This window comes from Notamacropus eugenii, chromosome 1, assembly GCF_028372415.1.
Source record: "Notamacropus eugenii isolate mMacEug1 chromosome 1, mMacEug1.pri_v2, whole genome shotgun sequence".
NCBI classification, from domain to species: domain Eukaryota; kingdom Metazoa; phylum Chordata; class Mammalia; order Diprotodontia; family Macropodidae; genus Notamacropus; species Notamacropus eugenii.
Window position 1 is genome coordinate 290,036,489 of NC_092872.1, and position 62,763 is coordinate 290,099,251.

Consider the following 62,763-nt stretch of genomic DNA (forward strand, 5'->3'; position numbering starts at 1 on the left):
CTGGTGACCTTGCACAGCCCTCCCTTACTCAAAGCAAAGTCAAGTGCAAGTCATCATCATTTCTCTGATGGCATGGTCTTTTTTGGCAGTGAAGGACGAGCACAATACTTTTGCTTCACTGACTACACTAAAACCTTTGACTGTGTGGCTCCCAGCAAAATATGGTGAGTCCTCAAAGAGATGGGAGCACCAGATCTTCTCACTTGTCTCCTGAGGAACCTGCACAGGGGCCAACAACCAACAGAACTAAAAACATGGAATAACTTACTGGTCTCATATTGGGGAAGAAATTGTCACCTTATTTTTTAACTTATATGCAGAGTACTTCATGTGAAATGCCAGGCTGAATGAATCAAAAGCCAGAATTAAAGTTGCTAGGAGAAATATCAACAGTCTCAGATAGGCAAATGATACCTCTCTGATGGCAGAAAGTAGAGGAATTAAGAAGTCTCTTGATGGGGATGAAAGGGGATGGTGTAAAAGCTGGCCAGAAGCCTAACAAAAACCAAAAACAAAAACTAGACCAGTGCCAAGATGGTGGAGGGAGGAAAGAGTCCTCTGAAACCCTCCCACATTCCCCTCCAAACAACTAGAAAACCACCTCAGAATAGGTCTAGGACCAGAGAAGCAGGTAACCAACTTGGCAGGAAATGTCTGTCTCACTGGAGTGGAAAGGAAGCAAGGTCCAAGAGCAGCAGCAGCTGCCAGCCTCATAGAAGGGGGCCTGCATCAAGGCTCCAAGTCTGGGGAACTCCATCAGTGAGGCCCCACCCTCCTGCACACCAGCAGCCCCCTAGGACAGTGAGCAGTCTGAGCAGCTCAGCAAGGCCCCACCCCATAACCTCTCCTCTGGACTGGCCATGAGACCCCAACCTTAGGGCCTATCAGCAAAGAAGCTGTGTTTCCATAGCAACCCAGCAGCAGGGTCCCACCCATGGAGCAGACCAGAAGCTAAACCTCACTCCCAGGGGAGGCCAGTAGGGAGACCTTACCCCTCAGTACAAGCCAGGAGGGACACCTGCCCTCCGGAGAAAGCAAACAGCTAACTCGGTGATAAAATGAAACTGGATAGCAGAATGGATTAAAAACCAAAAACCTGAAGTCCAGTGAAAACCAGCAATAAAACCCAGAGCCCCAGCACAAAAAACTTGGGACAGTGAAGGACCAGTGCCCAAATCTTACTTTAAAGCATCAAGTCACAAAAAAAGGGAGAAAAAAATGACCAAAAAAAAAGCTTGAATGTAGAAAGTTACTATAGTGATAGGGAGGCATAAACTTAGAAGAGGACAATAGTATCAAAATGGCTACATGTGAAGCCTCAAAGAAAAATGTAATTTCATCTCAGGTCCAAATAGAATTCCTGGGAGAGCTTAAAAAGAATTTTTAAAAGCATATTAGAAAAGTAGAAAAAAATTGAGAACAGAAATGAGAGTAATGCAAGAGAATCATGAAAACAGTCAGTAGCATAGAAAAAGACATACAAAAATTTACTGAGGAAAGTAGCTCTCTAAAAAACAGAATTGGCCAGATGGAAAAGGATATTAAAAAGCTCACTGAAAAAAAAATAATTCCTTAAAAATTAGAATTGAGTGATAAATGGTCAAAGGATATGAACAGGCAATTTTCGGAAGAAGAAATTAAAGATATCTATAATCATATGAAAAAATGCTCTAAATCACTGTTGATTAGAGAGATGCAAATCAAAACAACTCTGAGGTACCACATCACACCTATAAGATTGGCAAACATGACAGAACAAGAAAATGATAAGTGCTGGAGAGGATGTGGGAGAGTTGGAACACTAATTCATTGTTGATGGAGCTGCGAGTGCATCCAACCATTCTGGAGAGCAATTTGGAACTATGCCCAAAGGGCTACAAAAATGTGTATACCCTTTGACCCAGCAATATCACTACTATGACTGTATCCCCAAGAGATCATAAAAATGGGAAAGGGTCCCACATGTACAAAAATATTTATAGCAGCACTCTTTGTAGTTGCCAAAAACTGGAAGTCAAGGGGATGTCCATCAATTGGGGAATGGCTGAATAAATTATGGTATATGAATGTAATGGAGTACTATTGTGCCATAAGAAATGATGAACAAGAAGACTTCAGAGAGGCCTGGAAGGATTTATATGACCTGATGCTGAGTGAAAGGAGCAGAACCAGGAGAACTTTGTGCACAGCAACGACCACAGTGTGCGAGAGTTTTTTCTGGTAGACTTGGAATTTTGTAATAATGCAAGAACTTCTTAAAAAAAAAATAATAAAATCCCAATGGTGGTTCTCTAAGGCAAAATGCCTTCCACACTCAGAGAAAGAAATATGGAAGTCATTCGCAGAATGTAGCAGATCATGTTTGTGTATGTGTATGTTTTTGTGTATCATGTTTTGATTTGTTATATGATTTCTTCCATTTATTTTAGTCCGACTACATAGCATGACTATAGTGAAAATGTACTCAATAAGAAAGTATATGTAGAACCTATACAGAAGTGTATGCAGTCGTGGGGAGGGAGGGGGGTAGTGGGGGGTAGGTGTGGGGGGGATAAAATCTCAATTGTATGGCAGTGATATTGTTAAACATTAAAAAATAATTTTAAAAAAAATTAGAATTGAGCAAGTTGAAGTTAATGATTCTATGAGACATCAAGATACGATTAAACAAATTCAAAAAACTAAAAAAGAAATAGAAGAAAATGCAAAATTTCTCATTGGAAAAATAACTGATCAGGAAAATAGATCCAGGTGAGATAATATGAGAATTGCTAGACTACCTGAAAGGTATATATATATATAAAAAAGCCTGAATCTTTCAAGAAATTATTAAAAAAAAAAAAACCTGCCCTGATATTTTAGAAGTAGAGGGCAAAATAGAGATTAAAAAAAAATCTACCAATCACTGCCTTAAAGAGATCCCAAAATGAAAACTCACAGGATCATCATAACCAAATTCCAGAGCTCATTGGTCAAGGAGAAAGTGTTACAAGCAGACAAAAAGAAACAATTCAAATATTGTAGAGTTACAGTCAACATTACACAGGATTTAGTAGCTTCCACATCAAAGAATCAGAGGGCTTGAAATATGATATACCAAAAGGCAAAGGAGTTAGGAATACAACCAAGAATCACCTATCCAACAAAATTGAATATAATCTTTTGGTGGAAGGTGGGGGGTGGGGGTGGGAATAGACATTTAATGTAATAGAGGACTTTCAAGTGTTTCTAATTAAAAAAACAGAGCTAAATAAAAAAAAAAAGTTGATCTCCAAATGTAAGACTCAAGGGAAACATTAACAAGGTGAGAGAGAAAGAGAGAGAGAGAGAAAGAGAGAGAGAGAGAGAAACAAGAAAGAGAAAACATAAGAAATTCAATAAGATTAAACTGTTTATATTTCTATGACAAGATAATATTTGTAACTCAGCAACTTTATTACTATAAGAGCAATTAGAAGGAATGTAAGTAGACAGAGAGTGTGGGATATAAGGTGATTTTGATGAGATGATAAAGGGTTGAGAAAGAAAATCTTACTGGAAGAAGAGGGGAAGATGGAATGGGGTAAATTACCCCGCATAAAAGAGACATGAAAGAGCTATTATGATAGAAGGGAAGATGGGGGGGGGGGGGGGGGGGGGGCAAAGGTTAAATCTGCCTCTCATCAAAATTGGCTCAAAGAGGGAATAACATCCACACTCAGTTGGATATAGAAATCTATCTTATCCTATAAGGAAGTAAAAGGGAATGGGGATAATAGAAGGGAAGGTGGAGACTGATAAAAGAGAGATCAGATTGGGGAAGGTGGTGATCCGAAGCAAAACACTTGTGAAGAGGGAAGTGGGGGGGTGGGGGGGATGAGAGGGGGAGATAAGCAGAAAAATAGCCAGTTAGTTGTAAATGTGAATAGGATGAACTCGGTGATAAAATGAAACTGGATAGCAGAATGGATTAAAAACCAAAATCCTACAATGCATTGTTTACAAGAAACACGTTTGAAACAGAGTTCTACACATAAGATATAGGTAAGGGGCTGGAATAGAATCTATTATGCTTCAGCTGAAGCAAAAAAAGTAGGAGTAGTAGTCATGATCTCAAAGGAAAAGTAAAAATAAATAACAGATAAAGAAAGAAACTATATGTTGCTGAAAGGTGCCATAGACAGTGAAGTCATATCAATACTAAACATATATGCACCAAATTGTATAACATCTAGATTTTTTTGAAGGAGAAATTGAATAAGTTACAGAAGGAAACAGATAATAAAACTATTCTAGTGGGGAATTTCAACTTTCCTCTCTCAAGTTAAGAAGGTGAATAAAATTCTGGAAAACTTAGATATGACTTATCATATCTAGATGTGATAGATCTCTGGAGAAAACTGAATGGGAATAGAAGAGGAATATTCCTTTTTCTCAGCAGTACATGGCACCTATACAAAAATTGACCATGTATTATAGCAAATGCATCCTTTTCAGATCATAATGCAATACAAAATCACATTCAGTAAAAGATAACGAAAAGAGAGATTAAAAATTAATTGGAATTAAAAATCTAATCCTAAAAAAAGTGGGTCAAAGAACAAATCATAGAAACAATCAATAATTTCATTTTAAAAAATAACAGACAACCTATCAAAATGTATGGGATGTAGTCAAAGCAGTACATAGGGGGATATTTATAGCTCTAATTGCCTACATCAACAAAATAAAGAAAAAGCAGACCAATGAATTGGGCTTGCAACTAAAAAATCCCCAATTAAATACCAAATAAGAAATCCTGAAAATCAAAGAGATTAATAAAACTGAAAACAAGAAAAGCATTGAACTAATAAAACTCTGTGTGTGTGTTATTTGAGAGAATCAACTTAGACACAACCATTATAGGGGAATAGGAAGGGCTTCTTGCAGGAGATGAGTCTTTAGATGAGATTTGGGGGAAACTGGGGGAAATGGTTTACCTGAGGAGGGAGAGAATTCCTGTCATGAGGGACAGTTGGTAGAAATGCACCCAGTTGGGAGATGTCATGTCTGGTTTATGGAGTGGCAAGGAGTCCGTGAAGAGGGGAGGGGTGATAAAGTAGAAGACTGGAAATGTAGGAAATGATCAGGGGATAGAGGGCTTTAAAAGCCAAACAATGGTTTTTATTTTTGATCCTGCAAGTGACTAGGGGTTACTATGAGTTGATTGTTTAAGGGGTGGACAGACTTTAGCTTTGGGAAGATTAACATGACAGTTGAGTGAAGGATTGTGAGGAATGGAGAGAGACTTGAGGCAGAGGGGAAAGGAAAATGAATGAGTATCAATAAAACACCCACTAGGTGCCAGGCACTATGCTAAGCACTTTAAAATTATGATCTCATTTGATCCTCACAACAACCCTGCAAGGCAGATGCTGTTAGAATCCCCACTTGAGGAAACCAAGGCAGGCCAATGTTAAGTGACTTGTCCAAGCTTATACAACTGGAAAGTATTTGAGACCATCTTTTAATTCAAGTCTTCCTGACTCCAGCCCCAAAGCTGATTACCAGCTAGCTGACTACCAACTAGTAGGCTATGGTATAATCCAGACTTGAGGAGATGAAGGCCTGCACCAGAGTGTTGGCAGAAGACACAGGAGCCTGTTTAAGAGATGTCACAAAGGTTTAATTGACAGATTGGATGGGGGAGAGTGCTGAGAGTGAGGAGTTGAGGCAGGTGTGGATGCCTGGGAGAATGGTACCTTCAACAGTAATAGGAAAGTTAAGAGAGGAGGGCTACAGGCAAAAAATAATGAGCTGAATTGTGTACATGTTGACTCAAAGATGTCTACAAGACATCCAGCTCAAGATGTCCACTAGGCAGTTGGAGATCTGGGTCTGGAGGTCAGTGGAGAGGTTAAGTGTAGATAAACAGATTTGAGAATAAACATAGAAATGAAAATAAAATCCATGTAAGCTGATGAAATCATTAGGCAAAATAGAAGAGGGTACAGGACCAGTCTTCGGGATACCCATCATTAGTGGCCATGACCTGGATTAAGACTGATTAAAAATTGCTGAGGAGCAGTCTGGTAGGGGAAGAGCAAGAAGAAAGGAGTGTCACAAAAATGTAGAGAAATGATCAAGAAGAGGACTCATGATGTCAGAAGTTGTAGAGGTTAACAATGAGGACTGAGAAAAGACTGATTAAGAAACTATCAGTATATATCATTCTACTGAGTTTATCACTTCTCTGTCATGAGGGGGTGACATGTTTCATCATTACTTCTTTGGTATTGTGGTGGGTCATGCCATGACTAAACTGGAGGAAGTGGTGCATGATGTTTTGTTTGCAGACGATTGTGCACTCAGTGCAGCCTCTGAAGATGAGATGCAATAAAATACGGATGAATTCCCTGCTGCTTATGCTAATTTTGGCCTAACAATTAACACCAAAGAAACACAGGTCCTCCATCAGCCAGTACCACACCATCCATACATGAACCACTAGTTATAACAAATGGAGAAATTTTGAATGATGTGGATAAATGTGGATAAGTTCACTTACCTTGGTAGTGTACTTTCCAGGGATGTACACATTGATGATGAGGTTGGTGCACACATTGCCAGAGCTAGCTCAGCGTTTGGAGGGCTCTGAGGCGAAATGAGAGAGAAGAGGTAGACTGACTATCAAACTGAAGGTCCACAGAGCCATTGTGCTGACCTCATTGTTGTATGCCTGTGAAACCTGGACAGTCTACCAGCACCATACCAAGAAACTGAATCACTTACTTGAATTGTCTTAGGAAGTTTCTGAAGATCACCTGGCAGGATAAGGTACCAGATACTGAGGTCCTTTCTCAAACTAAACTGCCAAGCACTCAAATTCTACTTCAAGGAGTGCAACTCCAATGGGCTGTCTACATTGTTCAAATGCAAAACATATGCTTGCCTAAAATGCTATTTTATGGAGAACTCACACATGGCAAGATGGTCAGAAGAAGCGATACAAGGACATTCTCAATATCTCTCTGAAGAACTTTGGAATTGATTGTGTGACTTGGAAGACACTGACCCAGTACCACCCAGCATGGTGTGTCCGTATTAGAAAAGATGCTGTGTTCTATAAGCAAAGCAGAATTGAAGTAGCTCAAAATGAACATGAGATGTGCACATTTAGAGAATCCACCCCAAATGTTCGTGTGGACTATTTGTGCCTGCCCTGTGGTAGAGCATTCCAGGCTTATATTGGTTTGATCAGCCACAGTTAGAAACACTGAAACTTCACTATAGCATAGTGAGGTCATTTTGGTCCAATTTGAGAATGAAGGACACCAACCAACCAAGGTCATTATATGGATCAGAGTTCCCAATTCTTTAAATATTGTTCATCTTTGCCATATTGTTATTTTTGCATTCATTGTTCACATTCTTCATCACTTCATACAAGTATTCCCAGGTCTCTCTGAAACCACACTCCTTTACCATCTCTTATACTACAGTAATATTCCATGACATTTAAGTACCACAACTTGCTCAGCAGTTTCCCAATTTATGAGGATTATCCTCAGATTCCCATACCGGGTTACCTAAAAAACAAAACAAAACCCAAAACACCTATACATGTATTTGTGCATCCTTAGAGTTGTTTTACTTAGGACTAACCCATCCTTTAATTTACCTTCCCTCCTATTCTCTCTTCTCCCCTTTCCCTCCTATATCCCTGAGTGAAATGCATTTGTGTATCCCACTCTGTGTGTGTGTTCTTCCCTCCTTTGACCAGTTCAGATGAGAATAGGGTTCAAGTTTCAACTGTCCTCCTTACCCCTTCTGCTTGTTTGTATAGATGTCTACTTGTGAACCCTCATTATGCGAGGTAACTTTTCCTAACCTTTCTTTCCTCCTCCCCCTTTCTGTTCTTCCTTTAAGATCATTAAGGCATAATAGAACCACTTCAAAGCCTTCTGTCTAATTAAACTTCTTCTGTGATTCCTGATGATGATAGGGTTGATAAAGCGCTCATGCATCATCTCCCAAAATTAGAATGGAATTGGTTTATCCCTCTTTAGTCCTTTATCATCATTCATGTTTACCTTTTTATATTTCTCTAAACTCTTGTTTGAACTTGAGAGTTTCTACACATCTCTTATCTTTTTCATCAGGAATGCTTGGAAATTCTCTTTTCATTAAAGTCTATTTTTTTCCCCTGTAGGATTATATCCTGTAAATTTTTATTTCACTAAGTAATTCTTGAATATAGGTTCATATTCTTTGCCTCCTGGAAGCTTATATTCCATGTTCTCTGCTCTTTTATAGTGGTGGCTGCTAAATTATGTATGATCCCGACTGTGGCCCCTGGGCACTGTCTGCTCAAAGTCATTTTCTTTCATCTGGAAACTGGATTTTGACTATAATGTAAATGGGAGTTTTCATTTTGGAGTTTCTTTAAAAAAAGTGACCTGTACATTCCTTCTAATTCCAATTGCTGTCTGGCTCTAAGAAGTTTCGACAGTTTTCTTTTTAAGGGTTCCAACATTCAGATGGTCTGATGATTCTTAAATTTTTACTCCTCTGTTTTTTTTTCATTAAATTGTGTTTGCTATGTGTTTACATTTTCTTCTTTTTATAGTCTTTTGACTTTGTTTTGGTATTTGTTTTTGTCTTATGAACTCATTGACTTCTATCTGGTCCATCTTCATTTTCAAAGGGTTTGTTGCTTGGGCTAAGCTCTTCCCTCTTAAGCTCTTCCAAGGCTCTCATTGCTTTTCTATTTTTTCCTCTCAAGTGCCTCATTTAATAGTCAAAAGTGTTTTCCAGCTTTTTGCTGTGTCTCATCCAGGAATTTTAGCAAAGTTTGTGTTCAAGCTGTGCTTTCTTGCAAGTGTTGCTGGTGTACATTCTAGTGTCATTGTCTTTTGGGTTTGTGCTTTGAGAATCTCTGCCACCATCATGGTTCTTTATGGTGAGACTTTCTTGTTTCCTCTTCCTTACAGCCAACTTCCTAATGTCAGATGTGATGTTAGGGTTGGACCCTGTGCACTTGGCTATTTTCTTGGGAGATGGAGTGTTGTGTTGTGCTAGGATCTCAGGGACAGTCAGTGCTCCTAAAGTGGTCTCATCTAAGCTCAGGTCTGACTGCTGCCCTCCATGCTGGTCTGAGTTCTGCTCTTTCCTGACCTATGTCTGTAGATGAGACTGGGGCAGCAAGGTAATGCCATCATGCACAGGGCATCTGGCCTGGAGTCAGGAAATTCCTTTGTGACCTGGGCAAGTCACTTCACTCTATTTGCCTCACTTTCCTCAACTGTAAAATGAGCTGGAGAAGGAAATGGCAAACCACTGCAGTATCTCTGCAGTAATGAATGAAATCATGAAGAGTCCACAACTGAAAATGATTGAACTACAGAAATCTTGCTGGGCCAGGCCTCTGTCAGCCAACTGGGAAGCTTTGCTGGTTCAGTGACAGAATGTCAGGCTCCTTTTTGGTCTGGGATTCCACCCTGGTTATTCTTCTGCAGGCTTCAACCTAGACTGAAGGCTGGAGCAAAGACTTTGAACTGGGGTTTCTGAGATCAGAGCCATTTGCTGCTTTTTGCCTCAGCCCAGGACCTGAGACCCCTGAGGGATTGAGGGGTGGCACAACTCCACTCATCTCTCTGTCTGGATCTGTGACCCAACACTGGATGGTGGGTAACAAAACCATCCCCATTGAAGTGCCACACTGGGGATCGCGGGGTGCTCCAGTGTGGGATTTCTCACTAGGTGGTCATGACAAGCCTGATCCTCAACAAAGGCGCACCTCTGTCTGTCTCTCTATGCTGACTTGGTCTGGAAAAATGATCCATTATAACCTTTTCCTGGATTTCTACACCAAGATTTGATCTGGTGCATTTTCTTTCTTTTTTTCTTTCTTTTTAATGGTATTTTATTTTTCCCCAATTAGATGTAAAGATAATTTTTAACATTTTAAATAAGATTTTGAGTTCCAAATTTTCCTCCCTCCCTCCTCCCTAAGACAGTAACTTTATATGTGTGCAGTCATGTAGAACATATTTCCATATTAGTCATGTTGTGAAAGAAGAAACAGAACAAAAGGGAAAAGCCACAGAAAAACAAAGTGAATAAGTTTTCTTTGATCTGCATTCAGAATTCATAGCTCTTTCTCTGGACATCAATAGCATTTTCCATTATAAGTCTTTTGGAATTGTCTTGGATCATTGCAATGCTGAGATGAGCTAAGTTAGGCACAGTTGATCATCATACAATGTGGCTGTTACTATGTACAGTATCCTCCTGGTTCTGTTCACTTCACTCAGTATCAGTTCATATATGTCTTTCCAGGTTTTTCTGAAGTCTGCCTGCTCATCATTTCTTACAGCACAATAGTATTCTATCAAAATCGTATACCCCAACTTGTTCCAATTGATGATCATCCCCTTGGTTTCCAATTCCTCTGGTGCACTTTCTAGATCTGTTTAGAGGAGGTTTGTTGTTGTTGTTTTCGGTAAGGGCAGAAGAGGGAGTTCACAGCTCTACTTCCTGTTACTCCTCCATCTTGGCTCCACTTCAAGATTATAAGACATCACAAACTTTGGATGTCCCTCCAGGTCCTGACTTGGTCCCTCTTCCCTTTTCCCTCTATATACTATTTAACTTGGTGATCTCATCAGCTCCCATGGACTGAATTTTTCTGTCTTTACTATGATTCTCAGAGCTACTGATCTAGTTCTAATTTCTCTCCTAACCTCCAGACTAGATCTCTAATTGGTTATTAGATTTCTTGACCTGTGTCCTATAGACATTTTAAACTCAGCATGTCAGAAAATGAACTTATTAAATTTTCCTCTGAGGCTTTCTCCTTTCTGAATTGTCCTATTGCTGCTGAGGGCACTAACATCTTCACCCAGACTGACAACCTTCGGGTCATCCTGGACTCTTCACTGTCTCTTACTTCCCCCTCCCCACTATATCCAATCTGTTGTCAAGTACTGAACATTCTGCCTTCTCTGACCCTGCCTGCACCCTGGTACTTAACCTCCTTCATCATCTGGACTATTGGAGTAGCTGCTTGTGGCTCTGCCTGCCTCTAGTTCATCCTTCATTCAGCTGCCTAAGTGACCTTCCTCAAGTGCAGGTGTGACCATTCCATGTCCCCTCACTCAATAACCTGCAGTGACTCCCCATTGCCTCCAGGTTCAAATCTAAAATTCCCCATTTGGCATATAAAGCCTTTCCTAGCCTGGCCTCCTCCTGCCATTCTGGGCTTCTATTTTACCCTCAAGTAGTCATCTTTGATCTAGTGATACTGGTCTCTTTGCTGTTCCCAGTGCATAACACTCTATCCCCTAGCTTTGGGCATTTTCCCTGCATGTCCCCCAAGCCTGGAATTCTCTCCCTCCTAAAATCCTGTCTTTTCCAAGAAGCCTTTCCCAAATCTTTGTAATGCTGTGCATGTTGCCCCTTCCATTAGCCTGTGGGCTCCTTGAGGGCAGAGCCTGGCTTTTGCCCTTTTTTGTATCCCTAGCTCTGAGAACAGTTCCTGCTAACTATGCCTGTCAGCCCACTGTCATGATTTTTCTTTCTTTCAGCAGTACACAGAAGAGGAGCGATGAGGAGAGTGACCCCAGGCTGAGGTTTGGCAGGGCAAACTGCTTAACAGGATCAGGGACCCAGAGACTGAAGGAAAGAAGGCAGTGGAGAGCTGAACAGCTTCTCTAGGGGCTCAAGTTGGGAGAAGACAGGAGAGTGTAGCAAGTGCACAGGTGATGGTCTGGGAAAGATTTAAGGCTTAGAGGGATTAGCGTTCATGGTGTGGATAAAGAACAGCGTTTGGGCTTACTAGGCAGAGGGTGAGGTGGAATGACGAGATCATTCTCAGGGAAGGAGATTTCAGAGTGGAAACCCTTGTGGATGAGAGCTAGATCAAGAGTCTGATCATTTCAGAGCATGGCTGAGAAGGGGTAGAAGAGGACCTCCTGAGAAATGGGGGCATTGAGGAAGTGTGAGGTCAAGGGGCCATCAGTATATGATTAAGTCCTCTGCTATGAGTGCTGGAGAGAAAGACTATCTCGCTGAGAAAAAAAGGAGCGTCCTGGAGGCTGGTTGGCAATGGCGGCCAGAATTTGGTTAGATGGTAGATATGGACTGAGTGGGTCCAAAGGAAGCAGTTAAGAGTCCAACTCCCCCTTCGTTACCAGGGACTAGGAGATGTGAGTGAACGTGCAACCAGGTCTGGAAAGGATGGTCCTGGAGGCTGTGTCATCACGAGGGAGTCAAGTCTCAGCAAGAGATAGAAGAAGGAGGGAAACGTTGCAGATAAAAGCCAGTTTGTCACCTGTGGAGCAGGCATTCCAGAAAGCACAGTGAAGGGGGGGGTGGGGAGTGGCTTTAGAATGGATCTTAGTGAAGGGGCAGGGTAGGGAGATGGGAAGATGGGAGAAGTCAGGAGAGGGTGAACAGGGTTAGAACAATTCAGAACTACTGAATTGTTAATCATTTAGGAAAGAATTCAGGTGGGTTATCCACTTTGCTGGGGATCCAACCTCTCAGTGGAGTCCTCTCAAGAGTGTGGCTGAAAAGCTGAAGAAGAGGGGGTGGAGGTGGAGGGATACCCCCAGGCACAGGCTTAGTGGGAATGGCCATATAATCTAGGTCATATTCCTTTCTGTACTGAATAGTTTGATGGTGCCAAGGAAGGTGGAGGTGAGAGCTTTCTGTTCTCAGTCTTCTGTGCCTCGGGCTGAAGCCGAGAACTGGCTGAGCAGGTAGAGGCCCCACCCCTCCCCCCAGCACCAGTATATGTAGTTACCAGGAGCTGGTGTTATGGGGCTGGGGGAAACCTGGACTGTCTCCATCAGGGTCTGAGAGGAGTTTATGACATGGCATGTGCTAACTTCTCTCACTTCCTCAGAGGCTTCCTGCCTGTCCCATTAGCGGATTGCTCCCCACAATGAAGGCAGAGATGTAGGGATAGAGAGAGGGCAGGTAATCTAGTGATTTCTCCCTTAGCCACCTACTTCTTATTGACTGAGTAAGCGTTTAAAATAGGAAACGGGGGGGGGGGGGGGGGGGGGGGGGAGCTAGGTGGTGAAGTGAATAGAGCATAGGCTCTGGAGTCAGGAAGACCTGAGTTCAAATCCTGCCCCAGACACTTGACACTTACTGGCTGTGTGACCTTTTACAAGTCATTTAACCCCAATTGTCTTGTCTTCCCCCTCCAAAAAGAAATAGGACACAGAGAGAAGGGATAAAGGCAGACTGGTGAGCAGCAAGGTCAAATGAAGGAAAGCCAGTTAGATGCCTGAGGCATTGGTTCCCAGAAAGACTGCACAATCATGAAGGTCTTCCAGGGAACCAAGCAGCACCACTCTTGGCAGTGGGGGGGGGGGGGGGTCAGTGGAATTGTGAAGTTTCATCCTACTTTGAAGGTGACCATGGACACTTCTGGCATTTGGAATCTGCCTGCTAAGCTCTCCTTGGCATTATCAGAAGGTTACAGCTCATTTGACCCCATTTTAAGGTCATGATCAGCCGTTAGGATGGCATTTCCACCAGTCAAGCTGGGCACCTTGTGGTGTTTCACTCCTTGCGTACTACAACAGTGATACTGCACTTACTAATGAATCTGTTGAGCTTTGGAATTCCACACTTGGGCTGAGCAAACTCCTCTAACTCACTGCTGGGAGCCCCAGTCCATGCTCCACATCCTGCCATCTTCCACAGCTTCTATCCCTCCCTGATAGCTATCAAGCATTAATTACTGACTGCAGAAGGGACAAGACAATCCTTGGGACTCCCCGGGGCAGAAGTTTTTCTTGAACCTCCCGTTTTCTCTCCCAGTAGATTAACTTTCACATTCATAAGCCCAGTGGCTAGAGCAGTGCCTGGTACACAGTAGGTTCTTAATGCCTTTTCATTCATTCAGTTTCTCAGGGCAGTGGTCACTGAGCATGAAACATTTTGGTCACCTAACTGGAACTGTCAAGACCTAGACTTTGACTCTGGACAGATTCTCATTTAGTTTTCAGTCCCCAGAGTTGCCAGAGATCACCAAGACTGGCAGTGATATGATAGGCTCACTAGGGCACAGGCCCTAGGCTGGGGGAGCTGTCCAAGGTCAGAAGTGAGATTAGGACTCATCTTCCAGATTCCAAGCCCAGTGTTCTGTCTGCTCCTCAGCTTTGACTTGGAGTTCCTAGCTCCCTGCCTCTCCTTTCCTGAGGTCAGAGATGCTGCTGTCTCCTGCCCACCACCTGCCTTCCTCTGAAGAGGTCATAGACTAGGGGTGTTGAACATCACAGACACTGTCAGAATCAGGTGATGTGTTAATTTGGCTGAAATGCTTTTATTCTGTTACAAGAAATGGTTTGCTGGGCAGGAGAGGGAATTTTGCTCAGTAGTAAAGAGGATATAAAAACAAAAAATCCATTTTTTTAAGGTGCTTGGGCATGTGGCAATTAATGTCAACTTAGCTTAATTATCAGCAGGGTGGCTGAGGAGGGGGCTAGCCACAGAATGGAACCTGCTTTGTGAACCTCTCTTCCTAATCTTAGCAAATAGGGATGTATCTGTGAGGCAAACTCTGTGGGGACTCAGAGGGTTCTTGGTTTGGCTCACAGCATGACCAAAGAAGGGAGTCAGTGTGGATATACCGAGAAGGGCAGTAAGATTGTGGGCCATGTTTCTGCACATGAAGTAGAGGTTGATGGCGGATAAGGAGAGATTTTCCTTTTCAAATTAGAAGGTTGCATTTATTTAGTCCAGATGAAGGGGGATAGGGAAGAACATCAGAGACAAATATAAACAAGTGTTGGTGTGTCCAGCACAGCAAAAACATGGCCTCTTTTCAGAAAATATTTGCCCCAAGGAAAACAGAGAAGATGTGAACCTCTCTCGGGCATCTCAGAGGAATTTGGCAAAGAATTATTCCCATTCTGGTTTCAGTGGCTGAAGTAGATAAAGGGCAGGGCAGAGGACATAGCATGGGCTGAGCAGGGAACACAGGGAAGTGAGCAGAGCAGGGGCAGCCATCTGGGACACGCTACAGGCCACACTAGGCCCTACGCAGGAAACCAATCAAGTTCTGGAGCAAGGGGAGGGGGCCAAAGGAGACTTCAAATGTCAGTGTTGGATGGCCTGTCCCAAGCTGAGACCATCACCATGAAGGCTTCCCTCCTCTTTTCCTATTTGCCTAGGAAGACCACTCAGCAGAACAGAGGGGAGTTCACCAAGTGGCTGCTCCAGCCAGGGCAAACAGGCACAGGGGGTTTTGTGACAAGTCTATAGCATTTCGGACAAGCCCCTAAACAAAATGCTTTTAATAATGACATGATTCACTTGTTCAAAGGAGTAGCTATGTTTAGGGGCATTTCATTGAAGTTCAGGAAGCCTCAGGATTGCAATAGGAAAAGATGGTCAGAGAACTCAAGGGCTAAGCCTACAAAGAGAAGGTGAATCAGTCTGACCTGCTCCCTACACTGATCCCCAGGTATGAATACAGGTATCTATCCTCCCATTCTACTGAACTAGGAACACGACATTTACACAACAAATGAACACAAGTCACAGGAACCATCATGGATGGATGGACAGACAGACTTCCTCCGGTAACCATTTTGCATGCTCAAAGACAGTAGCCTGCTGCTCAACGAGACTCCCGGCCTCACTGCCCTAGAAGGTGCTGGTGGAGGTGGTGAGACGTCTTCCAATGTAGATCCTGAGGGAAAATGAAATGACAGTCAGAGCTTGGCATCAGCAAATTGAATTGGGGCGGGGGCGGGGGGGGGGGGGGGGGGGTGAGAAGACCCTGGGAATTAGTGATTTCCTGCTTCTCAAAGTACCTGGAGGGTGTGGGGTCATCTCTTTTTTCAAAGGCAAAAAGTGACATGCCTGTGGCTCACCTTTCTGAGGTTCACAACCCTCCAAGTTCTGGAAGTTCTCATGCCTGGGCATGGAGCTCTTTCCTTTCCATCCCCTGACCCTCAGAGCAGCCTTGGGCACACTGAACACCAAGGTTCTGGTAACTGTCTCTTAAAAATCTGCAGAGACCCATTTGAAAATGAAAACACATCAGTCTGGGTCAGAAGCTACAATATCAGTCAGGAATCACTGATGTTAACAAAGATTGACTTGAAACAATGAAAACCCCTACCAGGTGGGCTCTGGGAAGCAGCTTGTGGGTGAAGTGAAGGGAGCCACATGCTTCAAGTCACAGAATCTCAAGCAATTTCAAACAAGCCTTGAGGCACTGCACATATGCATTGAGATGCCAAATGGGGTCATTCCTGGCTCCATGTCTCTCCCATCCAACTCCCAGCCCCCTGATCCCTTGCCAGACTACTGCAGCTGCCTCTCCACAAGGGCCCTCCCAGGTTCAGGGATAACTGGGTCATTCTCCTACTCGATCCCAAGATATAAACACCTCCCTCAGTTTAGCTGTGAAAGCTATCCATCTTTGCAGCCTCACTGAACATAGGCTGTGATGCAGCCAAACTGTCCTTGCCCTAGTTCCTCCATGTCTCTGAACTGTCCACATTCCATGTCAAGCATGCCTTCCCTCCTCAGCAACACTGAAGACTCATCTTTTCCACAATGTTTTCCCAGATCCTCAATAGTTCATCACCCACCTCAATTCCCTTGCATTTACTTTGTATGTATTCTTACATACTAATAAAGGTGGTATAAGCTCCTTCATGTAAACAAGGACACTGCAGTTTTGGCATCTCAGACTCCAGAACCTGGCAGCGGTATTATGGGGAGCATAGCAGCAGCTGGGGCAGAAGAATCCATGGTGTTGGGCAGATTTTCCTCATATCCAGGCTATATCTGACTAACTTCCACCTGTTGCCACAGGGTCTGCTCAGGGATCCCCCTTCTACACAACAACCCTAGAACATCCTCGAAGTTTTCTCTAGCCCTCTCCACCAAGTCTCTCCTTTAGATGAGCCATCCCTAATCTCATCTCTCCACACTGGTTGCTAGGTTCTGGTCTCCCTAAAACCTGACCTGAATTCAGTGTTGCATACGTAGGCACGCCAGCCACAGAGCTGAGGACACGGAGGACAGTTACTTCCTCTGGCTCTGGCAGGACTCCCTAAAAAGGGAGGCTAAGCATGCAATCCTCTGAAACCCACAGCTTGGGCAAGAGGGTCTGGTTTCTGATTTCCACTCTCCCTGCTTCCCCCACCCAACCTGTACACTGGTGACTTCAGGCCCAAGACCCATTCAGTTTAATCTTGTTCTAGTCTGGGTTTTGACTCGTGTACCACATGTCCTTCCCAACTCATTCTTCTGCAGATTTGATGAGAATGCCATCTGTGCTTTTACTCAAGTCAAGTAAAAAGCTCCAATGTGTGATCAGCACAGGGTCTAACACACAGTAGGTGCTTAATCTTTATTGACTGACTGACAATCCTCTGACAAGCTTTCAAAATGACACCCACATTTTAATGACTATTTGGGAGCTTATTCATTGAGCCATGCCTCAACTACACTCTTGTGTAGCCCAGTGGTGTCAAACTCAGGTAGGAAGCCCTGCTGCTACATACTAAGAAAACCACATATTAACATTAACTACATTGTATTGCATTTTTATTTACCTTGTTAAGCATTCCCCAGTGTGGACCATGGCCACACTTGGAGTGTTTGAAAGGCCACTTGTAGCCTGTAGGCCATGTACTCTAGCCCGTTGCTCCATCCCATCCACCAGAAGAGCAAGAGACCTTTGTCTAAGACTTCCTAGACAAATTTTGTCTACTGAGTGAATAAATCTGTCAAAAAAAGCCAAGACTGTTTTGGTTGATGCCAAACTTGGTCATTGCTGCTCACCTTTCCAGGGGTTCACTAACTCCCTCCTAGTATTTACCTTCCAGTTCAAAGAGAAATAGGCCACTAAACCATACAGAAAGCTCCCTGATCACTTGGACTTGGCCAGTGGCCCACTGACTTAGAAATTACATATTAATATGAGATGTGTTCTACTACTTCTAAATTGTACTTTTTGTTCAAAATTCCAATTATATTTTAATCTGGTCTCTGCCTCCCCTGGGAGTATATTCTGCATGTTTGATGGATCAGTTCTAGACTCTCTTCAGGAAGAAGTCTATCTGGAGGGGGCAGAAGGCTGCATCCTAGGCTATCCTCTGGAATCCTGCTTGGCCATCATGTTGCCCAGAGTTCCTAAGTGTTTGAATTTATTTGTCTTTACAGTATTTTTGTTGTAGTATATATAAAGTGTTGTCCTTGTTCTGCTCACTTCAATTCATATGAGTCAGTCAGCCAGTGAACACTTAGTAAGCACCTACTGTGTGCCAGGCACTGTTCCAAGTGCTGAGGATACAGAGAGGCAAAAGTCAGTCCCTGCCCTCAGGGACCTTACACTCCTGTGGGGAGACAAGGAGCAAACAAGCTAGAGAAGGATGAACACAGGGATGACACTAGAATTACAAGTGCTTGGGAAAGACTCCTATAGAAGATGAGGCTTTAAGGAAACCAAGGAAATCTCTAATATTGTGTACGAGGTGCTGTGCTTTATACACATGATCTCATCTAATCCTCACAACAAACCTAGGATGCATTTTACAGATGAGGAAACTGAGGCAAACCATTTAAATGACTTGTCCAGGGTCACACAGCAAGTGTCTAGACCAGATGGGAGCTCAGGCCTTCCTGATTCCCAGTCCAGCATTCTACACCACTCCACCCACAGAAGGAGCATTCCAGAAATGGAGATCAGCCAAAGAAACTGCCCAGGGCTGAGAGATGGGATGCAGGAAGGCGGGTTATTCGCAGAGACTTGAAGGAAGCCAGGGAAGTCAGCTGGGGATGAGGAGGGAGTGTCCCAGGGAGGAAGAATTCTACCTTTGGACTATCTCATCTCTGGCTCTGGGCTTCCTGGCTTCCCTTACATTCCAGCTGAAATCCCACCTTCTAGGAAAAGTTTTTTTTACCAGCCTCTTCACTGCCAGTGTCTTTCCTTGAGGACTATCTCCAATGTCTCCTGTTGGGTTTGCAGAGTTGTTCGCTTCTTGTCTCCTTTACACCAGGAGCTCATTGAAGGCAGAGACTGGCTTTTGCCCTTCTTTGTATCCCCAGAACTTAGCACTATTACATAGGAGGTAGAGATACTTCACAAATACTTGTTGACTGCTCTAGACCAGTGTAGCCCCAGACTAATGAGATAGAAAGGAGACTAGAGTCCATTTCCACAAGACTTGTGTTTTGAAGGTGAAGATTCCCAAAGTTTTTCTGTCATTACTAGATGATAAAATGACTACAGTTACTTCTCTTGCCAAGTACAGGGTAGATCAGATGACCACCCAGGTTCCTTCTTCCTGTATACTTCTGTGATTTTGTGACTCCATAACTATCACCAATTGCAAGCTCTTAGCCTCATGGCCTGGCATCTTTCCTGCATTCTCATTTCTCTTCAGTGGAAGGATCGAGGAAGTCCTAAGTCCCATTTTCCCCATGCATTTGTCCTGACACTCTGGACACAGCAGCTCCGTTCTCATGGCTACAAAGGCTTGTGCCTTGTCCTACCCAAGGCTCAACCCCCATCCCAGGGCAGACACACCAAGAGCAGTACACAAAGGTACTCACCCCAAGCCAATAGCGAGGAAGTGAGAGAGCAGCAGGGATGGGAGGAAAACCTTCAAAAACTCTGCTGAGAAGATACCCCCTTTCTTCATGACACTCGTGTTTCTCATGCTGAGAGTGGCCGAGCGTTTTGGGTGCTTAAAAAGAAACTCCCTGGTGCAAAAGGAAATTTGGGGCAAGGATTAGCACCCCTAACTCCCCTTTCTCTCTTTCTACTCCCTCCTCTGACCCCTCTCATCCCTACCCACCCTTTCCTCTGCTTCTGTTCCCCCTCCCATTGTTCATCCAAAGTCAGTGCCCAAGCTCACTTTGGGGGGATGTTTTCAGGTCTGCTGGACCAGTCCCAGATCCAGTCAGAGTTCTTCTTCAGGATACTCTCCACTTCTTTCCGTCTTTCTATATAATCTTCTTCAGACTAAAACAAAATGAAATCTGCTTGAAGGCCCCGGGCCCCTCTGGGAAGCCAGCTGGCCAGCCATTCCCTTTAGGAGTCAGGTTGGCTGTCTTTCCAGACAGCACCTCAGTTTTGTTTGGAGCCCACCTGCTTCCTGTGAGGTGGGGAAGCTCTAGAAGAAGACAGGTGGCCAGTGCAGATGACCCAGCTGAGGCTCATGACCTGTCAGCTCACTCTTAAGAGCAGCTTTTTGCAGCTATAATCAAGCCGCAGCTTAAAGTTGGATGAGCTGAGTTCTGCCCGATGCCTGCTAGGTGATGCTGCTCCTCTTAGCCCACCTTCTCATCTGTAAATTGGGTCTAATACTCATCCACATGCCCCTTCAGGGCTATGGAGAGGGAAGGACTTTGGAGACTTGCAAGTGTGAAGCTACCAACCAACATGCCCCATGTGGTGGAGGGGATGGTGAGGTCCTGCACTTGGAAAGGATGGAGAAAGATGGGGAAATCAGGAGCCAGAATTCTCTCCAGGACTCAACTTCCCCTTCTGTTATATGAGAGAGTATGGGGGTAGTGCAGTACAGTGGCAAGGGATTGGGAGTCTGAGGACCTGGGTTCAAATACCTTCTCTGCCATGTGAGCCTAGGAACATCATTTCCCTCCTCTCTGGGCCTGTTTCCTGATCTGTACAATGAGGGGGTCAGACTCAGTGACCTCCAGTCCCTCCCATCTCTAGATCCTGTCACCCAAGGCTGGGAATGTTGGTGACAAAACTGATCCTAGGAATGGCCAGGATCCTGCCTGGAGGGGTCAGGACAGAGCTACAGCTTCTGCTTAAGGACAGTTCAGCTGGGACCAGATCAGGAGAGGAGCAGGACTCAGGTGACAGCACCATGGCCACAACTCAGGGTAGGCTTTTAAAAAGATGCTGTCTACTCCCCCCCATTCTCTGTTGAGGGGGAGAACTATGGGTGTGGAATGGGGCATATGATGCCAGGTTTGTTTGCTTATGCTGGTTAGTGTTGCTGAATTTTGCCCTCCCCTTTTTAACTTTTTGTTGTAAGGGATGGCTCAGTGCCTGGAACACAGAAGGGGCTTAATAAATGTTTAATGATTGATTGGGGTGGGGGAGGGAGATGTTGGGAAGTCTAGGCCATGTCAAAACAAAAGATGTTAATGAAAATTTGTTTTTAAAAAAGCCATCTTATATCTAAAAAATAAAATTAAGGGATGAGAGAGCAGTATACTGGGAGATGGAGAAAGGGAGAGGTAGAATGGGGTAGATTACCTCACTTAAAAGAGGCAAGAAAAAACTTTTACAATGGAGGGGAAGAGGGAGAAGGGGAGAGGGAATGAGTGAACCTTACTCCCATTGGATCTAACTTAAGGAGGAGGGGGTAGCCAGAAGCAAACCATTTTTGAGGAGGGACAAGGTCAAAAGAGAGAATAGAATGGGAAGTAGGATAGGATAGAGAGAATTATAGTTAGTCTTTCACAACATAACTGTTATAAAAGTGTTTTGCATCACTACACATGTATAACTTATATTTAATTGCTTGCCTTCTCAATGAGGGTGGGTGGGGAGGGACGAAGGGAGAGAATACAGAACTGAAAGCTTTAAAAATGAATGTGAAAAATTGTTTTTACATGCAACTGAGAAATAAGATACACAGGCAATAGGATACAGAAATCTTATCTTGCCCTACAGAAAAATGGAGGGGAAAGGGATGGAGGAAGGACTGTATGATAGAAGGGGAGGGCAGACTGGGGAAAGGGGCAAGCAGCATGCATAGTGTCTTGAGATGGGGGTGAAAAGAGATGGGGAGAAAATCTGGAACAAAATCTTGTAGAAATGAATGTTGAAAACTAAAAATAAATTAAATTTTTTAAAAAGCCATCTTATCAGTCACTGGTTCCCACAAAGAGGAAGGAGGCAGCAGTTGTTCTGAGATGATCAGTCTACATTTTGCCCTCCTGCTGGTGCCAGGTGCTGACTGGGTCCTCATCTAATCTTCTAGAAAGGGCAAAGGGAATCCCTGCCATGTAGACACAGGTTGAGTGAGATTCCGACACCCTTTCCAGCATAAAGGATCAGGGACTGGGTTGGGGGGGATTGCATCTCTGCCCATCTGGAGCACATGTCCTGATTTCTTACACCAACCCAAAGGGTAAGGGCACAGTGCCAGCAACAGAAATGTGCACGAGTGTTGTTTGAGGCCCTACAACCCAAGGTTAATCAAAGTTGGCCACCAAGTTGGTATGTGACCATGCAAATTTCAGGAATTTCTCTAGAACTCCAGTGACCTTCTAGCAGATGTCAAAGAGTCATTTTAAAAAAGGGGAAACTGAGGCCCAGAGAGATCATAGGGTATGTCCACAGAGGGTTAGGAAGCCAAGGCGGGAGTTGCTTCAGGTCCCCAAACTCCCAAAACACAGCCTTGCAGGCTGGGCAGACGACAGAAATGCCCACATACTGTGAAAGCATGGAGCATAGTGCTATTGATTTATAAATACTCTTGTTGGTGAGCTTTGCAAATTCTCTAAATCATGTTCTCCCTGTGCATGTGACTTATATCAATCCTGAAGTGACCAGCTTGGTCACAGCTACCCAAACATTAACCACCTGCTAACACCCAGTGGCAACAGAATCTGAAGTCCAGGGCAAAATACTGGGCTCAGTTTGGCCCTTGATCACCTAGTTAAGATGCCACAGGGAACAGCTGCCATGGGATGCCACATTAGGGAAAAGGGCCTCAGCCCCCAGCACCTCCTCCATCAGGTGCCCCTTGAGACCCGATAACATGCCCACCCCACCTCCCCACCCCTTACCTGGGAGCTGTTCTTTTCTCCAATGCTGTGAGTATCCATTTCAGAAGTTCTGTTTATATCCTGCGGTGTCTGTGAACGAGGCGGGCTTGATGGCAAAGGGCAAAGACATCCTGTTAGCATTCCTTTTTCAGTGAGATGCCAGAGAGCAGAGAACAAAGCTCCAGATGGATGATCTTAGAATGAGCAGGTACAAAAGGTAGCCACAGAATCAGAATCTTACCCCCAGTCTGGCCTGGAGGCTCTGACTTGGTCTTTATGTTCCAAGTGCTGAGACTCTTTCTGCTAAGTCAGCCAGGCAGGGAGTTGGCTCTGCCCCTTCCCCCCATCACTGCTGGTTCTGTCTTCTGGGGCCCAACAGAACAAGTCTGATCCCCCTTCAGAAAACTGAACTCTCTCCCCTCCACCTTTCTGTCCTTCATATCACCCTCATATGACATATCCCAGCTTCCTTCCTCTGCACTCTCCAGCCCATCCACATTCTTCCTTACCCATGGCACCAAAACTGAAACACAGAGCTCAACATGAGATGTGGGGTGGGTGGAGGACCTCAGAACTGTCCCCATCCTATTCCTGGAAGCTCAGCCTCTCCAAACAAAGCCCTTTTGGATGCTCCTTCCTATTGCTGACTCCCACCAATACCCCCGAGTTTTGCAGATGTCTGCTTACCATGCCTCTGAGCATTTATCCACACTGAATTCCACTTTCTTAGACTAATTCTAGCTTGTCCAGGGCTTTTTCAGTTCTAGTTTTCATCCAGTGTTGGCTCTCCCTCCCAGCTTTCTGTCATTCATATCCTTATTCATGGCATGGATAAAAAAGTCAGATAGCACAGATCTATGGGGCATTCCACTGGAGACCTTCTGCCAAACTGACATGGAGCCACTAAAATATTCTTTTTGTCCTGCATCTAAAGACATTTCTAAATCCACCAAACTGTATTCTTGTCTAGCCCACAAGTCATGATCACCAGTCTTTTCAGTACCAAGGAGAGGTCCTTTACTATCTCATTTATCTTGGGTATGAATTCTGTTCATCATTGTTCTATCATTTCCAGCACAAGAGTCATTGTCCTTGGAGAGAAAACAGGAGCAACTAAAAATTGAACAATTTCATTTTTTCTCTAAGACCAACTGGCATGTCTCCTACAGGGGGTCCTATCCCTTCTTTCTTCCAAGATTCAGCTCTTCTGCTCTCCTCCTCCTCATCTTTTGGAGCTCATCTTGGGTCTGAGTACTCCTGACATGGTTTATAAGTCCATGCCACACTTATGTCCATCATCTGTTACCTACCCACCTTTCTTTCCTTCCTTTCTCCCTCCTTCTTTCTGCCTTTTTGAACTATCTTTCAAAAAATCTTATGTTGATTGGAGAGTTTCTATGCATTCACACTGAATTCTTCAGAAAACTCCTATTATGGAAGTTTCGTTGTAATTGTTATTTTTTTCACCCTTCGAATTTTATTTTTCAGAGTTGCCCAACTGGCTTTGCCTGTAAAATTTTAGTCCATGGTATCCTATCAATCTACCAAAAAACCCTCTCAAATCTGCTCTCCCCAATTCTAGGGTACCTGCCACTGCCTCCATCAGACTTCCTCTCTTCTCTTCACTAGCTCTGAGTAGGATGGTGTCTTCCATTTATTTCCACTACAGCAAGCAGGGCCTCCTTATTTGTGAGAATCAGATGCAAAATGCAATATCCCCCCAATAGCCCCTCCCCTTTTTTGAAAGTGGGAATTATCATTTAGGTGAGTCTAGAAGTTACTAGCTCCTCTGCTTGGAGAAAGAATTTATTCCACCAGATGCCTAACTGGAATCTCCGCGCTTTCTTTTATCATGGCTCTTCACTGCCATTCTTAGAATCCTTCAAAGCTCAGCTCAAATACCACTTACATGAGGCCTTCCTTGATTAGCCCCATTAAATTATCCAAATTAACTTTGTATATATTAGGCATATACTTCATTTGTCTCTTACTACAGGACATAAGATTCATGAAGGCAGGAAATGTCTCATTTTGTCTTTGAATCTTCAGTATCTGGCACCCAGTAGGTGATTAATAAATGCTTTTAGTCAATTTACTCCTGGCCCCTTTCTTGGATTTTTGCCTCCTATGAACTTCTAGGTGTCCCCCAATGCAATTATTCTTTTTCCTTCATGGAGTTCTTCTGCCTTCGGTCAGTCTTAGTGGAGACACTTGGGCAGTTTTATTCTTTTTAGTTTGATAACTTTAGGATGATATTTATAAGAAACCAGACAACTACAAATTTCCCAACCCACGGTAGGTGTACTCCATCCTTGGTCAGGAGTCTATTGTGCCTAGACTTAAAATCCCTGGTCTACAAGTCTGTGTCCCTTTCTCAGGAGCCATTTTCATTGCTAACCACTGACAATGTCCCATCATGGATACACCCTGCAAAGATAATAGGCATTTGTCCATTGTTCTCCAGTTGGCTGACAGCTGCTTTCATGTCCCTTCTTCTTCTGACTCTTACTAAGGGATCCCAGCTCTTCAGGACTTCTGAGGCTTTACATTGTCATTCCTTTGAATCTATCAGCAGATAGAAGCTTCCTCCTCTTCAAAAAGAGCCTCAAATTTGTATTAGCATCAAGTCTATAATGGTCCTTCCTCCCATATGTGACAGCCTTCCTCTCCTCTCCAACCTCCTCCCCCATTTCAGATCCTTTTCCTCCCCTTGAAGCCTCATTGTCACCATCTTTAATGGAATATTTGATTGTTCTTTAAAATGGTAATCACAACATGATCATGTGTTAAAGGAACTAGATTATAGTTTTCCTGGAGAGGATGAAATTCAAGAAAAGAAGACATTCATAAGCAAGTTGCTGAAAAACCCTTCTAAGGAAAGTTCTTCTGTTTGGATCAAATCATGGACAGTGCAAAAGAACCAAGCAAAAGGCTTGATGTCAGAAGGGAAGGGGCTGACTCAGGAGGCAACAGGCTCCCCCTCACTGGAGGCAACGTGATAAAAGAGATCCAGGCCAGAGACCTCTCACAGTCAGAGGAAATCTCCAATTAGCTGACTGCCCAGTTCATAGGGGAATCACACAATTCTCTTTTAAAGGCATGAACACTGTCAGGAATTCAGCAAAAGCATTTAAGAATGTGCTTTTAACCAAGATTGTAGAAATCTTCCAGTCCCATTAAGAAAACAGAGGCCCAAAGGGAAGAAAGGCTTTGCCCAAAGTCACCTTTTCCTTATCAGAGCTGGAATTGAAACTGACTCCCAAACTGACCCCTGCCAGGTTACCATGACTCCCTTAGCTCCTACCATCCCACACCATCCCTCCTCCCAGGCTGGGCAGTGGTGTCTACTCCTGTTTCTGGCCAATGAAGAAGGGATGGGGCTGAAGTCCAACCACAGCAGCACCCATCCCCACTCCCCCAGAGAATGCCTACCTGTCACAGTGAGAACTCTTAGAGCTGCTCCGTCCAGACTCATGTTGCGCATCCAGAAGAATCTTTTCCATGTCACCATTATAGGCTGAGATTGAAGCTGGTGCAGTGCTGTGGCCATTGCCATTACTGCTGAAGTGCAGCTCCACCCAAGAGCCTGTGGGGACAAAGGCAGGGAAAAAAGTTGGAGGACGCTGACCAGCCTGGCCTCCCACTTGCCACAGGTCTGAAGACCCAGGGGCAACTAGAGGTCTGGCACCATCTCTGTGGTCTAAGCAGATCACAAAGTTACCAGAGCTTCAGTCTCCTCATCTATAAAATGGGGGTGCTAATAAGTACACATATTGCTTCCTGGGGTTGTGGTGAGGAAGGCACTCTGTATCACATCAAGTGTTATCAATATGGGAGTGATTATTAACACCTGGCAGGATAAGGTACCCAACACTGAAGTCCTTGCTTGAGCTAAACTGCCAAGTATTCAAATTATGCTTCAGAGAGTGGGACTCTGATGGGCTGGCCACATTGTTCGAATTCAAAATGTACACTTGTCAAAAAGACTATTTATGGAGAATTTGCATGGGCCAGGAGATCACATGGTGACCAGAAGAAACGATACAAGGACACTCTCAAGGTCTCTCTCAAGAACTTTGGATTTGACTGTGTAACATGGGAGACACTGGCACAGGACTGCTCAGCATGGTGTGCCCACATCAGAAAGGGTGCTGTGCTGTTTGAGCTAAGCAGAATTGAGATAGCACAAAGTAAACGCAGAATGTGCAAACTTGGGATATCCACCCCAAATATTCATAGACTATCTGTGCCCAGCCTATGGTAGAGCATTCCATGCTTGTATTGGTCTGATCAGCCACAGTGGGACACACTGAAATTTCACTTTAGCATGGAGATGTTATTTTGGTCCTCTTTGAAGACAAAGGACAACAACCAACCAACCAACCAATTATTAATACATAGTAAGCCCTTGATTCACTAAAAACCCAAACCACCAAAAGGGTTTTCTCTCATAGCATCGAGGGAAATGATAAAACAAATTCATGGGGATTCAAATGAAGAAAATTTCAAGAGTCAGTTGGTCCTGGGACCCCACACCCATTCAGGTGCCTGTCTCCCCCTTGCTCCAAGCCTTAGTAATCTGAAGGGCAATGGGCCCAGAGGATGTACAACTCTGCTTCTGTGGGCAAGTGCGTTCCTACTCTGGCCCCAAGTTCTTCCTCCATAAATGGAGTTAGACTACATGGCAGCCTCCCAGGCAACTTCAGGACACCCTGGATCCAGAGAGCCTTCAGATACAGGGAGTTGGTCAGCTGTATTTTGACATATTTGTGAAGGAAAGTCCAGAGCCTGCAATATGGCATAGAGGTGAACAGAGGTGAACAGTTAAGAAGCCCTGAAAGGCAACATATTTTCTGACATCTTCTAGCTGCTTAGGAATGTGAGAGCCACCTCCACTCCAAATGGTCATACAAACTCTTTGTGCCTGACCTGTAGTAGAGCCTCCTTGGATTGTTCTGATCAGGCACAAGTGGACACACTGAACCTTGACCCTGATATTGTGATGTCATTTCAGTCCTCATTGGGCACAAGGAACTTAACACACCAACTTACAGCACTTTTGAAAAGATGGAGTTCACAATGAGAAGGCAAATTCCTGGCCTTCCTCTAAATCTCTGTTGCCCAAAGAACTAGAAACAAAGTGAATGCCTGTGAATTGGGGAGTGGAAACCATTGAGGAATTTTGCATGCATGTGTGTGTGCTATTATGGGAAAAAGTCACTAAGTTCTAGTGAGTTCTTTTCTTTGGGGATTAATCTGATGACAAAGCACTTCGGAAATGCACAGCTTGAAGCTGGAAGCTGGAAGTCACTGTCACCAAGCATGGACCATGCTGCTTGCCTTTCAATGAGCCTCTGCTACTTACCATTTATGAGACCTTGGGAGAGTCCTTCACCTCTCTGGTCCTTGCTGTCCTCATCTACAAAGGCAGGGCATTGGATTAGGTGGCCTAAGAGTTCCTGGAGGCTTGGACCCAAGGTCAGTCACCTACATGCTCAGCAAAGAGCTGGACCCTGTGTCCCCAGTGTTTCCTACCAAGAGCAGTGGAACCAGCCAGCACAGTAGCTGTCTTTGCCTAAAGTGAGCAGCCCCACAAAGGGAGAGGAGCCAGGCACTCAGGGACCCAGGGACCCACTCACAAGGAATTCTTTGTCTCTAAATATGTCATGTCTGTGAGAAAAACCCAGCCAATAGCCCTTTTCATTCAAGGAGCCTGGGGGATGGATAAGCAAACTTGACTACAGGCAAGAGCCCAAGCCCAGCCCTCTATAATGCCCACACGTCCCTGAATACACTAGTTTGAAAATTTCTCACATTAGTTGTACTATTCAGAAAAGGCCCAGATGTGGGAAAAAGTCCAAGGGTCAGCCTGGCTTTCCAAATGAGCATCTCAGAACACAATAGGTGAGGCACACACAAATGCTCAGGAAATCAAAGCTTGGCCTTATGGGCAAAGAGTGGATTATTAAAGATGCTGTTTTATGGCAATACAAAGGGAAGGCTGAAGAACTGGAAAGGCAATTGGGATTTTTCCCTACAGATCAACCCACCCAGTTGTTCAGCAAGTTTGGAAAGAGCACTGGGTTTGGAGTTTAGAGGCTTTTGGTCCAAATTCTTAACTGGTGCCAAGTTTCTTCACCTTGTACAGAGACTGTGAAACAAACAGCCTGCTGGTTAGACTACCTGCCTCCAGTCCCTCCCCAGTTAATTCCATGCATCTTTAAAATGGATCTTTCCTAAAGGCAAGTCTGACTACATTACCTCCTCTGTCTCTTCAGTAATTCCAGCAGCTCCCTTAGGCCCTCCACCAAAGGGTCCCTTCTGACTTTCCAGTCTCCTTACACATTACTCCATTCCCTCCCTCACACCTCTCTCTCTCCCCACCCCCCATCCCATCCCCACTATCCCACTATTCTAACTGCTATTCTCTCCATAAAACAAATCATCTCAACTCCAGGCAGGTATTTTCATTGACTGTGCCTCTTGCCTTCAAGTTTCAGCTCGTCCTTCCTGGTCCCCCCAATGCCAGCACCTTTCCTCTAAAGTCACTTCCAGTTGACTCTACATAGACCTCATTTTTACAGTTGTCTATATATTGTCTCCCCATCAGACTGAGTTCCTTGAAAACTGCGATTGCCTTTGACCTTTTTTAAATCCCCAGTGCTCAGCAAGGTTCTTGGCACATAGAATTTGTTGAGCTTGTTTGGCTTGACTTCTGGAGAATTCCTTTTCCCATCCTTTGATTACCAGTCCATTAGACTGTAATGGACCCATATAGGCTTCATGACCCACAGCTGAAGAAGCCCTGAGTTAGAGGACAAATTCAGCATGGGAAAAATCTAGGGATTCTGGCCCCCTCCCGTATGACATGAGGCACTCTACTCTGAGGCCTGAACACCAAAAAAAAAAAAAAAAAGACAGATGAAAGAGTTGGGTGGAAGGGAACATGGCAGAAGAGGCTGTCCTGTGGAACAAGATTATATCAGTCCTGTTTGGCCCCAAAGAGCAGAATGAGGAATAGTGGATAGAAGCTGCATATGCAGGTGGACACCAGGAAAAGCTTCCTAAGACTGACAGCCCTTTCCCAAGTGGAATGGACTGCTCTGGAGAGACGGCTTCCTGACCACTTGGAGGGCTTCACACAGGTTGGAGGACTAGATGGGTCCTACCCCAGGAGGTACCTTCAGAGCAGGCTTTCCAAGAAGGTGGGATCCCGTATTAGAATATAAGCTCCCTGATGACAGATCCCTGTTTGCTGTCTCCCCAGCACTTAGTACAGTATCTGGCCCATAGCTTGTGCTTCATAAACCCTTGCTGATTGGTCAGGTTGTAGGGGAGATTTCAGGAGGGCTAGACAGTAAAATATTTGTTCTTTGTTGTTTTTTTTTTTTAAATATTTTTTTATATATTTACTTCTTCTAACCCCTCCCCCCTTCTTCCCAGGAGAATAGAAGGTTCTGGGTGGCAGAGATTGTTTCAGAATTCTGGCCTTTGTAGTTCCAGTGCCAAACACACTTAATAACTTACTTTTTTTTAAGAAACTAAGTTTTCAGAGTGAATAAACCATAAATTTAGAGCAAAGAACTAGAAACTGAGGATGCCCAGAACCTGGAGATTAGCTAAGCAAATTATCGTGTATGAATTTAACTGAATATGATGCCACATGAAAAGAAGAGTGGAGACAGGCTCAGAGAAATCTGGGAAGACTTTTAGGAACTGATTCAGAGGGCCAGGAGCAGAGGCAGACAAAGGCAACCAAAACATGTTATTTATATAATAACAGCACTGTAAAAAAAAATCAACTTTGAAAGACTTAAAACTCCAGTCATGGCAAAGACCAACCCCAGTGCCAGAGGACCAAGGACAGAACTTGTTACTCCCCCAGAGAGGACACCAAGGTGATACCCTCAAGGTGAAGAATGGAACAGACACTGTTGGATATGGCCATTATGGGAATTGTTTTGTGTTTGGTTATGCATAATTGTGACAAGGGTCTTTTTTTCTTTTTTTTAATCAATGAGAGTTGGTGAAAGGAAAAGGTGGATCTAGGCTTAAGGTTGCCCAAAAAAGAAAAAATGGGACATTTAAACTTTTTTTTACTGTGCGGAAGAGAACAGGAGGAAAACTAGAAGGAAACAAGGAGAAAGCCTTTCAAAATTAAATGCTGAATTTATCACCAATTTTATTTATTATTTTTATTATTTATTTATCTTTTAATTTTATTTATTTATTTGTTGTTTATTTATTTTAAAGAAAATAAGGTTTAGAAGAGATTGGCAGACTCATCTGCATTCCTTTGTTCTCCTTTACATATGGAAATACTCCATTTATTTGGGGTTTCTTAAGTACAAAATTTTAAAAATGAGGGCTGGCCTCTACTGCTCTCCAGGCAATGCCAGGACCCTCCCAACAGGGCAGGGCAGCAAAGGGTGGCCCCAGGCACTCAGGTTATCAGGGGGACAGGGCTCCCAGGTCCTGTGGCCCCCAAGGGAAAGGCCCAGGCATTGGGCTGTGCAGAGCTGGATTATCACAAGAGAAGGACAGCTATATCCCTTGAAAAGGATGGAGTTCTTCCTTCTCAAGTGTACCTGGGGCTGAGGTGACTTCCCCTCTCTGGCTCTCACTTAGTTTTCCCCATCCTCAGAGGGGGACAGACTAGATTATCTCTAAAGACAATGTTGACTCTCACATCCTATGATTCCCTTTCCCATCTATTTTGAATAACAGAAATGAGGGTTTTTAGATGTTTTTGTTTTTATCCCCCACATATTCTTTCCTCAGGGTTAGGGTACTCCACAGAATATAAGGGTGGGAAGGAATTGAGGGACAGTTAGTCCAAATGCCACCTAACAAAGGATCCTCTGGCCTTCCAGCCTTTGTTTGAAGCCCTTTCTAAAGGATCTGGCTGTAGCTCTCCCCCCAAAGCCCATAAAATACCTGTAAAAACGACTCTAAACAAATTCTAAAGCAGAAGCCACAAAACGACAGAGTGAAAGAGATTTCCAGCCCAAAGCAGCCTGGAAGGCTGACAGGAAAGGTCTATCACACCGGGCTCAGAGCGCAGTGCAGCCCACAGAGCACAGCCCAACCTTTGCTACAGGCACAGCAGGGACAGGGCTGGAGCAGGCTTCAGGGCATGGAATCTCTGGTAGCAGCTGTGGTTCCCAGATTCCTCAACCCACAAATGCCAGAGACAGCTTGAAAGATCAGTGAGAAAGCTTTTTCACCTGGGAGAGAAGGGAGTAGGGTCCTGCCGTAGCCCAACCCCAGAGGGCTGCAGCGTCCATTTTTGGAGCCCTCTGCCTAAAGACCCTGAGGGAATCAAGATGCTGATCTGAATCTCAGCCCTGAGTGGTGGCCCTAGGGTGAGAGGAGCACTGGCATGGTGAAGCTAGAGGCAGTTGTGGAGAGGGAACCCTGAAGATCCTGGACAGAAAAGCTTGTGGTTCCTCCCAGACTGGAGCTCAGGCTAGGAGAGGAGTAAACTCCTCGCCCTTGATTGTGCCACCTTGGAGGAACTGAGAACTTACAGGTCCCTAGAGCATACCCTCCATTTGACAAAGGACTCAAAAGTCAAGTAATTGGCTGGGAAAATGCCCATAAAAAGGGGAAAAGAAGACTATAGAAGGTTACTTTCTTGGTGAACGGTATTTTCCTCCACCCTTTCAGATGAGGAAGACATCAAAGTCAAAGTTTCTTCATTCAAAACCTCCAAAATATATTTGTAATGGTTTCAGGCCAAGGAAGAGCTCAAAAGATATTTTGAAAAGCAAGAGAGGTGGAGGAAAAATTAGGAAGAGAAATGAGAGTGATACAAGAAAATCTTGAAAAGTAAGTCAACAGCTTGCTAAAGGAAACCCAAAAAAATGCTGAAGAAAATAACACCTTTAAAAATAGACTAACCCAAATGGCAAAAGAGGTCCAAAAAGCCAATGAGGAGAAGAATGCTTTAAAAAGCAGGCTGGGTCAAATGGAAAAGGAGGTTCAAAAGCTCACTGAAGAAAATAATTCCTTAAAGATTAGAATGGAGCAGATGGAAGCTAATGACTTTATGAAAAAATCAAAAAATTAACAAAATCAAAAGAATGAGAAAAAAAAAGAAGACAATGTGAAATATCTCATTGGAAAACCAAGTGACCTGAAAAATATATCCAGGAGAGATAATTTAAAACTTATTGGACTACCTGAAAGTCATGATAAAAAAAAAAGAGCCTAGACATAATCTTTCAAGAAATTATCCAGGAAAACTGCCCTGATATCGTACAACCAGAGGGAAAACAGATATTGAAAGAATTCACCAATCTATTCACAATTCACAAGATCTAGCAGCTTCTACATTAACGGACTGAAGGGCTTGGAATATGCTATTCCAGAAGTCAAAGGAACTAGGATTAAAACCAAGAATCACCTACCCAGCAAAACTAAGTATAATACTTCAGGGGAAAAAATGGTCATTCAATCAAATAGAGGATTTTCAAGCATTCTTGATAAAAAGACTAGAGCTGAATAGAAAATATGACTTTCAAACACAAGAATCAAGAGAAGCATAAAAAGGTAAACAGGAAAGAGAAATCATAAGGGACTTACTAAAGTTGAACTGTTTACATTGCTAGATGGAAAGATAATATTTGTAACCTTTGAGACTTTTCTCATTATTTGGGTAGTTGGAGGGATTATATACATATAGACAGAGGGCACAGGGTAAGTTGAATAGGAAGAGATGATCTCTAAAAGATAAAATTAAGGGGTGAAAGGAATATATTGGGAGGAGAAAGGGAGAAATTGAATGAGGCAAATTATCTCTCATAAAAGAGGCAAAAAAAAGCTGTTTCAATGGAGGGGAAAAGGGAAGCTTACTCTCATCAACGTTGGGCTTAAGGAGGGAATAACATGCACACTCAATTTGGTATGAAAATCTATCTTACTACAGGAAAGTAGGGGAGAAGGAGATAAGTGGGCTATGGGGGGTGGGGTATGATAGAAGGGAAGCCAAATGGGAGGAGGTAGTAATTAGAAGTAAACACTTTTGGGGAGGGACAAGAATAAAAGAGAGAACAGAATAAATGGGGGACAGGATAGGATGGAGGGAAATATAGTTGGTCTTTCACAACATGACTATTATGGAAATCGTTTGCATAACTACACATGTATAGCCTATATTGAATTGCTTGCCTGCACAGTGGGGATGTGTGGGGAGGGAGGAAGGAAGAGAAGTTGGAAGTCAAAAGATTTAGGAACAAATGTTGAGAATTGTTTTTGCATGCAACTGGCAAGTAAGAAATACAGGTAATGGGGTATAGAAATCTATCTTGTCCTACAAGAAAAGAGAGAAAATGGGGATAAGGGAAGGGTGTGATAGAAGAGAGAGCAGATTGGGAGAAGGGGTAAGCAGGATTTAGGGGTGCCTTGGGCTGGGGGAGGGGAGAGATGGGGAGAAAATGTGGAACTCAAAATCTTGTGGAAATGGTGAAAACTAAAAATAAATAAATTAAAAAAAGAATTAGTAAAACTCATTCTGTTCATGTGAAGACAGCATATAATTCTAATAGGAATTCATAATGGAATTATAAATGATTCTTCTTTGAGGCTTATTTTGGGGGACTAGTTAGCATTGGGATTTAATTCTTGGAGGCTAATCTGAGTCCTGTTTTCAATCATCCCTAGTTTCTTTATGTTACTTCCTGTTCCTTTTCTCATTGTATAGAACTTAACTACAGTGTTTAATTATGCTGCTGTAAAAAATGTAAGTCATTATGATCTTAATTTCTTAAAAACCTGAACACTTCTATTTTATAACAAAATGGGGAAAAAATTGCTTCAAGTCCTTTTGAAAATAGGAAATAATTCAAAAGTACAAAGGGTTGTAGATTGCTAATAAATGCTTGTTGACTGAATAAATTATGTCTACACATACAAAAATAAAAACAAAAAAGAGAAAGGACCCAACCTCTCCAGAGATAACCCAGGCCACCTTGGCACAGCTCTAATGGTGGGAAAGTTTGATTTGGTAACAAGCCTCTGGGCTACTTAAACCAATGGTTCCAAGCTATGCAAGGCCCTTCCCCAGGAGAGCAGTTCTCATTGAATAGTCCCCCTCCCCCACTGCCACAATACCTAGTATGAAGAATGTGTCAATAAACTTTAATGCACAAAAGTAGTCAGAATGAGTTATTATTTTAATATTTAAATCGTTATTATTAAGTCTTATCCCTTACAAGGAAGAATTCACAAATGCTGCTCACAACACTGGTAGCAGAGTGGACTGATAAACAGAATGCTGGATTTGGAATCAGAGGGCCTGAGTTCATCCTGCCACTGGGATAAGATAGGAGATTTTGCCCTTCTGGCACCAAGTTACCTAACTGGAGAACAAAGGATTCGACCAGAACAGCCCACCGGCAACTACTTATGAAGAACCTATTGTCTACTAGATCCAGTATTAGGTGCTGCAGAGGCTAAGATAAAAAACCCAGTCCTAGCCCTCCAGGAATGTAAAACTGGCAGCCCACAAAGTAGCAGTGGAGCAGGGAGATGCCAGCAGCCAGCAGCCTTTGATGACTCATAAGGTCCATTCCACCTCTAAGGTGAGGACTGTTTGGGAGCCCAGCTGCTCCCTGGTTTGAGAAACTGTCCCTTTGACACTCCATTCAGAGGTGAGAAGTCTGGATCTGTAAGAGGAAGGGAAAGCAATCCCAGCATCCCTCCCTCAAAGCCCCATCATGATTTATCGGAAGGCAGGGAGAAAGAAAAGGAACTTTCAAAACCATGGAACCAGCTGCTGGGGTTCTCTGAGCATTCTGGTCCTAGGGGAGGGACAAGGGAAGCCTCTGGACTTGGCACTGTCTGGACTTTGCTAGCCTGAGCTTTCTGCCCCATGAGCCAGCCAGAGGCAGACATGTTAGAACAGTGTAGATGGAAGAGGAGCCCTGCCAAGGCACAAACTTTAACTGGGCAGTCGCTCCTGCCTTGGCCCAGTGATCCAGGCTCCTGTGGGGCAGCTGCCTATCCCCACATGATGGCACCAAGAGTAATGGAGCCCTGGGGGAGCCTGGCAAGTGTTGGGCTTCACGTACACAGGCTAGGCTAGATGCAAGTTTCCACTCATTTCCATGTGTGTCATCAGCTTGTTCTAAGTAGAATAATGGGGGTGGAGGGAACCAGTCCAGTCTGAAGTCCTCAACTATTGAGGCCATCCTCCCCCCTCCCACCCCATGATTCAGCAGTTTGGTTCAAGACAGCAACCAGCAGCAGGAAATTAACAGAGCATGAGGAGGCCCCCTACTGTGTACTCCCAAAGAGTTTAAATTTAGATTGTAATGCAGAGGCAAAATGCCCAATATAAGCCAGCTCTTAGGGTATTTCGTTGCTAAGAAAGAAGACTGAGATAAACCAGATTTTAAAAGCCCATTACCTATGACATTTAAATTATGAGCAAAGGCTCCCAGGTAAGGAGGGAGTTATAGTTCTCAAAAGACCAAGCCTTAAACCAATTCACTCTGGAGCTCAGATTGCACAATAGGTCCAGGACATGCTAGCATAAAGTGAATGAAAATACTAAAGAGTAAGGCTTTCTCTTTTGGCGAGGAGCCCCGGGGGTCTTCCCCTCCTAGTTTCATTTTTTTAATTATTGTTAAAGGTACCATTCCTAGAGTAACTACCAGGCCTATTCACTGAATGGGTGCTGCCTCACCCAAAGTAAGAACCTGAAAAGGCCTTAGCCTTTCAGGGTCTCCCATTGCATCTAGATGAATATCTGGCCACTGGATCCAAATGGCTCAGGAGGTGAAAGTGAGGCTGGTGACCTTGCACAGCCCTCGCGCACTCAAATAAAAGTCAACTCTAAATCACATCATCACCTCCCTGATGTCGTGGTCCTCTTCAAGAACAAAGGACAAACATACAACCAGGAGCCTACAACTGGGTCAGTGAGGGAAGAGTCTCAAAGACCTCCAGCTGAAAAGGACTTAGCATCCTTCATTTATAGGCAGGCAAACTGAGGCCCAGAGGGGTTCAGATCCTGCCCAGGAAACACATAGACTAAGTAAAGTAGCCTAGCTAAGCTTTCCCCACATTGGGCTGCCATTCTACTTGGGAGGAAGATCCAGGAGCACTAGCTAGGGGGTCTCAGGAATGGAGGGCTATCCCAGGGGCCAGGCACCTCCCTGGCCTTAAGTGTAGCCTTAGACCCAGTCCAGCTGGGCTGCCTCAGCCACAGAGAGGGTGCACCAAGCCGCACTTGGCAACTGCATATTCCCATTTCAACAAAATCATTTCCTAGTTCCTATCTCAGTTTCCCTCTGCCCCTAAAGTGCTGTTTTAGAGAAGTCAGATTGTAAGAAAGAGTAATAGCTTATAATTCCATATAGGATTATAGATTTGGAATTGGATGTGACTTTCAAGTGACTTTCAAGGTGACAGTCCTTTCACTGACTTGCCTAGGATCATCCTGCTAGTAAGTGTCCAAGATTGGACTTGAAAATGAGTCTTTCTGACATTAGGCCTATACTCTAATCACTGAGCAATCTAGCTGCCTCCATCGAGATGTTGCGTGTAATTTTTTGTAAGTCTATCCCCAGCACCTAGAACAGATCTTTCCACAATATGGAAAATGATAGTTGAACTGAATTATGCCCGACTGTCTTTTTATAAGACACAGTTAAATCGATAATCTAATGAGTCTTCTAAGTAACCTGGACATAGTGTGAAGGCCACATTTGCTATCCAAAGCCATGGGGTGGGGGAGGGGTGAATGTAGGGGGTAACAACAGGCTAGTCCTCACCTCTGAGGCAAGGCATGGCAGCTCTCAGTTATCGCAGGGTGAAGGGGCTGGAAACGTATTTCTATAAAGGAAATTCTAGCAGTCTGGGGCCTGGGGGCCACATTTGTAGATTCCAGTCTCCAGTTTACAGATGCAGGTGGCCTGAGAATATTCATTCCCCATCAGCAGGCAGATTCTCTCCCCAAGGCCACCTGTACTTCACCCCCAAAGCTGGAGACAGAGGGGCTTCTTTCATTGTTCCTGCAGCCTTTTCAGATACTCCTTTCCAACCTTGAGGGGACCCATTTGGGGAGGGAGGGAGTTAGAGCCTGAATGATATTGTCTAAGGATAAACCCAGAGAAGCCAGTGAGCTCTGGCCCTTCTTGGTTAATGATTGCTAAAGGCCAGGGAAGCTGAATGCATGAAACACACACACACACACACACACACACACACACACACACACACACACACACACACACACAAACGAGAGAGAGAGAGAGAGAGAGAGAGAGAGAGAGAGAGAGAGAGAGAGAGAGAGAGAGAGAGAGAGAAAGGGGGGAGAAGGGGGGGAAAGGGGAGGGAGGGGGAGGGAGAGAGAGAGAGAATATCATTTGAAACTTTAACCAACTTCAAAAATGACTGCTATGTCCAGGTAGGGGCCAGATATGTCAGGCTCCACTCTTTCTAGTGTTAAGTTCAAGACCAGATTTTTTTCCTCCTCAGTAGAGGATCTTCAGGGCCATGAATTTCCTTGGCTAAAGGATGAAAACAGGAGCCTCCTTCCAGGGCCTTGAGACTGGGGAAAACTCAATCATTAAGCCTCCATAAAGTAAAAACTTATCAGCCAGGAAGCTGGGAAGTGTCCTTCCTTGGCTGAGCCCAGCCTGGGGAATGTATCCCTTCCCTGAAACCCATTTTCTACCTCCAGGGTGATCCTCTAACTAAGGAAGTCTGGCCCAAGTAGTGGAGGCCCAGACAATGGCCTGGCCCCTGCACCTCCTTGGTGAAAGGTCTTTTGGGAAGATCCTCACCTGGATTCTGCCCAATATATCCCTGACAGTCCAAGATGTTCCCTCTGAGCAAACTCGATTGCCACAATCAGTCCGAGCCCCAGAGAGTTGGTTTCACAGCTTTGACGAAGGATAGTAAGTAACACTCTCAACTCTCAAGTTCAGACTCTGCCGTTCACTCAGTAAGGAGGACCATTCAGGATGGTAACAAAGTCACAAGCAAAGGAGGAGAGGCCTCTAGAGGGCTGTCAGTGGATGCCCCCTCCTTGGGGACTCACTGCCCTCCTCTCCAGGGAACCCAAAGCAGCAGGCCCACGTGCCACTGTGCCAGGGGCTTGCTGCTGCTTTTTTCCTCTTCAAAGGTAGGCACTGAGAAGAGGGCACGAAAAATGATTCATTTACAGAAGCCAGGCTGGAACTCACTCGAGACTAAAAAGGGTCAGTTCTGTTTCACTTTCCCCAATCAGTTTATGTGGGTGTGACTACCTCGGGCCCCTGGGAATGATCAGACACGTCTGATGTAGCGAGATCACGTCGTCTCAGCCCCTTCATCACATCTCTTCTCTTGGGGAGAGGCGGGGAACCTCTGAGACCAGGGAGGGAAGAGGGCTTGCCTAAGTCGGCAAATCTTGAGGTGGGCGTGGGGATGTGGAGGTAGTGGACCTCAGGACCCCAGCCTGGACCCTCACATTCTTCGCTTAACGGTGGGGCTCAAGCGCTGCCTCTGCCAGGTCGAGATCTCAGTTTCTCTGACTGCCTCCAAGAGGGCTGAGTAGTGGGCGGGCAGAATCCACCCACCCACTCCCAGAGCTCACGCCTCCGGGGTCTCTGGACTGGCCCCTGGATTCACCTGGGCGGCCCAAGGGCCCCTGGAGGGTAGATCCCTCTCCGCCCCCCACCCCTGCCCCCGGCGCCCGGTCCTCCAGTCGCGGGAGCTGCCGTGGCCCTCCCCGAGCAGGGGAGAGAGGAGCGGGGAGATGGGGGGGAGGCAGGGCTCAGGGCCCAGTCGGGCACTCACCCTGCAGGTTCTCCTCGGGTGGGGGCGGGGAGTGCCCACTCTGCTCCATGGCCCGGGTGGACGGGTTCGGCGGGGAGCCGGCGGGGGCCTGGCCTGGCCCGGGCGGGCCTTGGGGTGCTGCGGACAGCGGGGGCTCGCGGGGGTCGCGCTGCCGCCTCTGCCCGGACTGCTGCTGCTGCAGCGGCAGCCGCTGGGCCGCGGTGACGTCGGAGGGGGCGGGCTGCGGCCGGCGTAGCCCCCGACACTGACCGTGACCCTGACACTGACTACGCCGAGGCCGCAGCGGTCCGTCCCTCTCCGGGGAAGCCCGTGAATGCCGCCAGCCCTCCAGAACCAGCTCCTCTGGGCCGGGGGGCGACCGGGTCGGGGATAGGCCGAGCAGGGCGGGGAGGACGCGTGGGGGGGCGGGGCTGGTCACGCGTTCTCCTCCCCCACCCCCCGCAGCAACTGCGACGACGACGACGACGACAACAACAACAACCAGCACCCCGCCCCCACTCCTGAGGCCGCCGGGGGACCGGGTTATTTTAAGCGGCCGCCCCTCCCCCCAGGCTTCCCAGGAGCCTGCGGGGCGGGGCCAGGGGAGGGGGCCGAAGGTGGGCTGCAGCGCTGGCCGCCACCCCTACCCCGCCCCGGGGCAGGGCGCAGGGTCCGACTTCAGCCTGTCCCGCCTAGAATTATGGAGCAGCCCTGGGGACTCGGGAGAGGGGGCTCTACCTCCCCTTCTGGAAGGCCTTGGCCTACGGGAGAGGTGTCTGTAAACCCTGAGGGGGGCCCTTGGGCTCGAGGACTGGGGCTCTGACAGGAAGAGGCCTGGCCCCCTTCTCTCCAAGAGCTTGAGGTCTTACCGACGGGGTGATTCAGGGTCTGAGCGCTGATCTGCCCGAGGGCAACCGCCCCTCCCCCTGCTGGTTTGGGTCCCTGAGCACGGGTATGGGGGGAGGGGGTGAACCCCGAATGGGTTCCCCTCTATGGCTCAGCCCGGCCGGGGCGCTTCGAGGAGGGTGGAAGGGAGAACAGAGGAGGAGGGGTACCAACTACTAGACCAAGCGCCTGTCCTACTCTGAGATCCACTCAGCCAGCGTCTATTAGGCACCTACTGAATGCCATGGAAGCGGGAGCTGTGATGCCCTGTAGCCATGTAACTTTGCACAGACTTTACTCCCGTGCCTGGCATGCACTCCCCAGTGACCTCGGGGCTCAGCTCAAATGCTCCCCCTTTCAGAAAGCCTGTCCCTGAATCCCCCAGTTGCAAATGTATCGGCCCTCTCCGAAGATTTTATATGCACTTGTACCCATTACCCAAGTGAACACTGTGATTCCGGCGACTTTTGTATTCAAAATGTTCAGCTCAACTCAGGTGCCTAATAAATGTTTGGTGGTGCATTTTGTACATATCCTGTATTACTTTATCCTTAAACCCAAATCACTGCGACTCTCATTGATTGGCAGGTAATAGGTCCCAGTCCAAGCCCTACCTGGTGTCCCTTTGGGACTTATTTGGTCCTGAATGAATGTAAATAGCAGTTTTCTCTGTTTTGGCCAGAAACCCTGAGAGTCTTCTCCTCTCAGATTGATTCTTTTGAGAAGGCAAACTAGGCTATCTTTTTCTTCATCTCTTACCTAGCCTTAATTACTGAATGTGTGCTGCCTCTGTCAAACTGAAACGTGAGAAAGACTTTAGCTTAAAAAGGCCAAGATCTTCCACTGCACCCTGGACCATCTCTAGTTGTTCTGATCTCTCTCTGGCCTCAGGAGCTGAAAGTGAAGCTGAAGCCCTTGCACAGTCCTGCCTCACTTAAATACTTATATCCAATTCACTTGCACATGATGGCATCCCCTCCCTGATGCCAAGGTCCTCTTTGAGAACAAAGGACAAACCAAAACAACAGCTGAATGCCAGGCCTAGGGTTGGCCCTGCCCTCTGGGACATGCAGCCTATCTTGCTGAACTACTTGGACTCAGAGGAAGGGCTGCCCAGAATCTGCCAAGGAATCAGGGAGGAGAAGGGCACCAAGGGAGAAGGGACTCAAGAACAAGAAGATATAACCAAGGATACCACAATGAATTTGTTGTTCATTTGTTCAGTCATGACCCCACAGACCATACTGTCCATGGGATTTTTCTTGACAAAGATACTGGATGAAAGCAAACAGAGGTTAAGTGACTTGCCCAGGATCACACAGCTAGCAAATGTCTGAGGCTGGATTTGAATTTAGGTCTTCTTGATTCCAGGCCCAGGGCTCTATCTACTAAGCCACCTGGCTGCCTCCAGTGAGGAGACCCTGTCCAAACTGATGATATTGAAGAGGGTGATGAGGCTCAGGAGTTAGGTCTTCCAAAAGAATTCAGGAAACATTTTCTCCTAGGCTGATAGAGAGCTTTATTGATGCAAAAACATCAGGCTAGCCTGATTTACAGAGGGTTAGGGGCTTGTTTTTATACACAATTTTTGAGCATGTAGTTAAGAGTTCCTAGTGAGTAGTTAATCAAAAGGAAAAAAGGTGTCAGGACAGGGAAGCAGGCACTCTGGGTGTAATTCAAGGCTATGATAGCAGAAGAAGAAATTTTGCTTTCAACGTCTGGTCCAGATGGGGAGCTAATCACATGTCCAGAGTATGGGCTAAGGAAGCAAAGTTTTTGTTATCTGACAGTTTCCTGTTACTGGGCAGATTTAGATGTGGTCCTTATAGTTGTTGGGAAAAGTTAGCTTCAAAGGTTCCCATTGTTGCTGGGCAAAAGTCAGCCTCATCAATTTGAGTATTTAAAACACTTAACTTTCAATTGTGCATTTGGACCATACACACACAAACCTAAAAGGTAGATGTAATCTCCAATTTAGCTATGAGAAGACTGAGGCTGGAAAAGGTCTAGGGACTTGCTTCAGGATCATATAGCAAGTAAATGTCAAAGACAAAGTATGAACCCTGGAGATCCCAGAATAGTGTTCCCTTCACTGTGCTCCCTAGGCTGCCAATTTCCCAAAGAGGAGGCTGGGACCCTGAAACAGAAGGAAAGATTGTCCAGGGGTGTGTGTGGATGGGAATCTAAGGCTGAGCCTCTGAATTCCAATCCATTTACAGTCCCCTTCTGCACACCTCCCCTACCCAGCTGCCTGTGTTTTAGGCTCTAGCTTTTGTTATTTGGGAGATCCCCTTGGGGATAGCAGTGAAGGCTGAAGAGGGCAAGGTGAAATCTAGGTGATATTGGGAAACTGGGGGTTGGCTCTTCACTCCTGGAGCCCTGAGAATCCTGAGTCTGGGGGAAATCCAGGTCTAACTGAAGTATCAATCCACCAGCACTTGTTAAGTGATTACTGTCTACCCCTGGTCATCACCCCCCTCAACCTGGTACTCTAGTGCCTGGGGAGGGATCCAAGGGCAGCCTGTCCCAATCTGAGGGAATTTATTCCTTGGAGGAGGGAGGAGGGCAGAAGGCTCCATACAAACCATAGGTAATAATAAATACTCCCAGGGACTGACAGTGCAAGTCAAAAGTGGAAGTACACTTTGTGGACATAAGACCAGGGATTGCAGATAACTGGAGGGAAGGCAGAGAAGACTGTGATGGGGAATGGAAGGGAGACAAGGATCAGCAGCAGACAAAGCCTGGATTTGGGACCTCTGGGATCGAGTACAAAGGGTTGCAACTGGCCACACCCTTTGAAGAAACTGCTGGGATCTGAATTGGATTATCACCTCCATGGCCTAAGGTGAAAGCTGGGAGGGGACCAGAGAGATTGTTGTCAGTCACTGCTTCTGCCTCCCTGGGTTTCTAGGTGGATGAGAGAATTCTCCTTAAATTAATTTAATTATGACCAGCAGAAACTGCCCCCAAGCAACATCTCCCACCTCAACTCTTCCAGAACCCTCAACTCCAGCTGAACTATCCTTCCTGTCTCCAAGCCTTCGCACTGGCTGTGGCTCCTACAAGTGGCTTCATTTCACCAAGAGTACCCACTTCCCCCATCTTGTCTGTGCCTCACTTCTCTCAGCACTCCAGTCCATCTTCCACTCAGTTGAAAAATCTCTGGACCTGGAGTTGGTTTAAATATGGATGTGTGTGTGTGTGTGTGTGTGTGTGTGTGTGTATGACCCTGGAATAGATGACAACTTCTGTTATCTCCATTTTAAAATGGGGGTAATAACAGCATCTATCTCACAGGATTGTTGTGAGGATCAAATGAGATGGTATTTCTAAATGTTTGGCATGTATAAGGTGCTATATAATTGCTTATTCAGTATTAAATTGAGCTTCCTAAAATGCATTTTCAACTACCCCCTCCCCCCAAATAAGTGGTAGTTTGTCCCAGTTATTTATTATTTCCTATTAATAGAAGTTGAAGAAGATCACCTAGAAGGTTTATCAGGTCCCTTCCAACAAAGGAGCCTATGGAAACCTGTGACAGGGACAATGGTGGAAAGCTATTGCCAGGGGAGCAGATTGACTCAGGATAAGTCACTGCTCATCTTGAGTGAATGAAGATCAAGGGTCTTAGTGGATGCAAATCTAAGTGTCCCTTTAATTTCAGGGGACACATTTTAGCAGGAATTACTGGCATTGCTTAGGCTCAGGTAACTCATTTCAGTGGCAATGGGTGTTGATTCCAGTGGTGCAGATTCCACTGCAACCCTTTTACATCTATTTCCCCAAATCACAAGATATTAGTTAGAGGGACCACTTTGAGGTCCTTAGTTCAAAGTCTTCATTTAATAGCTGAAGACATGGAGGCACAGAAAGGGACCACAATAGGCCTAAAGTCACCTGGGTAGAAAGTGTAAGGGCCAAGATTCGAACCCTTATCCCCTGCCTCCAAGGTCAAAGTCTCCTCTACTGTACCCCTCTGAAAATTTTCTTTTAATAAGGAGAAGTCCCTTTTCCAAGACAAAGGTATATATGTATTTAAATCAGGGATAGAGCTGAACACTTGGACCCTAAAATTCAGGATTTCCTCATTTTTTTACCTCATTTTGACAAAAGATTTACTAAGCCCTTCTCTGTTTAAGACTCTTTGGTCATAGAAGAAAAGGACACACTTTATTAAGTTCAGGTGAGATAGTCCTGTGCATGGCTTCACTTTCCATACCTTCTTCTTAGTCATTCTTTCAAAACAAGAATGTATCCAAAGTTCCAGGAAAGAAAAGACCACATCCTGCACAGGGATCTCTGCTTGCCTGTTTCCAGGGAAATGTTAACTTTTCTCTGAACTAAGGAGGCAGTCCTCTTACTGATTAAATTCAGATTAATTTAAGGAGCCAGAGTTGTGGGGGGAGGAGCCAAGATGGCAGAATAGAAAGATACATATATGCTAGCTCTGAACCCACAGCCCATAAAATACCTGTAAAGGAGAACTCCCAACAAATTCCAGAGTAGCAGAAGCCACAGAACAACAGAGCAGAGGAGATTTCTGTTCCACAGAGACCTGAAAAACTGACCCAAAAGGTCCGTCACACACCGGACCCAGAGCAGAGCCCAGCCCTGCCTTGGCCGTGGGGCACCGAGAGGAGCAGATCCGAGCAGGCTTCAGGGATGGAATCTCCAGCGGCAGTGCAGGTCCCTCAGACCACAGGAGCCAAAGGTCAGTGAGAGGGAGCGGGATGTCTCCATAACTCAGGCCCCCTCAGGAGGTAGCAGCAGAGGTGGCAGCAGACAAGGGCTCCCAAGGCAGTCAGGAGCTTGGATCCATTGTTGAAGGTCTCGGCATAAACCTCCTAAGGGAACTGAGCCCCTTGTGGGATCCTGCCCCCAACTGAGCACCTGAACTTAATCTCACACTGAATAGCAGCCCCACTGAGAGCCCTGAGGCTGGGAAGCAGCATTTAAATCTCACACCCCAAATGCTGTCTGGGCGGATCTGCAAGCGAGGTGGGTGTGGAAAGGAAACTCAGAAGTCAAGTCACTGGCTGGGAAAATGCCCAGAAAATGGAAAAAAAATGAGACCATAGAAGGCTACTTTCTTGGTGAACAGATATCTCCTCCCATCCTTTCAGATGAGGAAGAACAATGCTTACCATCAGGGAAAGATATAAAAGTCAAGACTTCTGTATCCCAAACATCCAAAATAAATATTCAATGGGTTCAGGCCATGGAAGAGTTCAAAAAGGATTTTGAAAATCAAGTTAGAGAGGTGGAGGAAAAACTGGGAATAGAAATGAGAGAGATGCAAGAAAAACATGAAAAGCAGGTCAACACCTTGCTAAAGGAGACCCAAAAAAATGCTGAAGAAAATATCACCTTGAAAAATAGGCTAGCTCAATTGGCAAAAGAGGTTCAAAAAGCCAATGAGGAGAACAATGCTTTCAAAAGCAGAATTAGCCAAATGGAAAAGGAGGTTCAAAAGCTCACTGAAGAACATAGTTCTTTCAAAATTAGAATGGAACAGATGGAGGCTAATGACTTTGTGAGAAACCAAGAAATCACAAAACAAAAACAAAAGAATGAAAAAATGGAAGATAATGTGAAATATCTCATTGGAAAAACAACTGACCTGGAAAATAGATCCAGGAGAGACAATTTAAAAATTATAGGACTACCTGAAAGCCATGATCCAAAAAAGAGCATAGACATCATCTTTCATGAAATTATCAAGGAAAACTGCCCTGAGATTCTAGAACCAGAGGGCAAAATAAGTATTCAAGGAATCCACAGATCACTGCCTGAAAGAGATCCAAAAAGGGAAACCCCTAGAAACATTGTGGCCAAATTCCAGAGTTCCCAGGTTAAGGAGAAAATATTGCAAGCAGCTAGAAAGAAACAATTCAAGTACTGTGGAAATACAATCAGGATAACACAAGATCTAGCAGCTTCTACATTAAGGGATCAAAGGGCATGGAATAGGATATTCCAGAAGTCAAAGGAACTAGGACTAAAACCAAGAATCACCTACCCAGCAAAACTGAGTATAATATTTCAGGGGAAAAATTGATCTTTCAATGAAATAGAGGACTTTCAAGCATTCTTGATGAAAAGACCAGAGCTGAAAAGAAAATTTAATTTTCAAACACAAGAATGAAGAGAAGCATGAAAAGGTAAACAGCAAAGAGAAGTCATAAGGAACTTTACTAAAGTTGAACTGTTTACATTCCTAAATGGAAAGACAATATTTGTAACTCTTGAAACTTTTCATTATCTGGGTAGTTGGTGGGATTACGTGCGCACACACACACACACACACACACACACACACACACACACAGCGAGCACAGAGTGAATGGAATAAGATGGGATCATATCTTAAAAAAATGAAATTAAGTGGGTGAGAGAGAAATACATTGGGAGGAGAAAGGGAGAAATGGAATGGGGCAAATTCTCTCTCATAAAAGAGGCAAGCAAAAGACTTTTTAGTGGAGGGAAAAAGAGGGGAGGTGAGAGAAAAACATGAGGATTACTCTCATCACATTCCACTAAAGGAAGGAATAAAATGCATACTCATTTTGGTATGAAAACCTATCTTACAATACAGGAAAGTGGAGTAGAAGGGGATAAATAAGCAGGGGGGGGGGCGGGGATGATGGAAGGGAGGGCAATGGGAAGAGGGAGCAATCTGAAGTCAACACTCTTGGGGAGGGACAGGATCAAAAGAGAGAATAGAAGCAATGGGGGACAGGATAGGATGGAGGGAAATATAATTAGTCTTACACAACATGACTATCATGGAAGTCATTTGCAAAATTACACAGACATGGCCTATATTGAATTGCTTGCCTTCCCAAAGGGAATGGGTGGGGAGGGAAAGATGAAGAGAAGCTGGAACTCAAAAGTTTTAGGAACAACTGTCGAGTACTGTTCTTGCTACTAGGAAATAAGAAATACAGGTAATGGGGTATAGAAAGTCATCTGGCCCTACAGGACAAAAGAGAAGATGGGGACAAGGGAAGGGAGGGATGATAGAAGAGAGGGCAGATTGGTGATAGGGGCAATCAGAATGCTCGGTGTTTTGGGGTGGGGGAAGGGGACAAATGGGGAAAAAATTTGGAACCCAAAATTTTGTGAAAATGAATGTTAAAAGTTAAATAAATAAATTTATTTAAAAAAAAAAGGAGCCAGAGTTATGAGGAAACACTCAGAATTATCTCTCAGTTCATACCCACTTTGTGCCAAAACCAGTCAAATCATCACTGCCCTGCCCCACCCTCCACAGGGCTTGGGGGTGAGGGCATTTCTTTTCACAAGACCTTGGGCAGGGGGCCAAGAATTTTGAAACTGAAAGTCTGCCAAGAAGAAAGTTGATGCAGCTACCAGCCCCCAAACCTGCTTCAAGTTTATGTGCTCCAGGAAGCCAGGGCTGACCTCTCTGTGCTGGGCTAGGCTGGACTGGGCAGGGCCTTGGCCTCTTGTGCAATCTCTACCAGGGCAATCACTTGTTTGTTCCCAAGTGAGGGAACTTCGAGTAATCAGGACCAGAATCAAGAGACTCTCTCACTCAGCCATGTCCATGAGCATCTTTTCTGGTCAGGTATCACATGACTCTCAGGTGCCAGTCCCTCCCCCTGAGGCTGGCCACGAAGAGAAGGAAGGTCCTTGGGGAGCTGCTGTCTCTGAAGCCCCTGAACTGGTGAGGGATGCCTGTTCTTGTGCCTACCACTGGGGGAGACCTAAGGGTGGCTCAGACCAGGGAATTGGACAAGTTAGGCCAGACTAACCTCATTTCCTTTTTTGACAGGATTGCTAAATGAGATAATTAGAATGCCTCGGTTATGCAGTTTGCTTGGGTTTTAGCATCTCTCAGATTGCTCTTTATGGTGAAGACAGAGAGGAGGAGAGGGGGTGATTAGAAAACAGGACAATCTAATGAATTCAGAGCTGGCTGGATGGCTAGCTAGACTGAAAGCTGAGTTGTTAATCATTCAGGTCTCCAACGGAGTGCCCCATGGATCTGTCCTTGATCCTATTCTGTTTTAACACTTTTTGTCAGTGCCTTGCATAAAGGCCTTTAAGGCAACTGGTCAGATTTGCACATAACACAGACCTAGTATAGATAGTCAAAACACTGGATGACAGAGTAAAATCTTTTTAAAAGATTTTTTTCCATTACATGTTAAAACAATTTTTTAAAAAAAGTTTTGATTTTCAAATTTTATCCTTCCCTTCAGCTCCTTCCCTTCCTTCCTCCCTGAGTTGGTAAGCAATCCAACACAGTTATATATACGCAATTATATAAAACATTTCCATGTTAGTTATTTTGTGCAAGAAGACTCAAACAAACAAATAAAAAAAGAATGAAAGAAAGTGTAAAAAGTAGTATGCTTCAGTCTGTATTCAGACATCAGTTATTTCTCTGGAGGCAGAGTATGTTCTATCATGAGTCCTTTAAGATTATCTTGGATCATTGTATTGTTAAGAATAGCTAAGTTTTTCAAATTTCTTCATCATACAGAATTGCTGTTACCATGTACAATGTTCTCCTTTTCCTGCTCACTTCACTTTGCATCAGTTAATGTAAGTCTTTCCAGGTTTTTCTAAAATCATCCTGTTTGTCATTTCTTATAGCACAATAGTATTCCATCACAATCATATACTACATTCCCCAGTGGATGGGCATCCCCTCAATTTCCAACTGTTGGCCACCACAAATAGAGCTGCTGTAAATATTTTTATATAAATAAGTTCTTTCCCCTCTCCCCCTTTTTTTGATTGTCAAGAATCTTAAAGATCTTTTCAGATCTGAGCACTGAGCTTAATCTAATAAGATGAAATTCAGTAGAAACAAAAACCTTTTCTTTGGATTCAAAAAAATCAATTCCTCTGATATAAGACAGGGAAGGCCTGAATAGAAAACAGGTGTTCTGAAAAGGATCTGGTGGACTGAGTGGACTGCAACCTCAGTATGAACTATCAGAATGATGTAGGGGAAAAACTCAAGTCATCCTGGACAATATTGACAGGGGCAAAGCCACAAGGCCTATGGAGGGGGCAATGCTTCTGTTCTCTGCTTGTAGTCAGGCATAACTTGGTGTAGTCTGTACAACCCTGGCAACTATGGTATAAGAAGGACCTGGATAAATTGAGGCATTTCTAGAGGACAGCAGCCAAGGCAAGGAAGGGCCTTATGTCTAAGACATACAGGTGGGGACTTGTTGAAGGAACTGGGCAAGTTTATCTGGAATATAAGAAAATTAGGGGCTGTGGTAAGTGTCCCCAAATGTTTGAAGGGTTGTCAATAAAGGAGACATTTTGATTTGTTCTCCTTCACCCCAGAGGGCAGAATCAGGGCAGTGTGGGGAAGCAGCGAGGAGGCCAATCTGGTCTTAAAGTCAAGAAGAAAATGCTAATGCCAAGAGTGGTCACAGAGCAGACTGAGCTGCCTGGAGGGAGGCTCCTGGGTCAGGGCATTCTGGTGGGGTCTCCTTGGCATGAATTAAGTTGCAAAGTCATCAAAGTCCTCTCTAGCTCTCCCATTCTGTGATTCCAAGTCCTTGGAACCTCCCACTCTATGTAGGACTCTTGCCCAAAATATACAGTAGCAAGGATGGAGCTCCCTAGACAGGGCAGCTAGGCAGCTACCCATGGGACAATCAGAACATCAGGAGCTAGAAAACCAAGAGAGCAGTACGACACTGGCCACAAAGAAAGGTAGTGTGGCAATGGGAAGCACACTGGACTGGAGGGATGGAATCTGCTTTCAAGGTTAGTCTGATTCTCAGCATTTAGGGTAAATGGTTTCATTCCCCCTCCCCAGTCCCAGTTTTCACCTCGGTAAAATGGATTGATTGAGGTGGTCTTTTAGCACAGATCAATTTGACTCCAGCAGACATGATGAAAAATGCCTCCCCTCTCAGGTGTGCTATTCTTTGGAGAACTTTGTTAAAAGGGAAGGCTCTTGTACAGGAGCGGTTGGGACATATATTATTCTCATTTTTAAAGCACTAATAAGCTACTTTAAAAAATAATTTTGTAAAGAGCCAGGCCAGGGGCTATGTTCTTAGGATGCAGCTGAAAATGATCTAACTGAGAGCCCTAGACCCTGGCCTGTGTTCATTTAGGGTAAAGCTCAACCTCTGATGGCCCAACAAATGTGTGAGCCCTTTAAGCAAAGGGGAGGGAAGGTTTGGAAAGAGTCAGAAGTCCTGGGTGCTGAGGCAGGAGCCTGTGTATCCTTGGACCAACCCATTGCTGTCTCCAGCTTCAACCTCTGTAGGCTCACCAAGTCCTGGGGTTTCTGGTCCCAAATGATGCCAAGCCTTGGGAAGCCAAGGTCTGCATTCACCTTAGCACCTTGAGCGCAGTCTTGGCTGCCCCACTGGACAGTGGGGGAGCTCCCTCGGTGGTAAGGTCAGGCTTCGGTTCTCATTTGCATCCCCTCTCTGCTCCCAACCCTAGCAATGGGCTCGGCAAATAACACATGACTGTCATATCATCTGAATCCCAGTCAGTCAACGGTCAGAATGTTGTCACTGAATGAGCTGCTCTGGACTAAACTGGACTGATGCTTGAGAGAAAGAGCCCACTAGAGTTGATGGGCCCTGACTGCTTCCTTCCCAGAGAGCCACAAAGGACTCCCCATGGTCGTCCAAGAGAGATGCAGGGTCTGCAAGTCATGGGTTAAGGAGAAAATATTGCAAGCAACAAGAAAAAAAAACAGTTTAAGTACTGCAGAGATAATCAGGATTTCACAAGACCTAGCAGCTTCTACATTAAAAGACTGTAGGTCTTAGAACATTATATTTTGAAGAGCAAAACAGCTAGGTTCACAATAAAATGTAACTTACCCAGCAATGGTGAGTATAATCCAGAATGGAAAAAAAAAAAAGGACACTTAATGAACTGAAAGACTTTTGGGTATTTGTGACCAAAAGACTGGAATCGTATGGAAAATTTGATATATAAGATCCCAAAGAAATATAAAGAAAACTTTAAAGACTAATTATAAAGGACTCATTAAGATCTAACTGCTTACTTCTTACATATGAAAATGTTATCAATATTCTTAAGACTGTCATTATTTCTAGAGTCGTTTGAAAGAAAGGTCTGTGTTGAGTTCAGTGTGATAGAATGCTTCTTACAAGCAAAATTGGGAAGGTAATGGCAAAAAGGAGCAATTATTTCATACAAATGGGGCTTAAAAGGAAGAACCAAAACAGAGGATGTAGGTGGGAGGGAGGGCTGGTAGTGTGGAACCTTTCTCTCTCTCTCTCTTTCTCTCTCAGTATTTTATTTTTCCTCAGTTACAGGTAAAAACAATTTTTAACATTCATTTTTCAAACTTGAGTTCCAAATTCTCTCCCTTCCTCCCTCCCCACACCTCTCACTGACAAGGCAAGCAATTTGAAATAGATCATACATGTGTAGTTATGCAAAGCATTTCCCTAACAGTCATGTTGTGAAAGAAAACAGACAAAAAAACCCCAAAAAAACCTCAAGAAAATAAAGTAAAAATAGTCTGCTTCAACTTGTGTTCAGATACCAGCAGTTATTTCTCTGGGGATGGGTAGTATTTTTCATAAGCCCCTCAGAGTTGTCTTGGGTCGTGTATTGCTGAGAACAGCTAAGTCATTCCCAGTTGATCATCTGACAAGATTACTGTTTCTTTGTATGCAGTACATTTCATATTGCATCAGCCCATTTAAGTCTTTCCAGGTTTTTCTGAGAGCATCATGCTCCTCATTTCTTATAATATAATAATATTCCTTCATAATCCCACAAAACAATTTGTTCAGCTGTTCCCCAATTGATGGGCATCCCCTCAATTTCTAATTCTTTGCCCCCAGTCAAGAGCTGCTATAAATATTTTTGTACATATAGGTCCTTTTCCTTTTTGTTTTTTCTCTCTTTTGGGATACAGACCTAGTAGTGGTATTGCTGGGTCAAAGGGTATGCAGGATTTTATAGCCGGTTGGGCATAGTCCCAAATTGCTCTCCAGAATGGTTGGGTCAGCTCATAACTCCACCAACAGTGCATTATGTCTTATTTTTCCCACAACCCCTCCAACATTTGTCATTTATCTTTTTTATCCTATTAGCCATTCTAATAGATATGAGTTAGTACCTCAGAACTATTTTAATTTCTTCAAACAACAGGGAGTTAGAGTATTTTTTTCATATGGCTATAGATGACTGATTATTTCATCTGAAAACTGATCATATCTTTTGATCGTTTATCAATTGGTGAATGGCTTTTATTTTTAAAATTTGACTCAGTTCTCTATGTTTGAGAAATAAGACCTTTATCAAAGAACCTTGATTCCAATTTTTTTTCAGTCACTATTGCTAACTGTATTTCCCTCCATCCTATTCTGCCCTCCTCCACCCCCCCAGGTTTATTCTATTATCTCTCTCTTCTCACCCTGTCCTTCTTTAAAAGAGTTTTGCTTCTGACTAGCCCCTCCCCCCATCTGCCCTCTCTTCTATCACCTCCCCCTCCTCTTCTCTTATCTTCTTTCCCTCAGTAAGAACCCCAATATACACAGGGGGGTCTACTACAACTCGTTCTTAGATTTGCATTCATAAAAGGAAATCAGCCTTCAAGAGGTTAACAATCACTTTAATCAAGCACAGGTATCAGAGAAAATCAAAGTCAAAATTTCAGAAAAATCAAAAATCAACAGACAGCGCTTCCAAACTCCCTGACCACTCACATACATACATCTTTACCAGAGAGGGAAGCACCAACATCTGGGTTTTCTAAAAAGGGGGATGGGGGGTGGGAATTGCTTAGCAGCTTCCCAGCGTCTCATCTAGCACACAGACCTTCTAAAGAAAACTAACCCCCCCAAAATAAAACCTCACCCTCAGAGTATTTATACACTTTTTAGAGCCAGAGGGCTCTAACTCTCTGACCCAGTGCCTCAATAGAAAAAACAAAAGGTACTTGAGACCCTCCTACAAAACAACTCCCCTAATCAAGCTTCCCACAATGGGCAGGCCCATAGATGAGTGGGAAAGACCTTCTTTAATCATATTATTTAATCAGAGGCATTATACTTCTTGATTATACTAAAAACAGCAAAAGATCCTACTTTACTAGTTACACCCTCCTACTTCCCTGTAGGGTAAGATAGATCTTTATACCCAGCTGGGTGTATATGCCATTCCCTCTTTGAGCCAATTCTGATGAGAGTAAGGTTCACCCACACCCCTTACTTCCTCCTTCTTCTCCTCTACTGTGAAAGCTTTTTCTTGCCTCTTTTCTGTGAGATAATTTGCTCCCATTCTACCTCCCCCTATCTCTTTCTCCCAGTACATTTCCCTCTCTCCCTTTAATTTTATTTTTTTAGATATTATCCTTTCATATTCAACTTACACCTTTGCCCTCTGTCCATACATACTCCTAACTATTCTAATAATGAGTTACAAATATGAGTCTTATGAGTTACAAATATCTTCCCATGTTGGAATGTAAACAGTTTAACCTTATTGCGTCCCTTATGATTTCCCTTTCCTGTCTACCTTTTTATGCTTTTCTTGAGTCTTATATTTGAAAGTCCGATTTTCTATTCAGCTCTAGTCTTTTCATCAAGAATGCTTGAAAGTCCTCTGTCTCATTGAATATCTTTTTTCCCCTGAAGAATTATACTCAGTTTTGCTGGGTGGGTGATTCTTGGTGGTAATCCTAGTTCCTTTGACCTCTAGAATATTATATTGCAAGCCCTCTTTTTTTTTTTTTTAAATATAGAAACTGTTAAATCTTGTGTTCTCCTGACTGTGGCTCCATGGAATTTGAATTTGTTTCTTTCAGGCAGTTTGCAACATTTTCTCTTTTACCTGGGATACCTTGAATTTGGTTGTAATATTCTGGACAGTTTTCATTTGGGGATCTTTTAGGAGGTGATTGGTGAATTCTTTCAATATTTATTTTACTTTCTGGTTCTACAATATCAGGGCAGTTTTCCTTGATAATTTATTGAAAGGTTATGTCTAGGCTCTTTTTTTGATCATGACTTTCAGGTAGTCCAATAACTTTTAATTTATCTCGCTTGGATATATTTTTCAGGTCAGTTGTTTTTCCAGTGAGACATTTCACATTGTCTTCTATTTTTTTTTCATTCTTTTGATTTTGTTTAATTGTTTCTTGATTTTTCATAAAGTCATTAGCTTCCATCTTCTCCATTCTAATCTTAAAGGAATTATTTTCTTCAGTGAGTTTTTGAACCTCCTTTTCCATTTGACCCAGCCTGCTTTTTAAAGCATTCTTCTCCTCATTGGCTTTTTGAACCTCTTTTGCCATTTGGGTTAGTCTATTTTTAAAGGTGTTATTTTCTTCAGCATTTTTTGGGGTTTCCTTTACCAAGCTATTGACTCATTTTTCATGATTTTCTTATATCACTCTCATTTCTCTTCCCAACTTTTGCTGTATGTCTTTTACTTTGTTTTCAGAATCCTTTTTTAACTCTTCTGTGGTCTGGGACCAATTCACCTTTTTCTTGGAGGCTTTGTTTGCAGGAGCTTTGACTTTATTGTCTTCTTCTGAGTGTGTTTTAATCTTCCTCATCACCAGATTAACTATCTATAGTCAGAGTATTTTTTCCTGTTATTTGCTCATTTTCCCAGTCTTTTACTTGACTTTTAATTGTTAAAGTAGGACTCTGCTTCCAGGGTGGAGGGCACAGTGTCTCAAACTTCAAGGATTTTGTGCAGCTGTTTTCAGAGATCCTTCTAGTGACTTGGAAGTTTCCAATTCTTCCAGGGTGGTATGATCTAAGGAGAGATGTTTACTCGTCTCCTGGCCTGTACTCTAGTCTATGAGTGTCCATAAGCACTCTTTTCTGCCCTGGAATGGTGAGGAGGGTCCCTGCTCCATGTGGCCACAAGCTCTGCTATGCCAGTGCTCCTTGTCGCTCTAAGATTGCCAAACAGACTGTGACCTAGATCCAAGTATAGGCAAAGCAACAGAGGCCTGCCTCAGGGCCAGCAAAAAGATCCCTATAATCTCCCTCTGACCAGTTGTTTGACCCCTTTACCATCTTTGGGCTGAGAGTTCTAGAAGCAGCCTCTGCTTCTGCTGATTCAGTCACTCCCAAGGTGCACTCCTGGTTTACTGGAGTCAAGGCTGTGCTGCTGACCCTGGAGGTCACTGCCAGGCCAGAAGCTCATTTGAAGTTCCTGCTGAGCATATGCGAGAAGAAGCTTTCGTGGAATTGAGTCTGGCTAAAGGAGGGGAGGAGGGCCAGGGCTGCTCTAAGGCTGGTGCAAAGAGGGTTAGAAACCTAGCCTTCTTTGCATTTCCAAAATTGGCACATCCTGCATTCTCCAAACCTGGCTTCAGGCCAATAGCTCTTGCAGGGGACTGTTGATATTTGCTGGCTAGAAATCCCTGTTGTCACTTCTGGTTCCTGGCAGCCCCAGTGAGAAACACAGGCAGATGATCCAGGGACCCAAACATCATGTATTCTGGCCAGTGTTTTCCAAGGAGTGTTTGGGTTGGCAGGTGTGGGTAGTGCCCACTAGCTCTCTCAGATTCAATTCCATTACCTTAGCCTCTGAGCAGGAGAGATTGCCCAAAGCCTTCAGGGTACAGTCCTTGAGGGCCACTGGTGATCTCTTGGGGATGAGGAAGAATTGCCTAGAGCTCAGAGGAAATGTGCAGGGTCCTGGGTGGTCAGTGACACCTCCAGGCTTCTCCTCTCCCCTCTTTTACCCTATTTCCCAGTCAAGGAGGGAGAGTCCATAGACCCATACTATGCACAGCACTCATCCTCTATAAGAGCACTCTCCCAATCTCTCTGAATTCCAGGACTTTCCCTCTGTAAATTCTTTCCTAGTTATCCTACATAGAGCTTGCGTTGTATATATTTGCTTACCTGTTGTCTCTTGCATAGGGGTGTAAGGCCCTTGAGGGCATGAACTGTCTTTTGCCCCTTTTTGTATCCTCCACACTTAGCTTGGTTGTTGGCACACAATAGGTACCTAATAAATGCTTATTGATTGGTTGACTGGTTGATGGGTTCTCCCCTCCCCATCCGGAATGCTTGCCTTCCTCTTGGCTCCTCTGGAGCCCACTCCTTTAATCTCCAGCTTCTAAATATTTCCCTGGACAGACCATACCATGTCATGCCCTCATAGCTCTGCCCATATTGGGGGACATCTGCCCCAAATTTCATCTCTATGGAAGCCCTAGCTGTTCCTGGAGGTCAGTCTAAGACTGAAGCCAGAAGCAGGGTTGGCCCAAGTCTGTGCTCATGGCAAAAAAATTCAGGCCTGGGGACCAAGGCCACCTCGTATGCTATGCCATGGGTCTGCCCTTCCTCAGAAAGAGTCTATTTGGTGTAGGGCACAAAGAGAGGCCTTTTTGTTGAGGACTTGGAGGGCTGCAGTCAGACCAAGAATCATGTCTGGGAGCAGAATGCAGAGCTAAGAAGAGCCCATTAGAGACCACTCCAGAGAGACAGGGCTGGGCCCCATGACCTGGGAACTCAAGTCACCTCTCACCCTCAGGATCCTCATCTGTAAAATGAGGACAATATTTGCACCTGTTCTCCCAAGGCTGTTTGAGGATCAAGTAAGATAATATGTACAAGACTTCAAAAAACCTTAAAACGCTTTGTAGATGCGACTTCTCCATCCCTTGCAGTGTTAGGACAGAGGGAAAGCACATCCTTAGGCAGCAGGGTGTAATGCATAATCTTGTCAGCAGGGGGTGCTACTAGCCAGGTGGCTTTACCAGGGTTTCTGATGCCTGAAGATTCTCTCAGGGTGCTGCTTTCAGGGACTGCCTGGCTTCTCAATTTCATTAGAGTGATGCAAACAAGATATCAAAATGTGAGCATCTGAGAGCAAGGGAGAAATGAGGATGGGGGCATGGGAGGTCTGGGAAACGGGGCTGTTTTCTCATCCCTTCTCACCCCTCTATGACTCTTCTCCCTTGGGACCCTGGGTCCCAAGCAACTTTTCTCCAGCTTGTACAGCCTCCATCAGGGTGCCTGACCTGGCTCCCAGAGTGACCTCAGGCCTCCCAGTAGAGTGTGGTAAGAGGGAGCTTCTAGTTACCACTAGCACAGCAGATGTTCTCAGCCCTGAGCACAGTAGTAACATCTCTCCACCCCTGCGCCACATGGAATGGCCAACCAACCATCTCACACTGGCACAAATGTGGAGCAAAAGGCAAAGGGGAAAAGTTAACCAGAAACCTCCCCTCATTCCCATCCTCCCATCCTGAGCTCCCCCTCAGGGCTGGCACTGCCTCCATTTGCCTGAAGGAGACATTGGGACTCCTCTGGATCCCACAGACATGTAGCAGATACCCATAAGACTCTTAGCTGTCTCTTCTCCTACCCTAATGGGGAGGTGACAGCCCTTTTTGTAGCAGCTTGTTTCCAAACATGCCTGAAAGAGAGTATCTGGCGGATGATCTGGGGTCACATGAGAGGAATGGAGAGGTGTAGCCTGAAAAGAGTGGCCTCACCCAAGAAAGGCCATCTTGGGGAGGAGGCATTAGCCTGGCTCTCTCTAAGGGTGGAAGTAGCAGAGGCAGAGGTAGGCCAGATATCAAGAAAAACTGCCCATTTATGGAAGGGTCTTCCTCATGAGGGGATGGCCTCTCCTTCTCTGGAGGTCTGCAGGCAGAAGAAAGGTGGCTCTTTGGGGGAGATTTTACAGAAGGGTTTCCTGATTAGGCTTCTTCAGTCAGTCAGTCAGCTAACAAGCACGTATGAAACACTTGCTGTGTTCCAGGCAACTGCTGTCAAAGAAAGGCAAAAGGCAATCTCTGCTCCCAAGAGGTTCACATTCTAATGGAAGAAACAGCTCTAGACAGGATAAATTGGACTTAACCAAGAGAAGGGAATTAAGGGGGATCAGGAAAGGCTTCCTGTAGAAGGCGAGGTTTTAACTGGAACTTGAAGGAAGCCAGAGAAGCCAGAAGGTGGGGATGAGGAGCAAGAGTTTTCCAGACTTCAAGGATAGCCAGGGAAAATGTATGGAGTCATGAGATGAAGGGGCTTGTACCAGGATTAGCCAGGAGCCCAGAGTCAATGGGTCACAGATTACGTGTGAGGATGGTAGTGTAAGCCTGAAAAGTTTGGAGGGGGCAGGCTGCCAAGGCTTTGAATCCCAAACAGAACATTTTGTGTTTGCTCCTAGAGGCAGTAGGGAGCCCCTGGAGTTTATTGAGCAGGGGGTGACATGGTCAGACCTGAGCTTTAGGAAGATTACTTTAGTGACTGAATAGAGGATGGATTGGAGAGAGGAAAGACTAGAGGCAGACCCCCTCCCCTTCTACTGCAGTGGTACAGGTGGGAGGTGATGAGGGCCAGAGGAGAGAAGGAAGTGCATTGAAGAGAAGTTAAGGAGGTAAAACTCTTATGGATTAGATGATTGCTGAGGTCCCTCTGCTCTGAGATACTACACTGCCCACTGAAGGAGGGGGCCTGGGTTAGCACCTGATTGGCCACTGCACAGTCCTGGACATCTTTCAGGGGCTGAGGCAGTTTTGGGATGCCTAGATTTCCACAGTTTGTAGGCTCTCTGAGTACAGAAGTAATCTCTGCTAACTTCCCTCCTATTCCTAGATTCTGACCCAGACAAAAGCCCAGTGGGAAGGGGAACACCTGGGCTGCCATTCCTAGCAATGAAGTTTGGCCACCTCCTGAGAAAGAAGCTTGGCCATAGAGAAAACTGTGGCTTGAAGCTATCTTTCTGCCCAGAAGCCCCAGGGCTTTGGCAGCATCAAAGTGTGTCTACCTCCTGGTTGGGCTCTAAACCCCAAGGCAATCCCACGAATCCAGGAACCCATCAGAGGGCTAGAAAGACACAAGGACATTCAAGGGCATGGCTCTGATGGCAGCCCCCAATTTCAACCCTTTTATGAGGAGAGCTGATGAAGCTCTTTCTTCCTTTCTCTGTCAGCTTGTGGGCTGCTCCCTACAGGTTCCTCATAAGTTCTACATTTTCTGTGGACAATAAGGATTGTCTTGTGTGTGTTGTTGCCTCCACAGCCTGTAGGGGAGCTGGGACCCTTTCCCTCTCTCATTTAGGGAGATCACAGAATGATAGATTTGGGTCTTAGAAGCCAGAGCCCTACTCATTTTACTGGGGAGAAAATTGAGGAGCAGAATGGGGAAGTGATATGCATAGGCTCACACAGTATTTAGCAGGGCTTTGAACCCAGGTCACCTCTATTCCAGGCACAATGCTTATCCGTTATATCATGTTGCCTCTGGATACAAGCCAAATGGAAGTAATATTTAGGATAATGAACTAGAGGGAGAAGAACGGCATCTTCTGGCTTTGCCCCCGTGATTGTATCCAGTCCATGTAAACCTGGGCTCTATGGAGGGCCCTGGGACCCAAGTCTCATTAAATGACCCATCATTTAATCACTTTATTGGTGCAGGTTGTTATTGATACCAGTGACTCTTTGAAATCAGCCCTCCTCCCCTCTCTGCACAGAGCAGTGAGCACATGTCCACACCTGTGACTGGTGATGTGAATACCAAGGGTACCCTAGGGATTAAGAAGAATATTAAAGGTCACTTTTCCAGTACTTTGTGAGGCCCCTGGGTGGTGTGTGCTCATTCTGTAGCTCATCTTGTAACTTGAGAGAGTATCCTAAAGTCCTTTTCCCCTTATTTTGAAATACATTAAAACTTCTCCTTCACCTGTACCAAAAGAATTGCTTTTGTCTCTCTCATCCTGTGTTCCCCTTGTCCTTAATATTTAACCTGTGTCCCCCTTTAATCTTTAACCAACCATAAAACCCTGAAAACCGTCCTGTACTTAACCTTTAACCAGCATAAGACCCTAAAACTCTATAGGCCGTATAGCTTTCTGTCTATATAGGCCTAGTCTCTCCCCCCCACCCAAATATCAGTACCTTTTACTCAGCCTGCTTTCATGTAAATGAAGCTCCTGATGACTCAAAGAGAAGTCCAAGTGAATTCTTTCACACATGAACCACTCTCCCAACTCTGACCTCAACAGCTGCTGACTTTTCTCCTGACAGTAGGGGCAGGGGCAGGGCTCATTCCCCATCATTTCACTCTGCTCTTCCACCGCATTGTAACAGGCTCATTTTTCTCATTTACCTTTTTGGAGTCACTGCATGCAGCACCCTGGTTCTGCTCATTTTACCCTGCTCTGCTCATGCCATTTCTTATAGGGCCATGGTGGGCAATGTGTTCTAGTCACAGATTGTAATTTCTTCACTCTGCCCTCCATGGATGAGCACTGATTTTATTACTAGTTGTTTTTCTTTTTAATTTCCTAATACAAACAATCCCTTAACAACTCTGGTGGTGTGCGACGGTGTGAGATGGTGTGCCTGGCACCTTTTTTTCTGTCTCTGGCTTCCTCGGGGTGTTGGTGTGGCAGTGAAGTCGGTGGGTTAAGCCTGAATTGTCTGTGACTTCTCTTACTTAATTCCTAATTGAGGTCCAGAAAAGAAGGACCAATTTCCAACTCTGCCACCAGAGGGCTCATGTCCCTGTTCCCTCACAAGCCCTCTGATGTGGGCTATTTTGTATTTTTTCATCTTTTCAGTGAAGGGGATGTGGCCCCTACATATGACACAGGGTCACAGAGTCAGTAAGTGTCTGAGGCAGGATTTGGACTGGTCTTCCTAACTCTGAGTTCAAACTCTGCCTCAGTCCCTTGATGCAGTGGATAGAGCATCAGTCTTGGGATCAGGAAGACTCATCTTAATGAGTTCAAATCCGGCCTCAGACAGTAGCTGGGTGACTGTGGGCAAGTCACTTCACCCTGTCTGTAAAATGAGTTGAAGGACATGGCAAACCACTCCAGTATCTTTGCCAAGAAAACTCCAGATGAGTCAGGGAGAGTCTAACATGACTGAAATGACTCAACAACAAATACTCATTCCAAGTCTAGCAGCTTTTCACTGAGCTACCTAACTGCCCAAAGTGGTTTTCAGCTCCCATGCAATCTCCCAGGCTAAGAAGCCATCCAAAAAGAGACAGGTTTGCTTTAACCAGAGAGAGTGGGCTCATATGAGCATGGGCAGGAGTGTCTTCAATGCTCCATGAATAAGGAGGGAGGCCCTAATGGGCATTCTGGAGATATACCAGTTTATTAAGCTCCTAAAGTGCCTGGCCCTGTGCTAGGTAGGCTCTAGGGGACCCCAATACACAGGAAACAATCCTTACTCTCAAGGATTTCACATTTCACTGTGGCATTTGACCAAGAGGATAGGATGGCCATGGACTGGCTCTCATTACTGACTGGAGCTGTCCAGGATCCCAGGACTTGGACTTACCTACAGCCACTCACTGGACGGATGTGGCCCAGGGCTCTGCTGACCCACTGACCTCTTGGTATACCTCCGAAGCCTTCCTCCCTTCCCAGCACCCAGAAGCAGTTGCAGAAAGCCAGACTCCTCCCTCATAAAGAACCCTGGCATTCACATCTTGTCTCTCCTTCTGGCAATGCTTGAAATACAGGGAGGAGGAAGGAAAAAGAAGGGAGAGGAAAGAGGAGGAAGGAGGGAGGAGGAAGGAGAAGAAAAAGGGAGAGGAGGGAAAAGGAGGAGGGAGAAGAGGGAGTATGGAGGCAGGGAGGATGAAGGGTGGGGAGAGGAGGGAGGAGAAAGGAGGAGGAAAGGGAAGATGAAGGAGAGGGAAGAGAGGAGAGGAGGGGAAACGAAGGGGAGGAGAGAGGTGAGGAGTGGGGTAGGCGGAGGGAGAGGGGAGAGGAGGGAGCTCGGGTTGGCTCAGCGCTGAAGCTCCCTAGGGTGCCAGCTCCCTCTTCTCCTCCCTCCCTCCCCGTGGGTCCAGGAGGGTGGGCCTGCCGGGCTCTGGGCCGGGCTTGGGGATGACGCTCCCGGCGCGGGTGGCTCCTCCTGTTCGCTCGCCTGCTGGCTTGGAGCCCGGCCCCTGGGAGGGAGGACGGTGAGCCGGTACTCGTTGGAGCAGCACTAGCACCAGCCGCCGAGGCAGGGAGAGGCATTGCTCAGCTAGGCAGCAGCCCACTGCTCTCCCTGGGCGTGGGAGGGGGCTGGGCCGGGGCGAGGCGGGGCGGGGCGGGGGCCGAGCCTTCCCCCTTCCCCCGGCCATCCAGAGCAGGGATGGGAGGTGGCCTCACCTGACCCGAGCTGACCTGCTTGAACGCTCCGGGACGCTCCCGGGATCGCCGTCCCCGCCCGCTCACAGGGGCATGAGGGCGCCCGGCTCCCGAAGGCGGCCGGCCCAGCAGCCCTGGGCCCCCTGATCCGGCCAGGTAAGCCAGCGAGAAGCGGAGGGATGGATGGAGAGAGGGAGGGAGGGAAAGAAGGAGGGAGAGATGGAGGGAGAGAGCGAGCGGCCCTGGGTGCGGCCAGGTGAGTGAGGAGGG

General features: G+C 45.1%; 1 protein-coding gene across 1 annotated transcript; it reads right to left on the reverse strand.

Annotated features, from left to right (window-relative positions):
• Positions 1–14,275: 14,275 nt before the first annotated feature.
• On the reverse strand, positions 14,276–40,161 carry BNIP3 (BCL2 interacting protein 3). Its single transcript, XM_072629107.1, has 6 exons — positions 39,547–40,161; positions 26,188–26,341; positions 22,777–22,861; positions 19,863–19,969; positions 19,558–19,707; positions 14,276–15,673 (listed from the first exon to the last, which is right to left on the reverse strand). Exons 1-6 carry the CDS (start codon positions 39,593–39,595, stop codon positions 15,628–15,630), a joined length of 591 nt encoding a protein of 196 aa, XP_072485208.1. The 5' UTR covers positions 39,596–40,161; the 3' UTR covers positions 14,276–15,627.
• Positions 40,162–62,763: the final 22,602 nt, after the last annotated feature.

Bases quoted from the DNA above. Each gene is read 5' to 3' on its own strand.
- BNIP3 (XM_072629107.1), bottom strand. From the start codon at position 39,595: ATGGAGCAGAGTGGGCACTCCCCGCCCCCACCCGAGGAGAACCTGCAG. The intron at 26,342-39,546 runs GTGAGTGCCCGA...TTGTCCCCACAG, and splicing joins ACCCGAGGAGAACCTGCAGG to GCTCTTGGGTGGAGCTGCAC. The intron at 15,674-19,557 runs GTGAGTACCTTT...ATTTTCCCTCAG, and splicing joins TTCCTCGCTATTGGCTTGGG to GATCTACATTGGAAGACGTC.